The 72,089-nt window shown below is 42.1% G+C and overlaps 2 protein-coding genes and 1 non-coding gene across 3 annotated transcripts; 2 read left to right on the top strand and 1 right to left on the bottom strand.

Moving 5' to 3' along the window:
• Positions 1-879: 879 nt before the first annotated feature.
• LOC122665606 (secreted RxLR effector protein 161-like) lies at positions 880-4,117 on the bottom strand. Its single transcript, XM_043861761.1, has 2 exons — positions 3,644-4,117; positions 880-999 (listed from the first exon to the last, which is right to left on the bottom strand). Exons 1-2 carry the CDS (start codon positions 4,115-4,117, stop codon positions 880-882), a joined length of 594 nt encoding a protein of 197 aa, XP_043717696.1.
• Positions 4,118-20,263: 16,146 nt separating this feature from the next.
• LOC122665605 lies at positions 20,264-35,015 on the top strand. Its single transcript, XM_043861760.1, has 2 exons — positions 20,264-20,418; positions 34,508-35,015. The coding sequence occupies exons 1-2, from the start codon at positions 20,264-20,266 to the stop codon at positions 35,013-35,015; spliced, it is 663 nt and encodes a 220-aa protein (XP_043717695.1).
• Positions 35,016-54,323: 19,308 nt separating this feature from the next.
• LOC122666371 lies at positions 54,324-54,430 on the top strand. Its single transcript, XR_006333564.1, has one exon. It is a non-coding gene; the product is annotated as a small nucleolar RNA R71 (small nucleolar RNA).
• The last annotated feature ends 17,659 nt before the right edge of the window (positions 54,431-72,089 follow it).

Raw genomic sequence — 72,089 nt, 5'->3', positions numbered from 1 at the left:
AGAATTTCAGAGCTCCGGAGGTTCTAACCAAAGAATTGGTGACCCTTTCGTCCGAATTATGGCTGAATTATGTTTTGAACAAGTGATGACGGTCTAACATTCTGTCTCTTTTTGCTCCCCTTTTCCATGTAATCCAAAATTTTAAAAGAAAGAATGTATCGGTTCTGGGAATTGTGTCTCTATAAGGAAGAAAGAAAATTTTATTAACATCCATGTTTGTTTATCTAACAATATGCAAAAAAAGAAAAAAAAAAAGAAAATATATACATATAAACACAAAAATTAATGATGAAGAATCTGTTTACAAGAGAACTGGGGGAAGGGGCTCATAGGTCCAAATCCTCGGCCAAGAGGCTGCCATGTACACCACCACTCCTAGATCTGCCCTCTATAATCGGAGGGTCTCTATCTCCAGTCTGGCCTCCACCAGGTCAGCTTGATATCTCTCAGACTCAGCCCGTTATCTCTTAGCCTGGTCCCTCTATAAAAGAAAAAGAAATTTTGAGCCAACTGGTAAAATAAGAAAGAAAAAAGAAGGGGTTAAGAAGAACCCATCTAAAGCCTTACCCAGTACTGGGTCAACTCGACCTTCACAATGATGGCCTATCCATGCTGCACATCTTGCGCCGCATGTCGGCGTATCTCACGGCACTAACATGAAACTCCAACAAGTTAGCCTTAAAAAGAAAAAAGGGGAGAAGGAAAGGAAGAGGAGTGGAGGGTCAGAATTCTTACCCCATCGTACGGAAGAGTACGGAAGAGGAAGGCCAAGCTCACCATCAGGGGCCTGGGGAGGAGGTAGTATTATGTCAGGCCTCTTGGGCTCAGTCGACCGGATAGTCCATGAGCAATAACCCTCGATATGGTCATCCATATCAGCTATCCAACAACGGGGCTCCCCCATAAGGTCCCAACCTCCGAATGACCAGCGGCGGTCCAAGAAGCATGGGACAATGGCCCACCACCAAAACTCCCAAGGAAGAGGGGACGACCGAGGTACTGCAAGGAAGAGATCAGGATAATCACAATAATAATATAAAAGAGAGAAAGGAGACAAGAGAAGGTGTAAGTTGCTACCTGAGGCCCCCCTGTGGTGAGAGGGAAGCAGATGGTCTCCCTAATCAGGAAGGCACCATAGTGTTATACCCAATAGATCACTGAGAGGGGGGATGAATCAGTGATGCCTAAAATCGTTCCCTCATGTGCCACTCTCGTCAACAAATACCTGAAAGCACAAACACAATCCACAAGGCACACAAAGAATTACATGGTTCACCAGAAGGCTTTGTCCATGGTGCAATGAACACTCAAGCACAGACTCAAAAGGTGGCCTGCATGTACTCACCCCTTACAAAAATTCAACACAGAACCCACTATGTTTGGAGCTACAACCCCAAAGACACTAGTCATGCACCCACGTAATAGTGTTTACAACCAATCACCAATAAATCAAGGTTTACAATGAAAACACCAATAAATCAAGGTTTACAATGAAAATCCTTAATACATGATGTCTACCCAGGTCCCAAAGAAAACATATAACCCTCTTTATAATTACTCTCAAAAAATCGAAGAGGAACAGCATGAATCCATGGCAGCATATAATTGAACAATCTGATATTACTTCTTACAGTACCAAAATTTCTGTAAAACAATAGCAGCACCATTGCACCATTCGATCATGATATCGGCAAGTAAAATCAAATCATCAAGGGAAAGTAATGGCAGTAGCAATAATACCTCTTCTCAACGTGCACCTCTTGGATGACAGTAGCAATAATAGAAAACCTAAGGCTGCCTCCTCTGTACTCAGATTTTCAACTCCACATGACAGCAAGTCCTCTCTATCTTCTTAGATATGGGCAGCAACAAGGTGGACTTGATTTCAGGATAGTAAGACATGCAACACCTTCCTTCTATCAAATATAGTCGAGTAATTCCTCTTTAACTTTTGCAAACAGCACCTCCTTCCTTTCAAATCTGGACAGCAGTAGTAGCTTGGAGATCATCAATATATTATGTAACACAGTAGCAGCACCCTTCAAATCTCTTGGCAGTAAGCTTCATCAACCCTTAATAAGCACGGACCAAATCTCTCGATCAAGCTTCTCTCTTGAATACCAATATGATGCCTTCTAACAAAACCATGACAACAACCACCATAATTCTCAGATCTTCTTTTAGTTATGCCACTTCACATACTCCCAAACGGCTGCTCTATTTCTCACTCTACAGTAGAAGAGATTACCTTTTTGCGTACTGCAGCCCCTCTTTTTATATGGACACAGATAGGCAGCACAACTTCTACGAGAGAAAGAAGAAACTTAAGAGTTTCCATTCTATGTGCAAACTTGGGCCACAAGGTTATTCTAATTTTGGAAACCTTGATTTAAAAGAATCATATCCTTTCTCTAACTGTATCGGATCTGTATTAGAGAATAAGAAGAGTCCAATATGATAGAGAATTCTATTTTTGCATATATAGGATTCCAATCCTAATTCAACTTCTTCTCCTTTTTATTTTCTTAATTCCACAAAATAGATTATATCCAACCCACGAGGGAGAGTTTCTAATTTCATGGTACTTCTTGTCCATCATGCCAGCTGTCCAAATTAGCATATAAGAATTCTGAAATTTGCCCAAGACTCCTCCTCCTAAATTGCATGTAGAGTCCTTGTTTAACATGTCTGCTGCCTTCTCCTTTTTTATTAATGTTTAAACCAACTCAATAGCTATGCAATCTGCTATCTACGCATAAGATTTATCTCCAACACTTGTTGAACTTATGTGCATGAAGAATCCTTGAAGGGCATGTGGCAGCTTCTTTTTCCCCTTTTTATTTCATGATAATGCATTGCTGTTGTCCATCATCTTATACACTGCATCAGGGCATCATACGGGCAGTAGCTATGTTTATATTCAACTAATGTGCATGTGCTGCTGACATCATCATTCCATTTGAGCTATCATCAATCCACAAAAATAGAATTGGTTTTGTTCAAACTGAGCCACTTAGAAATTGAACCAATACACTTGGTCCTCAATTTAACCAGTCCATTAAATGTACCAATTAAATGTAGACATTTTGGCAATGTTGACACTAATTACAATACATGTGTTGCAAATATGTTGCTCAACACATAGATAACAAACTCCCCCTTTGGAATTGGTGGCAACACATACAACTTCAAATATCACACATTGCCAAAACTCCCCCTAGTTGAGATAACTTGAAGTTGCCTCTCTCCCCTTTCGTCAACAATTTCAAGAGAAGATTCATACCTTGGGAAATAGCTTCGTTGGGTTCCACCTTAACCAACTGAAGTGGAGGAGCAAAATCGTCAAGCAATAAACTCGAGCTCCCCCTTTCCCATGCGCCTAAGCGCCTCAATGCTGGGGAAGGATAACCACACCCAATTTTTTATGAAGATACTCAAAGGCATCCTTGGGTAATGGTTTGGTGAATATATTGGCAACTTGCTCCTTAGTTGGAACAAAATCTAATTGAACATCACCATCAGTAACTTTCTCTCATAGGAAATGATAACAAATGGAAATATGTTTCGTACGAGAATGCATGATAGGATTTTTTGAGATACTTATGGCACTTGTATTGTCACAAAATATTGAAATGGGTCGTACGTGCTCAACACATAGATCCTTCAGCATCTGTAGCATCCATAAGATCTGTGTACGACATAATGTTGCCACTATGTACTCTACCTCTGCCGTTGATAGAGATACCGATTCTTGCTTCTTACTGTGCCACGCAACCAAATTGTTGCCTAAGTAGAAAGCTCCACCACTAGTACTCTTACGATCATCTACACTGCCTGCCCAATCTCCATGTGAGTATGCAGTAAGTGTGAAGTCACTCCCCCTGAGGTACCATAAACCGTGCTCCATGGTCTCTCTAAGATATCGAAATATCCGCTTAACTGCTGCAACATGTGACTCCTTTGGATTGGCTTGATAGCATGCAACCATGCATACAACTTGCAAGATATCTAGTCGTGATGCAGTCAGGTACAATAAACTCCCGATCATGGATCCATACATTATCTGATCAACTAAAGGTGACTCATCATCCTTGCTGAACTTGCATCCTATCACCATAGGTGTACTCACCGGCTTACAATCTTCCATCTGTCTCTTTCACGTACTTGATTTGAGAAATGAATATGCCATCTTTCATCTGACGAATCTGCAAACCAAGAAAATAAGATAACTCACCGATCATGGACATCTCGAACTCTGTTTTCATCCTTTCTGCAAAGGCCTTACACAACTCCTCCATGTGGCCTCCAAAAATGATGTCATCCACGTAGACTACCACAACTATCTAATTGTCGTTCTCGGACTTGATGTAGAGCTTACTATCCACGAACCCTTTCTTGAATTCCAACTGACATAGATAGGTATCCAAGCATGAATACTATGCTCTTGGTGCTTGTTTTAGTCCATGTAGTGCTTTCTTCAGTCTACACACCATGGTAGGATCTTCACTCAATTGGAATCCATCTGGTTGCTCGATATAAACTTCCTCCTCGAGCATCCCATTCAAGAATGCTGACTTGACGTCCAATTGATATACTCTGAAACCTCGATGCACTGCCAAAGCTAGGAACAATCTGATAGCCTCCATTCTTGCAATTGGAGCAAAGGTTTCTCCAAAATCAATGTCTTCTACCTGCGCATAGCCCTTGCATACCAATCTTGCTGTGTTTCTCACTACTTGGCCATCTTCATTTAGCTTGTTTCTGAAGACCCACTTTGTACCAATAATATTCTTATTAATTGGTCTTGGTACTAAAGTCTAAGTCTTGTTCTTCTCTATCTGAACAAGCTCCTCTTCCATTGCTTTCACCCAACTTGTATCTTGTATTGGCTCTGCAACTGATTTGGGCTCTACAAGAGACAACATAGAGTAGGTGTTAGCAGTCTTCATCCTCCTGGTTTGAACGCCGACACTTGGGTCACCAATGATTTGCTGCCTTGGATGATTCTTCTGCCATTTGTTGGGGGTAACTGAAGTGTCTTCTATCTATTCTTCTGAGTCTTCATCTGCTGGTTCAACTGACTCAGGTGTATTGTCCTCCTTGATTTCACTATCGTCAGGGTCATCGGTGAAATCCTCGAACATTGGTAGCTCTCTGGTGGGGTCTTTGGATGCTGCCCTCTTCTCATCAATAGTGACATCAGCACTTTCAATAAGCTTCTTCAGTCTTTTGTTGTAGCACCTATATGCCTTGCTCTGACTGGAGTAACCTAAGAAAATGCCTTCATCAGCTCGATCTATAAATTTCCCCAAATTTTGATCTAGCCTCTTTATGTAGCATCGACTATCAAACACTCTTAAGTGCTTAATAGTTGCCTTCCTCCCAAACCATAGCTCATAGGGTGTTTTGCTCTCATGGGGTCTGAGCATGCATCTGTTCCGTATGTAAACAGCAGTGTGGACTGCTTCCTTCCAAAATACGGTAAAAACATTGCTCTCATTCATCATTGTGCGAGCCATCTCTTGTACTATTCTATTTTTTCTTTCGACTACTTCATTTTGTTTAGGTTTCTTGAATGCTGAAAATTGTCTTCTGATACCGTGCTCGTTGCAATAGTCTGTGAACTCATCTAGAATGAATTCACCACCTTTGTAACATCTCAAGCACTTGATCCTTTTGCAAATCATGTTCTCAGCCTGATTTTTGAAGATCTGGAACCGATGTAATGCCTCTGACTTGTGTCTCATGAATAGTACCCATGTCATTCTAGAATAATCATCAATACAAAGCATGAAGTACCTATCACCGTTCAAGCTTTGTGTCCTCATGGGTCCACACAAGTCAGTGTGTACCAACTATAGTGGCTCTGTACTATAGTGTTCCTTTGCCTTGTGAGTCACTCTGGCCTGCTTGCCTTTCTGTCATGAGCTACAAATAGACTCTACAGGTTTGCTGATTTTTGGCATGTCTCTTACTGCATTCTTCGAACTGATCTTGACTAGGTTATCAAAGCCGATATGACCTAGCCTTTTGTACCATAGCTAGTTTTCATCCTATTGTCCAAATAAATAAGAACCTTCCATTTCATCAGTCAACATGTAAAGGTTTCAGAAGTTCTCGTACCTGCTGCTACGAGCTTGCCGTTGCTTGATTTCCTGACTCACATCCATAGGCATTGAAGATGACATCATGCCCTTTATCATAGATCTGACTGATATTGAGCAAGTTATGTCTCAACCCTATCACATAGAGAACATCATGGCACTTTGCTTTTTTTCCAAAATTGACTGTGCCTTTGCCAACTATTTTTCCTCCATCATTATTGTCGAACCGGACAGAGCTTCCATCATACTACAGGTACTTCTCGAACATTTCTTTGTTACCTGTCATATGACATGAACAACCACTATCGAGAAGCCAGGGCATTGGCTTGTTCTGAGCTTTGAGAGCTGTCTTTACTACCATAGAACTGTCCTCCACAACATCCTTCTTCTTCACCCAAATAGTTTTCAAATTGGTGGTTTTGGGCTGAGCAAGATTTTTTCTTTCCTGCATGTGGTTAGTATGCAACATTTTTCTACAGTATTTGGCAATATGTCCATACATGTTACATTTATAGCATCTTAACATACCATGCATCAAAGGGAAAAAATGATTCCTAGAGGAGTAGTTTCTAGGGGCACTGTTCATCCTACACTCAGAAAGTCTATGGCCATAAGTATTGCAATTATAACAATAGCCATAAAAAGGAGTGTACCTGAGTGATGTAGCTAACCATTTAGATGGTGCATACCTCCAAGATTTCAGCTCTGCCAATTTGCTTCTGTTTTGTTTGCGGGTGTACTTTCTTCAACTGTATGGGATCTTCAATAGTACCTTTGCCTTTCACTAGCTGCTTTGATGACTCACCCTGATAACCTAGACCAAACTTGATGTGCGCAGGTCTCTGACAGCTTAATATCTTATCAAGTTTATATGTTTGAGGATTAGTGACTGAAGGAGTGCTCTAAACCGATTTGTCCACTTTGTTTCTAAGCATAACAACTTCTTCCTCGAGCTTGTAGTAATCACTAGACTTGAGGGAGAGTTAAGTTTCAAGCTCATCCAGAGCTGCAATAAGCTCTCCTTCTAAGTCTACCTCAGCCTCCTCATCATCATTGTCAGAACTAGTGGTGGGATGCTCATTAGACTTCCCAGTAATATCACTTAGTACCATGAATAGTGACTCATCTGTAGTATCATCATCTGACTTATCTTCACAACTGACGTCTGAAGTGCTATTGTGGTGCTTAGAAATTAGTCCCTTACTCTTTGATTTCCCTTTCTTGAGGAATGGTTTTTTCTTTTTGAATTGCTTGGGTTCTTCATTAGCCTCTTTGTTCTTGTGTGGACACTTGGCAACAAAGTGACCAACACCTCCACAATTGAAGCACTTGAATGGTAATTTACCTCTATACTTGCCTTTGCCTCGCTTCAGTTTTTTGACAAAGTTCGTGTCACCATCATCACTATCAGCATCCGTATCTTCTTCATCAAACTTGGGTTCAATCTGCTTTTCTTTTGAACCTTAAATGTAGCTGTCTTGTCAGTAGCTTTAGGCCTGTCAATTCGCATTTCGAAAGCTGAAAGGGAACCATGCAGTTCATCCATGCTAAATGTATCAAGATCCTTTGCTTCTTTAATGGCAGACACCTTTGAATTGAACCGGGGTGGCAATGATCTCAACACTTTCTTTACGATCACGGGGTCTTTGATTTCTTCCCCAAGTCCTCTAATGGCGTTGACTGCCTCATTAACCCTCAACATATAAGCCTCAATAGTTTCATCTTCAGCCATCTTTAGGCACTCGAACTGGGCTCTATAAGTTTGTAGCTTTGCTTCTTTGATCTTGGCATCGCCTTCATGAACACTGCATAGCTTGTCCCAAATTTGTTTGGCAGTGGTGTACAACCCATGACTTTCACAAGTTCACCGTCAACTAGTCCACTCATCAATGCATTTTGAGCCTTACTGTCATTTTCGTAGGCTTTCTTCTGAGCATTCTCTATCAATGGACCTTCCACAGGTGTGTAACCAGTCTCAATTGACATCCAGACATCATAGCTGAGTGACCTCAAGTAGGTTCAAATTCGAAGCTTCCAAAATGCATAATTTGTTCCATCGAACAATGGTGCTTTGTTGGACGAAGATCCTTCACAATTGGCCATTAGGTACTCAGGATACTTCCCACACGGTCAAGCTATAATAGGGAACCTCTACTCTAATACCACTTGTTACACCCAATGGATCACTGAGAGGGGGGGTGAATCAGTGATGTCTAAAAACGTTCCCTCACGTGCCACTCTCGCCAGCAAATACCTGAAAGCACAAACACAATCCACAAGGCACACAGAGAATTACGTGGTTCGCCCAAAGGCTATGTCCACGGTGTAATGACCACTCAAGCACCGACTCGAAAGGTAGCCTGTATGTATAAGCAAGATACAGAACAATTCCACTAGCACCCACCAGTGAGGAGCACCCACCCCTTACAAAAATTCAACACAGTACCCACTATGTTTGGAGCTACAACCCCAAAGACACTAGTCACGCACCCACGTAATAGTATTTACAGCCAATCACCAATAAATAAAGGTTTACAATGAAAACCCCTATTACATGATGTCTACGCAGGTCCCAAAGTAAACATACAAGTAAAAATGTAATAATCAAAATTTAAATGGACAATGTGGCACCCTCTCTGATTTCTATGTCTTCTCACAATCACCACACACACCTTATCAGACAAGATGCAACAACTCAAACTTCACCAATCAAAAACTAGATAAGTATGGCAGCACCATATAGGATATGATGACCAAATCTCCAAGTGACACAAGTTCACTATCAGCAACAATATATCAAGTCATGGTAGCAACAGTACAGAATAGTGGCAGCAGCAACAATCATATAACCCTCTTTATAATTACTCTCAAAAAATTAAAGAGGAACAGCATGAAGCCATGGCAGCATATAATCGAACAATCTGATATTACTTCTTATAGTACCAAAAATTCAATAAAACAATAGCAGCACCATTGCACCATTCGATCATGATATCAGCAAGTAAAATCAATTCATCAAGGGAAAGTAATGGCAGTAGCAATAATACCTCTTCTCAACATGCACCTCTTTGATGACAGTAGCAATAATAGAAAACCCAAGGCTGCCTCCTCTGCACTCAGATTTTCAACTCCACTTGATAGCAAGTCCTCTCTATCTTCTCAGATATGGGCAGCAACAAGGTGGACTTGATTTCAGGACAGTAACACATGCACCACCTTCCATCTATCAAATATAGTCAAGTAATTCCTCTTTAACTTCTGCAAACAACACCTCCTTCCTTTCAAATCTGGACAACAATAGTGGCTTGGAGATCATCAGTATATTCTATAACAAAGTAGCAGCATCCTTCAAATCTCTTGTCAGCAAGCTTCATTAAACCTTAATAAACACGGACCAAATCTCTCGATCAGGCTTCTCTCTTGAATACCAATATGATGCCTTCTAACAGAACCATGACAACAACCACCATAATTCTCAGATCTTCCTTCAGTTCTGCCACTTCACATACTTCCAAACGGCTGCTCTATCTCTCACTCTGCACTATCAGAGATTACCTTTATGCGTACTACAACCCCTCTTTTTATATGAACACAGATAGGCAACAGAACTTCTGCGAGATAATAAAGAAACTTAATAGTTTCCATTCTATGTGCAAACTTGGGCCGCAAGGTTATTCTAATTTTGGAAACCTTGATTTAAAAGAATCAAATCCTTTCTCTAACTGTATCAGATCTGTATTAGAGAATAAGAAGAGTTTAATACGATAGAGAATTCTATTTTTTTGCTTATATAGGATTCCAATCCTAATTCAACTTCTTCTCCTTTTTATTTTCTTAATTCCACAAAATAGATTATAACCAATCCATGAGGGAGAGTTTCTAATTTCATGGTATTTCTTGTCCATCATGCCAACTGTCCAAATTACCATATAAGAATTCTAAAATCTGGCGGAGAGTCCTCCTAGAATTGCATGTAGAGTCCTTGTTTAACATGTCTGCTACCTTCTCGTTTTTTATTAATTTTTAAACCAACTCAATAGCTATGCACTCTGCTGTCTATGCATAAGATTTATCTTCAACAATTGTTGAACTTATGTGCATGAAGAATCCTTGAAGGGCATGTGGCAGCTTCTTTTTCCCCTTTTTATTTAATGATAATGCATTGCTGTTATCCATCATCTTTTATGCTGCATCATGGCATCATACGGGCAGTAGCTATGTTTATATTCAAATAATGTGCATGTGCTGCTGACATCACCATTCCACTTGAGCTATCATTAATCCACAAAAACAAAATGAGTTTGGTTCAAACTGAGCCACTTAGAAATTGAACCAATACACTTGGTCCTCAATTTAACCAGTCCATTAAATGTGCCAATTAAATGCAGACATTTTGGCAATGTTGACACCAATTACAATACATGTGTTGCAAATATATTGCTCAACACATCGATAACACATAGTCGCCCTCGCCCAAGGTGTGGAGGGTCGCCTGTCACACCCCAAACCACCCCCTAGGAGGATTGGGTAGGTGACCCGAATTGCACGTCGACAATTCGCTAAATCCCACGGATCTAGAAGCAGTGCTTACATTCATGAACTCATATCCACATCTTAACCATAAGTCAGATCAGAGTAATGCAAGACATCTATATTTTTTTAAAACAATAAACGGAAGCATAGCGATACAGGAAATGGTGTTAATATATACATATAGAAACTTGTTTGTTACATTTCCCAGCACACACAACTCACAACAAAGGAAAACACAAGCTGATAAGTACAGTACTACATACATAATAATGTACAGGGTTAGGGTTCCCAACCCCAAAAGAAAGAAAGGAAAGAAAACAACAACTAAAACTGATCCACGGTCAAAACGGGAAAACGTCCTAACAAAACAAAAAGGGGTTCCCAACATGAAACATCAGAAGCACTCCTCAACGGCCTTCATCCATGACCACCGAGAAAGTACGCAGAATCGGTATGACCTCCGTCGGGGTCCACACCAACATCATCATAACAACCAAAACTCTCCTCCTCGAGATAGCCCGCCATGCCACAGCGGCATCCACCTGCAGGATCATCTAAGAAGAAACATTGTATAACAGAGTGTGAGCCCCACTGAGCTCATGAGCAAATAACACCAATCATGCATGCACATGCAATCATAATCCACAATTCATATGATCCTACATGATATGCAAGTCCAGATTTTATTATTAGCCACCTATCATTGCAACCAAGTCTAGTTTGTGCCACTACAATCCCCAATACATGTATCCCTGGTGCGGGCTTCTAACCCCTTCCCGCAATACACCCATTGAGTTGTTGAAGAAGACTAGTTGGCCCCCGCATTCGTTCACCAAGGTCGGCCCGACTAACCCTCTGTGATTATCCAGGGGGACAACCGTTTCTTCCCTCATGCACCATTCCGGTGTTCTTTCATTCTTTTTTTTTTTTCACTCCCTGATAATTGTCCCCACTGGCATCCAACACCTCAACCCCTGCTGGCAAGGGTTTGTGGCACGGGTGATGAAACTCTAGCCCCATGTCTATATGGCATCGTATGAGTCAAGTAGTGTCAATCGTACCCCATAATACGGGCTACCACAGGCCCCATTTCCAAGCTGAGTATTGCATCTAATCTAACAATCACAATCATCATATAGAATTCATAGTGTTGATCAACAACAGTCATTATGCAGTGATTTGAGTAACTTGAATTATAAGTAAATAACACAGCATTCATGATTCAATTATTAATAGCCGGCATCAGATCATAATTACATTTACACATATGATAGTATTATTCACTCACCAGCACTTGGCTCTAGGTACTCAGTCACAAACTCAGTTCCAGCTGTTGTCTGATTGTTGTCCTCGAGCACAGGATCAAGTCCTAGACACAAATCAAGCATTGTCTTATTCAGTCATTTCCCTAACACTGGGGTCCTAAGGTTGGCCTAACTTACTGGGCTAACCCGGGGTTTTATTTGCCTCACTTGGAGTCACCGGGTCTCGCACTGGGTCTTAGGTCATGTCCCGGTTCATGGGCCAGTGCCTAGGGTACAGGGGTAATTTGGTCATTTTTAGTGCCCGTACCTGCCCTTAGGTCAGAACATGGTTCCACTACAGTCTGTGATACACTTACACTGCTGTCCACTTTAGGTCAATGTTGTAAGAACAAATACAGCAGTGCACAATCACATGCGGGGCCCACTTAGGGTTCCAAAATATTTTTCACATATGGACAGATGTGGGGGAAGGGTATTTTTGTCATTTTCCACATCCCACAATATCCAGGGATCAAGGCCATCAACAAATTACAGATCTGCCCCCTCATTCCTGCAAGATTCCATCACTGGGCGATGGCTCTGGGCCTTGCTGCATCGCCCAGTGCCTGCAATCGACAGTAGGGCTGAGTTCCCTAGGTTGGGCTTTGCAGGGCCAAGGGCTGGATGGATCCTCTACATGTTGGGGTGGTTAGGTAGCCCTAGTGGTGGTCTACCATTTGCCCTAGGCTGATCGCCCGGTAAATCCTCCATCAGGCTGGATCTGGCTGCCCAAACAGCCCAGATGAATAGTATTTAGGGTTTTATAAAACCTGAAATCTTGGATTCAGCCACATGCAAGGCTGAATATGCATGCTCAATAGGGTTTCAGGGCTGCAACCACTTAGGGTTTGGTCTCTGCAACCCTGGCTTGCAGTCTAGGCTTCAATCCATCAATAGGAAGGGGATCTGGGTAGTGCAACCATGCACAGCCAGATTTCGGCCAAGGCAGCAGCATAACACAATACTGATTTTCATCAAAAAGCCCAGATCTACCACGCACAAGGTCTGCATGGCTGATCTGGACCAAGACTGGGCAAACCCTAGCTTGTCTGGGCAGCCCAGGTTGGCAAGGCACAACAAGAACAGAGAAAGAATAGGTACAGCAGGTATGGGGGAGGTTTCTATACCTGAAAATGGCTGCAGGTGAGCTCGGATCAACTTGAGATGGGGCAGCAGAGCTCCCTCTTCTTCCTTCCTTCTTCCTTCCTCTTCTTCTTCTTCTTTCTCTCCTTTCTTTCCTCTCCTTTCTCTCTCGGATTCAGACCTGCCAAGGGCTCTAAAATGAGCCCAAGGCCTCCTTTTTATAAGCTTAGCCTCTACTGAGGCCTGTTTTCCCTCTTAAGTCTCTTTTAAAAATCCATTTTTGAACTGATTGTGTCTGATTCTGGGTATACTGGTGGGGTCCACACTGAACTAGGGGTATGAGGTGGTCCCTCAGAGTCCCCTCTATTAGTGGAGGGTGTCCATGGTCAAGTTGGGTGGTCCCCACAATTATAATAATTATATATATACAAAAACAGCCACTGGGCACTGTCACTGGGCCTTGCTGCATCGCCCAGTGCATGGCCCAGTGAATTCCAGCAGCAAGAATTCAAATTGGAATTGCACAGGGGTTTGACCCTGGGTTAGGATATTGTCCCCATATGCCCACCATGAGTTCTTACATGATTTTATAGGTGGGTCCCACCATTTATAGGGAGGAGAGAGAATACCTGGGGTTCAAGCCATACATCAGGCTATGAGCTATGCAGGAGCAGGGGTCCACTGTCCATCTTCTCGGAGCAGGGGTTCAGTGTCCATCTTCTCACAGGTATAAAAGAGGACATGCACAGGGTTTCCTCATTGGTCCATGTCACTGGAGTGATGCTCTACAGTGAATCTGGTTGCCTGATCAGAGGTTCATACACTTTAGTCAGATTCCAGCCAGTCAGGGGGTAGGGTTTGACATTTCTCCCCACCTTTCAAAAATTTCATCCTCGAAATTTACTTACCTAGTAATCCAAAAAGTTGAGGATACTTTTCCTTCATTTCTTCCTCACGTTCCCATGAAGCTTCTTCCACTGGGTTGTTTCCCCATCAAACTTTTACAAAAACGATGGTGTGGTTACGGAGGTTATGCTCCTTTCTGTCCTGTATCTCTGTGGGGTGTTCTTCGTAGGTCATGTCCATGTCCAACTGCTCAGGTTCAGTCGATAACACATGTGTTAGATTTTTTATGTATTTCCTCAGCATTGACACATGAAAGACATCGTGGACACTCGACAAAGATGGTGGTAGAGCCAGTCGATATGCTACAGGTCCCACTCTGTTGAGTATTTCATAGGGACCAATGAATCTTGGGCTCAACTTGCCTTTCTTGTTGAAACGTAGCAATCCTTTGGTTGGAGACACTCGAAGGAATACTTTTTCTCTAACCTCAAATTCAATATCTTTCCTTCGGTTATCCGCATAACTCTTCTGTCTCGACTGGGCTGCCTTGATCTTCTCTCTTATGACATCCACTTTATCGCAGGTCGCTTGTATCATCTCAGGTCCGAGATACTTCCACTCACCAACTTCATCCCAATAGAGCGGAGTTCGACACTTTCTGCCATAGAGTGCTTTAAACGGTGCCAAGCCAATGGTGGAGTGGTAGCTGTTGTTGTACGCAAATTCCACCAAAGGTATGTGGGCATCCCAGCTATTGGTCATTTCCAAAACACAGGCTCGGAGCATATCCTCTAAGGTTTGAATAGTTCTTTCTGATTGCCCGTTCGTCTGCGGATGGAAAGTTGTACTAAGGTTCAGTTACAATCCCAATGCCTTTTGTAAACTTCTCCAAAATCTTGAAGTAAATCGAGGATCTCTGTCAGACACAATACTGACAGGCACGCCATGTAAGCGGACTATGTTGTCAATGTATATTTAGGCAAGCTTCTCCATCAAATAACTTATCTTAATCTGTATGACGTGAGCTGCCTTAGTCAGTCCATCTACGATCACCCAAATTGCATTCATGCCCCTCCTGGTGTTGGGCAAGCTTGTTACGAAATCCATAGTGATTCTTTCCCACTTCCACTCGGGTATGGGAAGCAACTGTAATAAACCATACGGTCGGTGTCTCTTTACTTTGATCTGTTGGCAGGTGAGGCACTTGGACACATAGATTGCTATGGTCTGCTTCATTCCAATCCACTAGTAATATCTCTTCAAATCCTTGTACATCTTTGTACTTCCAGGGTGGATGGTGTAGGGTGAGCTGTGCGCCTCTTTAAGAATTCGGTCTTGAACATCATAATCATCTGGCATGCACAATCTATCATGAAACTTCAATCCACCATCTTGGGCCAGCGTAAAATCCGGGTCCTTGTGAACACCTTGTTGGACTTCCAATATAATTTTTGCCAGCTCGGGGTCCAATGGTTGCTTTACAATTATTTCTTCTCGTATTGACCATTGCAGATCCAATGTTGTTAGCTGCACAGCTGCTTCTTCGATTACGAGCTCCAAATCAAATTTTCGAGCTTCCTCTATTAATTGCTCACCTACGACCAAAGATGCAAGAGACGCAGTCTGAGATTTTCTGCTTAATGCATCTGCCACAACATTGGCCTTTCCAGGGAGGTACTGGATTTCACAATCATAATCTTTCACCAACTCTAACCACCGCCTCTGTCTCATGTTCAGTTCCTTTTGGGTGAAGAAATACTTCAGGCTCTTGTGATCCCTGAAGATTTCACCCTTTTCATCGTATAGGTAGTGTCGCCATATTTTCAACGCGAAGACTACCACTGCCAATTCTAGGTCATGAGTGGGGTAGTTCTTCTCGTGTTCCTTCAACTGCCTGGAGGTGTATGCGACTACTTTATCTCTCTGCATCAGGATGCCACCTAAGCCTGTTCTAGATGCATCCGTATATACCACCATTCCTCCGGTCCCGTTTGGAATGGTCAGAACAGGAGCTGACACTAATCGATTCTTTAATTCCTGGAAGCTTTTCTCACACGTTGCATTCTATTCAAACTTGGCACCCTTCCTTGTAAGTTTTGTCATGGGCACCGAGATACGCGAGAAATTCTCAATGAATCGGCGGTAATAACCAGCCAATCCCAAGAAACTTTAGATCTCCGTGGCATTCTTTGAAGTTTCCCATTCAAGTACCGCTTTCACCTTGCCGGGGTCTACCTTGATGCCATCCTTGGTGATGATATGCCCTAGGAAACCAATTTGGTTGAGTCAAAATTCACACTTACTAAACTTGGCATAAAGCTAGTGTTCCCGTAGCCGCTGCAACACGAATGTAAGATGTTGCGCGTGCTCCTCCTCATTCTTATAGTACACCAGGATGTCGTCAATAAACACTATGACAAACTTATCTAGCACGTCATGGAACACTCTATTCATCATATCCATGAACGCTGGTGGGGGGTTGGTTAGTCTGAACGACAACACTAAAAATTCATAATGTCCGTATCAAGTTCAGAACGCCGTTTTATGGATGTCACCGCTCTTAATCTTCAGTTGATGGTATCCCGACCTAAGATCAATCTTAGAGAAAACTCTCGCTCCTTGAAGTTGATCGAATAGGTCATCAATACGCGGTCAAGGGTATCGATTCTTGATTGTCAGTTTATTCAGCTCATGGTAATCGATACACAGCCACTTGCTTCCATCCTTCTTCTTCACGAACAACACAAGTGCTCCCCAGGGTGATACACTGGGTCGAATGAATCCTTTCTTCAGTAGGTCCTGAAGTTGTGCCTACAATTTTTTCAATTCGATGGGTGCCATTCAATATGGTGACTTGGATACCGGTGCTGCACCAGGAATCAGATCGATCGTGAACTCTATATCACGGTCTGGCAGTAGCTGAGTCAGATCTTCTGGAAATACATCAAGAAATTCTCTAACTACGTGAAGCTCTTCCAAAGTTGTTATCTTTGCCTCCATATCAAGTACAGTGGCCAAGAAACCTTGGCATCCTTCTTCTAGTAGCTTCCGTGCTTGGAGTGCGGATAACGTTATCCTTCTAGACTTTCTCCTTGGTTCACTTTGGTAGGTGAACTCTGATCCATCTTCCAATTTAAACCTTATCTTTTTCTCTACACATAAGACATTTGCACCATAGGCAGATAACCAATCCATGCCTAGTATCAAGTCAAAATCATTTATCTCCATCTTTATCAATCGAGCGGTTAATTCCTTCCCACAAATTTTGGTTTGACAAGGGTCGTAGACCTCCTTCAAACTTACGACGCTTCCCATTGGCCTGCTAGCTACTAGCTCATACCCAATGTCCCTTGGTTGGTCTTTCATCTTACTGGCAAAGTTTGAGGAGATGAAAGTGTGGGTCGCGCCCGAGTAGAATAACACTCGTGCAGGAATGATTGAGACATTTAGGGTACCTAGGGTTTGTAGGTAATTTAGGTTATATGACATAAACCAATTATTCCCTAGTTAAGTAGCGTTCGCAACATACCTATCATTACGTCGGGGTTTGCCTCAGCTTCTTCATTGGTTAGAGCGTACACCTTTCCTTGCATTCGATTGTCTCGTGGCTGAAATGGCCTAGCATAGGGTTGATTTGGCGAGTTGTTGTCGTACCCACGCGTCTTACAGTCTCTGGCCATATGCCCTTCCTTGTTGCATAGATAGCACTTAAAGGGTGAAGCTCCAGGTGTTGAGGCTTTGCTCGCTTGACTTACTGCTGGTTAGGCTAGCGAAGCTACTGTTGTTGCTTGACTCATAGTAGGTTGAGTGGGTCGAGTGAATGTGGGGCGGAAAGGAGTCTGTCCCACGATCAGCCTACGATACAGAGTCGAAGTAGGGCTTAAGCTTGTTCCTCGGTAAACCTTATTTGGCCAGCCATAGGTTTGGAAATTGCTCAGCCTTTTGTTTAACCCGGATGACGTCACAGTCTTTTCTTTCTCTTTTTCTTTGAACCTATCCTCCATTGTCTTTGCCTTATCAACCATCTGAGCATAATCCCGAATGTCCATTATTGACAAAACTGACCCAATTTTGGTCTTGAGTCCCTTCTCAAATTTCTTAGCCTTACTAACTTCTCCTTTCAAGTGCTCTGGAGCAAAATGGAATAGATCTTCGAACCGCTGTTGGTAATCTAGTACTGACTTGTTCCCTTGCACCAGTGCAATGAATTCTGCTTCCTTTCTATCCTTGAAGCTTTCGGGAAAATAATTCTTGAAGAAAACCTCTTTAAATTGCTCCCAAGTAGGGTTCGGGTGAGCAGCCTCCAAATTAGGCTTAGTTGCCTTCCACCAAGCTTCAGCTTCATTTTGCAACTGATATCCCGCACAAATCATCTTTTGTGCATCCGTGTACTCAAGTACTTCAAATGCCTTTTCTAGGCCATTGATCCACCGTTCCGCCTGCATTGCTTCAAAGGTTATTTTTGAAAATGCAAGCGGTTGGAGTTTCTTGAATCGCTCCATCACCTTAGCGATGGAATTTTCCGCTAAGTGCTGAGATACCAGTGATGGAAATAACACTGGTCGATTGGGTAGTGGTGGCGCAGCGCGTTCATGCATCATAGTTGCAAACTGTGTAGACATCTGACCAAGCAACTCCAGTTGTTGTTGCATGGTCCGCATCATCGTGGTCATAAATGCAGTTACATCGCCGGCTGCCACACTTGGCTGAGGTGCTGCTGCAATAGCTTGTGCAGCCGCTGGTGCTTTTGATGAAGCAGTTGATGCCTCAGAGTTTTGAGCCTCAGTCCCATTGGGCAGCTCCACTTCTGGCACAACTATAGGTTGTTTACCTTTTCGACCTCCATGAGAACTTCTGGTGTTGACCATTTTTGCTTCTCTGAAAAGAGGAGCATGCTCAACATTCCCAATTTCATCTATGTGGGAAAATAGTTGTTTTCTAACTAAGCAAGTACAAATCCAGCCCACAGTTCCAATGAGTATCATGAGTCATACTAGTAAGGTGGAATTTGTTAGATTCTTTATCTTGGTTTGTTAAGTGATGTGTTTCATTGAATGCTTTGTGTTTCTCTGTCTTATACATTTTATGAGTCAATATGCTATGCATGGCACTAATGAAAAAAAATTCAGATTTTTAAATAAAAGCTTTTAATTAATTACCTGACCTAGCAGGCAAGCATCTCCAACTTCTTCCCGGTCTCGAACTCCATCATATGTAAGTATCCTATGTCGGCTCTAACTTCCTCGACTAGGGCTAAGTAAAACTCCTGTTCACCTTGCTCAGTAATGTCCGCAAGTGATAAATAGACTTTAAGTTCTCGGCACGGGCCGAGTATCTCATATCCTAAACAATCTCCTCCTGAGCTGCCTAATAAGTCGCATGTCGTCTGGGTGTCCAGCCGATCGAGGTAATAGGTCCTGTCACACAAGATGGTTCTAGGCATGAGGGCATACTTAATTAAAAGAATTAAGCACACAACTACTAAAATTTAAATAACTAGGTTCAATGAATCTATTTCTTGGGTTGGCTCAAGGTACCTTAGCGTCTAAGTGTTTCGATTGACTAGGAGCCCTATCAGGTCCTATTCTCAGCTATCCTAGGCCTAGGTTTGGATAAGATCTACGCTTCCCATACGTACTACGCACGCAATACAGCATACCTATGTAGCTATGTCCGATTTGTATCACCAGTCCAGTTAGTTCATACATCACAATAGACAAACATAGATCATATTTATAATACACACCATATACTATAATTATATATAATTATACACATTATATATAACACACCATTATTTGAAACCTAACCATATAGATTCCTTTCTCCTAATCCTTATTTGTGGAAATTTTTTTTTTGCTTTCTTGAACTTATGAAGCCTAAGTCCTTAAGTTGTTAATTTCTTATTATTATAATATTTTTATATATATATATATTTTTTTAATAATAATAATAAATAATTTATATATTATTTTTTTGTAAAAGTTCTTACTTTCCTGTCCTATGGGGTTTTTGTACGCAAAAATAGGGTTTCCATATGAAAATTTTGAAATTCCTAAAATATTCCATCACTGGGCGATGTCTCTGGGCGTTACCACATCGCCCAGAGAATCGAGGAGCAGGGTTTTAAGTCCGAGAGGGCCCCAAAAAGTTCCCTATTCTATTCCAAACTTCTCCAAACCTTAGGGAAAAGTTCTTGGAGGGTAAGGGGACCACTTCCACACTATTTCTCATCGATTCTTCGGACTATTTTGCGATCACCTACGCTCTTTGGTAAGCTTTCTAGGTCAAATTTGTCTTTTACATATCTCTATTCACTTCTCTCTTGCCTAGGTTAGGTTTTTCACCAAATTGCTAGTGCTAACCATGGGGTTTCTTTCTCTTTTGTAGAGAATGTCTACTAGCAGGCGTACTACACGTAAATCAGTAGCCCAAAAGAGGCTACGAGTCGAATCTGAGGACTCATCCTATTCTGAGATTCCTCCACCATCCCCTAGAGATAGTTCATCTTCAGAGGAGTCAGACTTTGATCACCACCTGTTCTCCAGGTACGAGCATGCCAAGGAGTGGAAAAATTTTGCTTCAGTGAAAATAGTGAATGGCCGGGTGGTTCGAGTAGAGGACTTCCACCAATATGGCCTCTTCTCCAAATTCAACGCCCTAGGCTGGGCATCGATGCTATCCCCTACTGAGCCTTGTTATCCTAACTTAGTTCAATATTTTTATTGTTACTTGATGCCATCCAGGGCACAGGACTTCACTCTTCTGAGTAGGGTAAAGGGGGTGGATATCAGACTGTCCACTACCCTCTTGGCAGAGATCCTGAGTTTACCTGACACAGGTGATAGGGTTTATTACCAACCCCACATGGACATATCTAAGATGTTCTCCCTTGAGACTGGGAGGATAGTTTTCACTGCATTGACCGGTTCAAGGAATACTCCTAAGTCTGAGACTGCCTACAAACCCAGTGCTAGGGTTATTAGTAGATGTGTGACCTATAACATCTACCCCAAAGGAGGAAACAAGGGCAGCATTCCTATGATGAGAGCATAAATCACCTACTGCCTGTTAGGTGCCGGTCAGGGGGGTCCAGTCATCAACCTCCCATATTTGTTCCTTCAGGTCATGCTTTACCATGCTCGGAATCCAGCCGATGGTAACCTTCCTTATGGGAAGTTCCTTACATTAGTCTTTCGATACTTTGGGGTTCCGTTGGAAGGGGAATACATTGACAGGGTCCGATCCAGGCCAGTAGACAAGACTTCTATTTTAAAGATGAAAGTGCCTGGAGAGGATCCAGTAGAGGGGTACGGATCAGATGAGGCCTAAGGATATGTAGCAGGGCGAAGGGCAGGGTGGTGATGCACAGGGTGAGGATCAGATTGGAGAGGAGCAGGGAGACATTGGAGTAGACACTCAGGGCATGTATACGGAGGAGTAGGGATTAGGTCCAAATGATCTCGAGGGTTTTGACACACAGTTTACGGACTTACCTGCTTACGAGACGACTGGTGCCACTTGTTCACAGGTTCCAAGGACTTCAGGTTGGCTCAGGTGATGGCACAACTTCAGAGCCTCGGTACACAGATGTCAGACCTGGGATCCAGGGTGGACTAGGGCTTCACTTCCTTTGGCAATAAAGTAGGTGCATTTAAGCAGAGACTAGACTTCTGGGACCGCTACTTCCGTGTTGATTCACGCCAGCCTCAGCCTCCTACGTATGACTTGCCTCCTATAGAGTAGCTCCTAGCATCTTCCAGACACTTTGGCTACATGATTATGTTCCTCGTCTATCAGCTTATATGTTTGTGTTTATTTTACTTGATGTACTTAGTTTAGGTTTTTTTTTCTTTTATTTGATCAGCTTATGTACCCCTTGAATTACAGTTTATGCAATCAAGCATATGTAATTATTGTTAAATTAATGAAAGTTTCATGTCTTTGTTTAATTGCATGTACCTCCCCTGTAGCTTTTAATTATTCCATGTTTTATTGGTTATATCTTGTTAACCCTAGTCTGCACTCCACGAACGTAAGAAGAGCCTCACTCTTTGATACCAAGCTCTGTCACACCCCAAACCACCCCCTAGGAGGATTGGGTAAGTGACCCGAATTGCACGTCGACAATTCACCAAATCCCACGGATCTAGAAGCAGTGCTTACATTCATGAACCCATATCCACATCTTAACCATAAGTAAGATCAAAGTAATGCAGGACATCTATATTTTTTTAAAACAATAAACGGAAGCATAGCGATACGGGAAATGGTGTTAATATATACATATAGAAACTTGTTTGTTACATTTCCCAGCACACACAACCCACAACAAAGGAAAACACAAGCTGATAAGTATAGTACTACATACATAATAATGTATAGGGTTAGGGCACCCAACCCCAAAAGAAAGAAAGGAAAGAAAACAACAACTAAAACCGATCCACGGTCAAAACGGGAAAACGTCCTAACAAAACAAAAAGGGGTTCCCAACACAAAACATCAAAAGCACTCCTCAACGGTCTTCATCCACGACCACCGAGAAAGTACGCAGAATTGGTATGACCTCCGTCGAGGTCCAGACCAACATCATCATAACAACCAAAACTCTCCTCCTCGAGATAGCCCGCCATGCCATAGCGGCATCCACCTGCAGGATCATCTAAGAAGAAACATTGTATAACAGAGTGTGAGCCCCACCGAGCTCGTGAGCAAATAACACCAATCAAGCATGCACATGCAATCATAATCCACAATTCATATGATCCTACATGATATGTAAGTCTAGATTTTATTATTAGCCACCTATCATTACAACTAAGCCTGGTCTAGGCCACTACAATCCCCAATACATGTATCCCTGGTGCGGGCTTCTAACCCCTTCCTGCGATACACCCATTGAGTTATCAGAGAAGACTAGTCAGCCCCCGCATTCGTTCACCAAGGTCGGCCCGACTAACCATCTGTGATTATCCAGGGGGACAACCGTTTCTTCCCTCATGCACCAATCTGGTGTTCTTTCATTCTTTTTTTTTTTCACTCCCTGATAATTGTCCCCACTGGTGTCCCCTGCTGGCAAGGGTTCGTGGCATGGGTGATGAAACTCTAGCCCCATGTCTATATGGCATCATATGAGTCAAGCGGTGTCAACCATACCCCATAATACGGGCTACCACAGGCCCCATTTCCAAGCCGAGTATGACATCTAATCTAACAATCACATTCATCATATAGAATTCACAGTGTTGATCAACAACAATCATTATGCAGTGACTTGAGTAACTTGAATTGTAAGTAAATAACATAGCATTCATGATTCAATTATTAATAGCCGGCATCAGATCATAATTACATTTACACATATGATAGTATTATTCACTCACCAGCACTTGGCTCTAGGTACTCGGTCACAAACTCAGTTCCAACTATTGTCCGATTGTTGTCCTCGAGCACGGGATCAAGTCCTAGACACATATCAAGCATTGTCTTATTCATTCATTTCCCTAACACTGGGGTCCTAAGGTTGGCCTAACTTACTGGGTTAACCTGGGGTTTTATTTGTCTCACTTGGAGTCACCGGGCCTTGCACTGAGTCTTAGGTCATGTCCCAGTGCATGGGCCAGTGCCTAGGGCACAGGGGCAATTTGGTCATTTTCAATACCTGTACCTGCCCTTAGGTCAGAACATGGTTCCACTACAGTCTGTGATACACATACACTGTTGTCCACTTTAGGTCAGTGTTGTAAGATCAAATACAGCAGTGCACAATCACATGCGGGGCCCACTTAGGGTTCCAAAATATTTTTCACATATGGACAAATATGGGGGAAGGGTATTTTTATCATTTTCCACGTCCCACAGTGTCCAGGGATTAAGGCCATTGGGAAATTATAGATCTGCCCCCTCATTCCTGAAAGATTCCATCACTGGGCGATGGCTCTGGGCCTTGCTTCATCGCCCAGTGCTTGCAATAGACAGCAGGGCTGAGTTCCCCAGACTGGGCTTTGCAGGGCTAAGGGCTGGATGGATCCTCTGGATGTTGGGGTGGTTAGGTAGCCCTAGTGGTGGTCTACCATTTGCCCTAGGCTGATCGCCCGACAAATCCTCCATCAGGCTAGATCTGGCCGCCCAAACAGCCCAGATGAATAGTGTTCAGGGTTTTATCAAACCTGAAATCTTGGATTCAGCCACATGCAAGGCTGAATATGCATGCTCAATAGGGTTTCAGGGCTGCAACCACTTAGGGTTTGGTCTTTGCAGCCCTGGCTTGCAGTCTAGGATTCAATCCATCAACCAAAAGGGGATCTGGATAGTGCAACCATGCACAGCCAGATTTCGGCCAAGGCAGCAGCATAACACAATACTGATTTTCATCAAAAAGCCCAGATCTACCATGCACAAGGTTTGCATGGCTTATCTGGACCAAGACTGGGCAAACCCTAGCTTGTCTAAGTTGCCCAGGGTTGCAAAGCACACCAACAACAGAGAAAGAACAGGTACAGCAGGTATGGGGGAGGTTTCTATACCTGAAAATGGCTGCAAGTGAGCTCGGATCAGCTTGAGATGGGGCAGCACAGCTCCCTCATCTTCCTTCCTTCTTCCTTCCTCTTCTTCTTCTTCTTTCTCTCCTTTCTTTCCTCTCCTTTCTCTCTTGGATTCAGATCTGCCAAGGGCTCTAAAATGAGCCCAAGGCCTCCTATTTATAAGCTTAGTCTCTACTGAGGCCTGTTTGCCCCCATAAGTCTCTTTTAAAAATCCATTTTTGAACTGATTCTGTCTGATTCTGGGTACACTGGTGGGGTCCACACTGAACCAGGGGTATGAGGTGGTCCCTCAGAGTCCCCTCTATCAGTGGAGGGTGTCCATGGTCAAGTTGGGTGGTCCCCATAATTATAATAATTAAATCTATGCAAAAATAGCCACTGGGCAATGTCACTGGGCCTTGCTGCATCGCCTAGTGCATGGCCCAGTGAATTCCAACAGCAAGAATTCAAAGGGGAATTGCACAGGAGTTTGACCCTGGGTTAGGGTATTATCCCCCACATGCCCACCATGAGTTCTTACATAATTTTTTAGAGGTGGGTCCCACCATTTATAGGGAGGAGAGAGAATACTTGGGGTTCAAGCCATACATCAGGCTATGAGCTGTGCAGGAGCAGGGGTCCACTGTCCATCTTCTCACAGGTATAAAAGAGGACATGCACAGGGTTTCCTCATTAGTCCATGTCACTGGAGTGATGCTCCACAGTGAATCTGGTTGCCTGATCAGAGGTTCCTACACTTCAGTCATATTCCAGCCAGTCAGGGGGTAGGGTTTGACATTTCTCCCTACCTTTCAAAAATTTTGTCCTCGAAATTTACTTACCTAGTAATCCAAAAAGTTGAGGTTACTTTTCCTTCATTTCTTCCTCACGTTCCCATGAAGCTTCTTCCACTGGGTTATTTCTCCATCGAACTTTTACAAAAACGACGGTGCGGTTACGGAGGTTATGCTCCTTTCTGTCCAGTATCTCCGTGGGGTGTTCTTCGTATGTCATGTCCATGTCCAACTGCTCAGGTTTAGTCGATAACACATGTGTCAGATTATTTATGTATTTCCTCAGCATTGACACATTAAAGACATCGTGGACACCCGACAAAGATGGTGGTAGAGCCAGTAGGTATGCTACAGGTCCCACTCTATTGAGTATTTCACAGGGACCAATGAATCTTGAGCTCAACTTACCTTTCTTTCTGAAACGTAGCAATCCTTTGGTTGGAGACACTCAAAGGAATACTTTTTCTCTGACCTCAAATTCAATATCTTTCCTTCGGTTATCCGCATAACTCTTCTGTCTCGACTGGGCTGCCTTGATCTTCTCATTATGACATCCACTTTGTCGCAGGTCGCTTGTATCATCTCAGGTCTGAGATACTTCCGCTCACCAACTTCATCCCAATAGAGCAAAGTTCGACACTTTCTGCCATAGATTGCTTCAAACGGTGCCATGCCAATGGTGGAGTGGTAGCTATTTTTGTACGTAAATTCCACCAAAGGTATGTGGGCATCCCAGCTGTCGGTCATTTCTAAAATACCAGCTCAGAGCATATCTTCTAAGGTTTGAATAGTTCTTTCTGATTGTCCATCCGTCTACGGATGGAAAGCTGTACTAAAGTTCAGTTATGATCCCAATGCCTTTTCTAAAGTTCTCCAAAATCTTGAAGCAAATCGAGGATCTCTGTCAGACACAATACTGACAGGCACACCATGTAAGTGGACTATGTTGTCAATGTATATTTGGGCAAGCTTCTCCATCGGATAACTTATCTTAATCGGTATGAAGTGAGCTGCCTTAGTCAGTCCATCTACGATCACCCAAATTGCATTCATGCCCTTCCTGGTGTTGGGCAAGCTTGTTAGGAAATCTATAGTGATTCTTTCCCACTTCCACTTGGGTATGGGAACTGACTATAATAAACCATATGGTCGGTGTCTCTCTACTTTGATCTGTTGGTAGGTGAGGCACTTGGACACGTAGATTGCTATGGTCTGCTTCATTCCAATCCACCAGTAATATCTCTTCAAATCCTTATACATCTTTGTACTTCCAGGGTGGATGGTGTAGGGTGAGCTGTGCGCCTCTTTGAGAATTCGGTCTTGAACATCATAATCATCTGGCACGCACAATCTATCACGAAACTTCAATGCACCATCTTGGGCCAGCATAAAATCCGAGTCCTTGTGAACACCTTGTTGGACTTCCAATATAATTTTGGCCAGCTCGGGGTCCAATGGTTGCTTCGTAATTATTTCCTCTCGTATCAACGGTTGTAGATCCAATGCTGCTAGCTGCACAGCCGCTTCTTCAGTTATGAGCTCCAAATCAAATTTTTAAGGTTCCTCAATTAATTGATCACTTACGACCAAAGATGCAAGAGACGCAGTCTGAGATTTTCTGTTTAATGCATCTGCCACAACATTGGCCTTGCCAGGGTGGTACTGGATTTCACAATCATAATCTTTTACCAACTCTAACCACTACCTCTGTCTCATGTTCAGTTCCTTTTGGGTGAAGAAATAATTCAGGCTCTTGTGATTGCTGAAGATTTCACTCTTTTCACCGTATAGGTAGTGTCGCCATATTTTCAACGCGAAGACTACCACTGCCAATTCTAGGTCATGAGTGGAGTAGTTCTTCTCGTGTTCCTTCAACTGCCTGGAGGCATATGCGACTACTTTACCTCTCTGCATCAGGACGCCACCTAAGCCTATTCTAAATGCGTCCGTATATACCACCATTCCTCCGGTCCCGTCTGGAATGGTCAGAACTGGAGCTGACACTAAACGGTTCTTCAATTCATCGAAGCTTTTCTTGCACGCTGCATTCCATTCAAACTTGGCACCCTTCTTGTAACTTTTGTCATGGGCATCGAGATACGCGAGAAATTCTCAACGAATCGGCGGTAATAACTAGCCAATCCCAAGAAACTTCAGATCTCCGTGGCATTCTTCAGAGTTTCCCATTCAAGTACCGCTTTCACCTTGCCGGGGTCTACCTTGATGCTATCCTTGGTGATGATATGCCCTAGGAAACCAATTTGGTTGAGCCAAAATTCACACTTACTGAACTTGGCATAAAGCTGATGTTCCCATAGCCGCTGCAACACGAATGTAAGATGTTGCGCGTGCTCCTCCTCATTCTTAGAGTACACCAGGACGTCATCAATAAACACTATGACAAACTTATCTAGCACATCATGGAACACTCTATTGATCATATCCATGAATGCTGTCGGGGCGTTGGTTAGTCCGAACGACAACACTAAAAATTTATAATGTCTGTATCGAGTTCGGAATGCCATTTTATGGATGTCACCGCTCTTAATATTCAGTTGATGGTATCCCGACCTAAGATCAATCTTAGAGAAAACTCTCGCTCCTTGAAGTTGATCGAATAGGTCATCAATACACTGTAACTGGTATCGATTCTTGATTGTCAACTTATTCAGCTCACGGTAATCGATATACAGCTGCATGCTTCCATCCTTCTTCTTTACGAACAACACAGATGCTCCCAAGGGTGATACACTGGGTCAAATGAATCCTTTCTTCCGCAGGTCCTGAAGTTGTGCCTGCAAATCTTTCAATTCGATGGGTACCATTCGATATGGTGCCTTGGATGCCGGTGCTGCACCAGGAATCAGATCAATCGCGAACTCTATATCGCGGTCTAGCGGTAGCTGAGTCAGATCTTCTGGAAATACATCAGGAAATTCTCTGACTATGTGAAGCTCTTCCAAGGCCATCAGGAAATTATAGATCTGCCCCCTCATTCCTGAAAGATTCCATCACTGGGCGATGGCTCTGGGCCTTGCTGCATCGCCCAGTGCATCGCCCAGTGCCTGCAATCGACAGCAGGGCTGAGTTCCCTAGGCTGGGCTTTGTAGGGCCAAGGGCTGGATGGATCCTCTGCATGTTGGGGTGGTCAGGTAACCCTAGTGGTGGTCTACCATTTGCCCTAAGCTGATCGCCAGACAAATCCTCCATCAGGCTGGATCTGGCTGCCCAAACAGCCTAGATGAATAGTGTTTAGGGTTTTATCAAACCTGAAATCTTGGATTCAGCCACATGCAAGGCTGAATATGCATGCTCAATAGGGTTTCAGGGCTGCAACCACTTAGGGTTTGGTCTCTGTAGCCCTGGCTTGTAGTCTAGGCTTCAATCCATCAACTGGAAGGGGATCTGGGCAGTGTAACCATGCACAGCCAGATTTTGGCCAAGGCAGCAGCATAACACAATACTGATTTTCATCAAAAAGCCTAGATCTACTATGCACAAGGTCTATATGGCTGATCTGGACCGAGACTGGGCAAACCCTAGCTTGTTTGGGCTGCCCAGGGTTACAAAGCACAGCAAGAACAGAGAAAGAACAGGTACAGCAGGTATGAGGGAGGTTTCTATACCTGAAAATGGCTACAGGTGAGCTCGGATCAGCTTGAGATGGAGTAGCATAGCTCCCTCTTCTTCCTTCCTTCTTCCTTCCTCTTCTTCTTCTTCTTTCTCTCCTTTCTTTCCTCTCCTTTCTCTCTCGGATTCAGATCTGCCAAGGGCTCTAAAATGAGCCCAAGGCCTCCTATTTATAAGCTTAGCCTTTACTGAGGCCCGTTTACCCTCTTAAGTCTCTTTTAAAAATCCATTTTTGAACTGATTCTGTCTGATTCTGGGTACACTGGTGGGGTCCACACTGAACCAGGGGTATGAGGTGGTCCCTCAGAGTCCCCTCTATCAGTGGAGGGTGTCCATGGTCAAGTTGGGTGGTCCCCACAATTATAATAATTAAATATATGTAAAAAAATCCACTGGGCGATGTCACTGGGCCTTGCTGCATCGCCCAGTGCATGGCCCAGTGAATTCCAGCAGCAAGAATTCAAAGGGGAATTGCACAGGGGTTTGACCCTGGGTTAGGGTATTGTCCCCACATGCCCACCATGAGTTTTTTACATGATTTTTCAGAGGTGGGTCCCACCATTTATAGGGAGGAGAGAGAATACCTGGGGTTCAAGCCATACATCAGGCTATGAGCTGTGCAGGAGCAGGGGTCCACTGTCCATCTTCTCACAAGTATAAAAGGGGACATGCACAGGGTTTCCTCATTGGTCCATGTCACTGGAGTGATGCTCCATTGTGGATCTGGTTGCCTGATCAGAGGTTCCTGCACTTCAGTCAGATTCCAGCCAGTCAGGGGGCAGGGTTTGACATCGCCTCCTTTCCTACCCTCCAATTGGCAATCTCCTCATGAGGGGGAGAAGCTCAGGATTATGCATCCGAGCTTGAGGGAGAGAGGGGAGCAACACTCGCTCCCCCAGGTAGAAGGAGTTCCCCCAAGGCCCTTGGAAAAGCATCCGCCGTGAGTAGAGGGCGGCAGCCCTATCATACATCTGGGGCTCAGGGAGGTACTCAGGGAGGTGGGGCTGGAAGGCAATAAAAATAAAATAAAAAGAAAATAATACCAGGGGTTGATGTTTTAGGAACTTACATCCTTGAACCTCAGCTCGTTCAAGAGGATGCGCACTAAAGGCAGGTCATTGTATAGACTGCTCTAAGGCAAATCCCCTTTACCCAACGGGCTGCTAGGGGCAAAGAAGGGCAGGGTCATCACCCGACTGGAAGGGGGGAATCCGAAATCGGAGAACCTCATAGCTCTATGTCTGCAAAGAAGGTAAGTACAATAAGAAAATGATAAATCATAAATAAATAACGAAAAAAATAATAATAAGCATAAGAATAACCAAATAAAGTAAACAATAAAGTTAGGTGTTGATTTACTTACCCAAAGGACATAGGCACAGCTGATGAGGTTCGGAGACCGCACGACTAAAATGTCCATCATGCACAAGAAGTGTGCATATACAGAGCCTCCTCAATCATACTCTGTCGCTCGATCGAAATCCTCAAAGAAGCGACAATAGGTGAGGTTGGCGATTGGCTTGATCATGTTGCAAAACACGACCTTCGTCAGCAAGTAGAGCAGGAAGCACCTTGTGAGCTAGTCCTGCTCCATGGGATCGGACTCGTCAGTCACCACCTTCTCCTTCTATTACAATCAGAGGGAGTTGGTGAGCATCCCCTGCTGGGTCACCTCGACCCCCAACATGGAGTAAAAATAACCAAAACGGTTGGAGGTCTCAAGCTGATCCTCCACTTTCAGAGTGACGGGCTCCCCTCCAAAGGACAGCCCAGTGATCATGTAGAAGTCGAGAGGTGTGATGGTCATCTCTTCGACTAGCAGGTGGAAGGAGTGGGTGCTTGGCCACCATCTCTCCACAAGCACGCAAGCAGTCGTGCTATCATGGTCTCGGGAGCTATGTGCTGCTATGTGACCTAGGCCAGTCCGCTACACTCTTGACCAGACCTGGGGGCAATGCCCCTTGTACCAGGAACGCACCTTATCGGTGCAAGAGTACTTCTTTAGATTGGAAAGCAACCTCTTCTGCAAAATAAAATAAGACAATAGGAGATCATGGTTAGTGCAAAAATAAAAGCAATAAAATAGGAATGATAAGTCAGTTCTATTTTGTGTGCCAAAAGACACCTAAGATGGTGTCTAGAGGACTCGCCTCATTTTGCATATCAAAGGGTACCTAAGGTGGTATCTAATGGCTCTATCTTATTTTGCCCACTAACAGACGCCTAAGATGGTGCCTGAAGGTTTTACCTCATTTTATGTGCCAAAGGGTACCTAAGGTGGTATCTAATGGCTTTGTCTCGTTTTGCATGCCAAAGGGTACCTAAGGTGGTATCTAATGGCTCAGTCTCATTCTGCATGCTAAAGGGTACCTAAGGTAGTATCTATTGGCTTTGTCTTGTTTTGTGCTCCAAAAGGCACCTAAGATGGTGTCTGGAGGACTCACCTTGTTTTACATGCCAAAGGGTACCTAAGGTGATATCTAATGGCTCTATCTCATTTTGGATGCAAAAAGATGCCTAAGCTGGTGTTTGAAGGCTTTGCCTCATTTTACGTGCCAAAGGGTACCTAGGATGGTATCTAATGGCTTTGCCTCATTTTGCAAGTCAAAGAGTACCTAAGATTCTAATCGCTCTATCTCGTTTTACGCACCAAAAGACGCCTAAGATGGTGTCTGAAGGCGTTGCCTCATTTTACCTGCCAAAGGGTACTTAGAGTGGTATCTAATGGCTTTGCCTCATTTTGCATGCCAAAGGGTACCTTGGGTTGTATCTAATGGCTCTATCTTGTTTTGGGTGCCAAAAGATGCCTAAGATGATTTCTGAAGGCTTCACCTCATTTTGCATGCCAAAGGGTACCTAGGTGTATCTAATGGTTTTGCCTCATTTTGCGTGCCAAAGGGTACCTAGGGTGGTATCTAATGGCTCTGTCTCATTTTGCATGCCAAAAGACACCTAAGATGGTGTCTAGAGGACTCACCTCATTTAACATGCCAAAGGGTACCTAGGTTGGTATCTAATGGCTCTATCTCATTTTGTATGCCAAAAGACGCCTAAGAGGGTGTCTGAAGGCTTTACCTCCTTTTGCATGCCAAACGGTACCTAGGGTGGTATCTAATGGCTTTGTCTCATTTTACGCACCAAAAGACGCCTAAGAGGGTGTCTAGAGGACTTGCCTCGTTTTGCTCGCCAAAGGGTTCCCAAGGGGGTATCTATTGGTTTTATCTCATTTTGCACGCCAAAAGACACCTAAGAAGGTGTCTAGTGGCCTCGCTTTACGATGCACTATCTAATCTGAAATAAATTTCAAAAATAATTAAATAAACAGGAATATTAAACAAATCATGGGAAGGATGTATGCACCAGTGGGGACTTGCCCCATATATGGCTGCAGATGTGGCGACCAGTGTCTCTCAGTGTATCGCTAGTGATGTACTACCCAGTCCGTGCATCCTCATCTGTCGTGCCCAACAGGGGACCGTCAGTGGACTGCCTGGCGCATTTGCAAAGTGCCATCACCGAAATGCAAGTTTGGAGTGAAAAAAAAAAAATGGCAGAGCTTAGCTACAAAAATGGGAGTGAAGAGGTTGGAAAATGACCTCTTATTTATAGGGTGGGCAGTCCGTTACCACGGCGCCATGGACAACTTCCCATGGCACCATGGTTACCATCCACAACACTGTGTTTGGAATCTACCGCCCACTCCACGGTGCTGTGACAAAAAAAAATAATAAAATAAAATAGTAATAATAAAATATAAAAAAAGAAGGGGAGTTTTCTTCCGAGTGGTGCCGCATCACCCTCATTTGCCTATTTTCGATCGAGTGGCTCAATTATCCATTTCCGATCTAGTAGTGGCACATCACCCGCATTTGCTTGTTTCCATCGAGTGGTGCCACATCACCCTCAATTATCCGTTTTTGATCGAGTGGTGTCGTATTACCCTCATTTGCCTGTTTCCGATCAAGTGGTGCCACATCACCCTCAATTATCCATTTTTGGTCAAGTGGTACCGCATCACCCTCAATCATCCAGTTTTGGTCGAGTGGTGCCACATCATCCTCAATTATTTGTATCCAATCGAGTGGTGCCCTCAATTATCTATTCGAGTGGTGCCACATCACCCTCAGTTATCCGTTTTTTATTGAAGGGTACTACGTTACTCTAGAGTGATTTGGTTTCATCTGAATTTTCTTTCAAAGTTTATATAAAAAGATTTTATCGTGATTAACCGCGTGCAACTCTGCCATCTTTGAGCAAAGCATCAGTAGTACATGCTCTTGGTAACAAAACCAGTCTTTCTTCTGTCTTTGCCCTACGACTTCTGGCATAGGCCTCAGCCAAAGAGGGGCAAACTGTAGATACTAAAATTTTGCCACAACCCTTGGCGATGATGACAATAGGATATGGATGGAAAGCATCGCGCCTATACCCCCTTGACAAGACCTGAAAAAAACCCTGAGAAGCCCAAACTGAGCCCTGAAAAACCCTGAGAAGCCTAAACTAAGCCCACGAAAAGCCCATGGAGCAAGGCGCCGTGGTAATTCACCTGAAGGGTAGTCCACGGCGCCATGAAGGACAGTCTAAGGCACCGAGGAAAAGGACAAACATCACCCGAGTGATGTCATCCACGGCGTTGTGGTCGCCACCCACGGCGCCGTGGTTAATGACAATGATGTCGTGATCTGTGGGGCTCCCTACCACTATTTTCATGGAGAAAAGCCAAGGGAGACCCTCCAAATTGATTGACCACCCCTTTCCCTCTCTTAGACCATGTCGAGTCATTATGGTGCACATTTTTTCCAACAAACGGATAGATCCTTCGATTATACCACTTGAGCAATGAGTGTTCCGTCACTAACCTAGCCGTTACTCCATTCGCATATGAATAACAAATAATTCCTTTTTATAGCTATTATTCCATTCGTGTACGGATAGCAAAGAACATCCTTGTCAAGCTGGGACTCTGTCCAAAGAACCCGCGATGATACACCCATCCATCTCCACCTGAGCCAGGGGACTTTTGATATTCAAGGAATTCTTGCATGAAGGTATAATCATTATATTTTTCATCATTGCAATGTAGTCTTTTGTGTTTTCCTGTCTTAGTGTATATATTATAAATAGAATGTATCCAGTATAACCATTTTAAGCATACTCTATGAGGAAAGAATATTCGACATTCAGCATCTAGAATACAAAGACCGATTCGATTGGACAAGATGGGTGCCTAACACCTTCCCATACTTGTAACCTGAGCCCTTACCTGATCTCTGACCAGGCCATACAGAGTCTCGTAGCCCATGTCCACTCCCATAGGATAGGGCTACCCAATCGGGTCCTAGGCCCTAATCCTAGGCGGCAACTCAATCCTTATAAAGTATGACCCCCATCCCTACATTAAGCTATCAAAAACAATTGGACTGCAATCGCTGTCGCCCTAAAATCGGGTGGAACCTCGACCCCCAAGGATCGTGGTACTTACAACAGGGGCAAGCACTTTTACAGTAGGCCTTTTGAGGCCTTGGTTAAGAAGTATGGGATAACCCATAAACTTGCCACCCCCTACCACCCTCAAACTAGTGGACAGGTTAAAGTGTCCAATAGACAGATTAAGCATATTCTAGAGAAAACGGTTAACCCCAATTGCAAGGATTGGTCCATTCGAGTATTAGATGGTTGTGGGCTTATAGGACCGCTTATAAGACCGCTCTTGGTCAATCCCCGTACCATCTGATATATGGGAAAGCCTATCATCTTCCAGTTGAATTGGAACACCGAGCCTTTTGGGCTATTAAGCAGCTCAATTTTGATCTGTCTAAGGCTAGTACTAATAGAGAACTCCAACTATCTGAGTTGGAGGAACTGCGTAATAAGGCTTATGATAATGCCCGAATTTATAAGGAAAAGGCTAAGATTTTCTATGACAAGAATATACTTAGGAAATCATTCACACCTTGTGAAAAGGTCTTACTCTATAACTCTAGACCGCACTTGTTCCCTGAAAAGTTAAGATCCCGATGGGATGGACCATACCTAGTACATAGAGCATTCTCACATGGTGCTGTTGAACTTCTGAAACCAAGTATAGGTGAGACATTTAAGGTAAATGGTCAAAGACTGAAGCCCTTCTTGGAACTCCCATCTGCTCCAACGAAAGAGGTCATGGATCTCCATGAACCTCTTTATATTGATGATTAACATTATTAGGTATGACCCCTCCCTTTTCCTTGTTCTTTATTTTCTGCATGCATTACGGACATTGCATGATTTAAGTATGGGGGAGGGTGTGAGCTTTATTGGTAGATTTTGATTTTGGATTTTGGTAAGTATGTGCATGTTCTTTCTGTTATTTTGATGCGAAGCATGAGAGTGAGAGACTTAGGTACCTTAATCTGAGGAGTATTAAAAATCCTATTGAGAGGAAGGTAACTAGTGTGTATCTTGAGGTGGGATTTGACTCAAGCAATAAAAACATCACCTTATCTGAATGGACAGACCTTTTTTTTTTTTTCTATGGTTGCTTAAGCCTTTGGTTAGGAGTTGAGACCAAATTATGGCATGGCATGAAAGTGAAAAAGAAGAAAAAAATAAGTAGGAAAATCAGAGTTGAATTCCTTGGAGCTAGACAGGGCACTAATGCCTCAGGAAGCAAGGTGACTTGATCGAAACTCCTTGGAAGGAAACTTTCTGAAAGAGCTCTAGCATCACGGTCTTTATAGATATATGCAAAAAGCGAAGCTACCAAGTACTTGGGCGTCTGGTGTATGCTCTACCATGTCATTCAGGGAACTGTAGTGGAGTAGAAATGGGGTTCGCTACTGAAAAAAAAAAGAGTTATTGCCTTATTCCCTTGATAAATGTTTTGGTAAAAAATGCTCCAAAACCTAAGTCCTTGGTTCCCTTGATGTCACAAGTGGTCTTTCCTTAGGGTGAAGTTTTGTTTGGAAGATATGAGGAGAGTCCCTAATTAAGATATGTGCTCGTTGCTAAAATCAATACGGGGTAATAAAGCTCAAGTGTGGGGGTCCCTTTGCTTTCTTAATCTTAAGTGGAGTGTCATGGTTTCTGAATTTGGGTGCACTATCTTACCTCGTGCCAAGGTTAAAATCTACATAATTTTGGAATCATGAATTTTGAATGTACATTCACTGCAAACACCCATGAGACAAAACTCGTCCCCTAGAGGTATTTAAAGGCTTGTTGCATATGCTAAATGCAACCGTGATTCCTACAAAAGTGAGTTAAGATTTTCTTTGTTTTTTGTTTTTTTTTTTTTTTTTTTTTGCTTTGCTCGAGGACTTTCAAAGTCTAAGTGTGGGGGAATCTAATGAACACATTTATGTGTAAAATCTTAGGGCATAAAGCATGCATTTTACATACTTTGAATGGAGCTACTTTTCTGTCATTTTCAGATTTTAGGTCCATTTGTGAGCTTAAAGGCTGTTCTGGACTATTGGGCGTAATATCTTCAAATTTACACGTAAAGTGATCCAATTTCTTTTTATGGTTGTGAAAAAGGCTAAATTCTGAGCAAGATCGGCGTGATGCATTAAAAGTACACATTCGTTTTGGGGTAGAAAAGAATAATGGGCCAGAAAGGAGCTGAAATACAGGCCCAAGCCCAGTACCAAGGAGGATCGAGTTTTCCAGAGTTGGAGTAGCATTATCCAAGTTGCCAAGCACATCTAAACAACCTATTTTAAGGGGAATCGATTTTAGAGAGGTGTTCTACTTCCCGAATTGTGATTGGATGCTATCTTTTAGGAGTAGAAGATGTGTTGGTGATGTGGCCTTCTACAAAGAGATCTTTTTCTACACAAGTGGGACCCCCTACCATGCATCACACGATTTTCACGGTTAGGGGAGAGATTCCATCGATCTTGGGTTTCGTTGGGAGAGGACTCTAGAATATTGGAGATTTGACTCTCCTGCTTTATTTTCTCTCTTTCTTTTCTCTCTCCCCTTCCTAATTTTTCTCTCCATCTTTATTTCCTCTCTCCAAACAAAAACCTCCCTCCCACGTTATCTTTCTCTCCCATATCTTTATGTTTTAGGTTTCCTATTTTATTTCCTCCTCTTTTTCTTCCCTCTCTCTCCTAAAATCTCTCCCCCTTTTTTCTACTTCCCTCCACCGAATATTTCCCTTCTCTAATCCATAGATTTTCCCATTCTCTCTCACTTTTATTTCTTATCTTCTATCCTATTTTTTCTCACCCACTGTTGTGCGAAGAATTCTACTGGAGAAATATTATGAAGAACACAACTGTTAAACTAATTCAGAAGTTAGCAAAATTGGGAAAACCGAAGTTGACACTGTGAAGCAATGGAATTTCTTTATTGATTATTGAATTCAATTACATGAGCGTCTGGGCTCCTTATTTATAATGGTTAGGGGATCTGAGACAATCCTTCCTCTTTGGATGTTTCCTTTTTTGGGAGCATGGACTTAGGAAACTCCCACTCTAACCACCGTCTTCCTTAGATCTCGGGATCTGGTGATTCTTGGAGCACGTGGGACCTCTACTTGGTAATTATATAACTGCCTTAGTGGGCCTGCCCCTATAACCATTGTAAGCGTGGTTCTTCTTAGGCACGCTTCTGAATTAATCTTGCTTGCGGTCCAAGATTGGCCACGTGTAGGATTAAGATTGGTGCACAGAATGTGGTGTATCATTTGCCCCCTACTCCCCTTATCCTTTGTAAGGTATAGGGAGTATATTTATCCTCGGTATCCCTTGCGGGATTGTGTGGAGCTCGGGTCGTATGTTGGTGACACTGGTGACTTGTGGATCAATCTCTTTGACATCATTTCTTCTTGAGGACATTTTTATCCTCTGCAGGCTTTTTGTAATCGTGCCACCACCAGCCGCTGTTTGCGCATGGGAGCAAAATATCTTTTGCTTTTTGCGCTTTTTGAGAGGTGATTGATGGGATGTCATAAAGTTTAAATTTACAATTCTTTGCTTTCCTAATGTTCTTTGATAAAGGTAGTCTTTTCCTCTTCCTGTAATCTGGACCATTCGCAAGGGTTTGAACGGTTAGATTTTTATGAGGGGTATGCCGATGCCCCCAAGGGTATAAAGTGTTCTGCCTTCCCTTTCTTTTCTTTCTTGATCGCTCTCAAGTTTCTTTGCTAGAGACATTTCTTGAAGCTTCTGCAGTTGCTTCATTCAATGTTTTCTTTTTCTTCGACTGTACCTTTCTCTTCCCAAGTAAGTTCTTTTCTCTTTTTCCTTCATTGAACTACGTTTTTTATTCATCTTGGGCAAATGGGGAAGTCCAAGAAACGTTCGACCTTGAAATCTAATCCAGAGGTAGAGTCCCTATTGGATGAGGGGGAGAAGTTGTATCATGGAATAGGTCTGGAAGGATCCCGAGGGGCTCCATCGCGGTCCTCCCTAGCATAGGCTGCAAGTTCTAGGATTCCCATATTGGTTCCTAGGAGTTCTTTTGGGGCATCTGCCAATAGTTCTAGCCTTTCCTCTAAGAAATTGCTGGGTAGAAGGGGATATCGGGTTTGCCAACCCCAACAGGATCCCACCATTGGAAAAGGGGTGGATGATATTCCTTTCATCCTGACTGAGTATAACCCATTGGAGACCCAAAATGTCTATGCCATCCCTGAAACTGTAGTTCTCGGGGTCCCATACCCTGGAGATAGGTTAAATCAACCGCAGCATCATAAGGTGGGTCTCATTCAAGATGCCTTCGAGGCAGGGCTTCAATATCCTCTTCCTTCCTTTGTTGCTCGACTCCTTAGACATTATAAGATTGCCCCCAGTCAATTAGTCCCCAACTATTGGAGATGTGTGGGGGCCTTTATTATTAAGTGTACTCAACTGTGCAGAAGTTCTTCTCCTGCTCTGTTCATCAGGTGTTTCACCTTAAATCAAAATAGTGGTCATCCGAGGTGGTATTACCTTCATTAGAGGGATGTTCCAGTTGTGGGTCCTCTGCCATCGGCCATTCATAGCTGGAAATAGAGATTCTTCTGGGCGGCTTGTGAAGGGCTCAAGTGCCCCACCATATGGGGCTATCCCAACACCATAGTGGGGAATAGGATTCTGCCCTTGGACTCGAAAGATCAGCTAACATTGGAGAAGATGATGGCTAACGGGAGTCGTGTCAAAGCTGACCCGTTGATAATCGAGATATGAATGAATTGGAGAGGGGTGATCATCTCAGGAACTCCTCATTTCGTCTTCCCGTGGCCTCCCGTGCAAGTCTAACTTTTTCTCACCCTATTTATTTATTCATTTTTTATAGTAGAATTTCCTCTGAATTCTCTTGCTACATTTATGGAGAGTGAAAACCTTAAAGTGGCTGGGGATGTGGTTCTCCCTCCTCCAAACAAGGGTAGGAAGAGAAAGGCGCTCCCAACCGAGCAAGATAAAGGCCATTCGAAGAAGGGTCCCACCAAGGTTCCTACTTCGTCTTCCCAAAGTATCAAAATTGGAGATTCTTCAGATAAGGGGAAGATCTCCTCTTCTGGTCTGATCACACAGCAGGAGGAGGAGTCCTCTTTAGTTCTCAAGGATCCCCCACCCTTAGATAAGATGAAGCAGAACAAGGGGAAAGTAAAAGTAAGCATGGATTTATTCATCCCTAAGTGGTCTATCAGTAATGACCAGAGGGTGATCGATAGTGTTGTCGTTGCTGAGAATTTGGCTCTGAACTATGTTCCTCCAGCTGACCTCGATTGGTTATCCGAGATGGATGATGATATGTTGGAGAAGTCAACTCTTACATTGGCCTACGAGGTATTGCTCTATTCTTGGCTTGTAACTTAATTATTCCTCATTTCTTGTTATTTGATTTTCTTTTTTGCTCCAGGCCCTTGCCTTCATCTCTGGGCTAGTGGAGCATAAGAGAAAAATCGCCGTGGTGTATGAAGAATCAGAGAAAAAAATGCGGGATTTGAAGGTCGCCCGGGATAGTGATGAATGGATTCACTTCCTGAACATTGAGGTAGCGGATCTTAAGGCAGGGAAGGTAACCGCTGAGAAGGCGTTGGCAGATGCTAAAGAGAAGCTGGGGAAAGCAGAGAATGAGGCTAAGTCCTCATCAGCTTCATATACGAAGGCCAAGGGGAAGCTGGCCGAGAAGGAGCGACTGATCCAGAATCAGAAGGCTGAGATTGCTACTCTAAAGGCCCAAATCAAGGAAGCGGGGGGCCAAGGCTGTAGATGAATATCTCAATTCCGAGGCCTACAAGATCAGTCATATGTCTACAGCCTCCTTGGCCTTGTTGAAAATAGCTTACTCTATCTGGCGGCAAGTAAAAGAGAGGCAACCAGAATTTAACTTTGAGGGTATATCTGAGGTGCAAAATATGCTTGTGCGGTTGAAGTCTGGTGCCTACAAGCCTGCGTCCTTGGTTGGTCATTTGGACATTCCTCATCCATCTTCATCTTCAGTAATTCCTTCGACAGTTGGGACCATGGGTGGGGGTCAAGGCTCTTCGGTTAGCACAAAGGAGACTGGTGTTACCGTGCCTATGCAAACGGGGGTTGAGGCCTCGACCGAGATGATCCCAGGGCAGGCTACTGACCAGAGCGTTGAGCAAAGAACTGAAGATCCCCTGTCAACCCCTGTTAATGATCCAGCCATCACCCAAGCTGTTCCAAATGCTGAGAACGTTCCTGTAGTTTGACTTTCCCGCCTCTCGTTATATGTCGTTGTTTCATTCTCTCCCCCCCCCCCTTTTTTTCTGATGGAAGTATAAGCTTGTGCCACTGAGATTTGTAATGAAGGATGACCATGATTCACTTATTTTCTGCGTTCTCATGTATCCAACCATAACTATTTTTCTTTTTATTAGGACAAACTTCCCTTGCGTGGCATTGTGCCAGTTGATGCTTCAGAGCGAGAGAAGGAACTCCAATATAGGATAACGACATATACCAAGGCCAATGGCGTGCTGAGGAAACACTGCTCTCGGTTGGAGAGTGAACTCGATTACCTTAAATCTCTCAAGTGTTGGGAGGAAGATCTACTGAGCAGACTTGAGTTTGCCCGAGATATTGTTGACAACGTCACTGATTATCTTTGGGCTGAGAAGTACGCCACAGCTAACCTTACCATTGAGCATGTGGTTCAATCGCCGGTCTTCAAACGTTTCTACGAAGATAAAGCATTAGAGGGTGCCCAGCGTTTGTACAATAGGATAAATGAAGCTGCCCCCCACTTCAAATGGGGGAAAATTAGGTTAGGTTTTGACCCTCTTGTTCCTATGAGTGAAGTTGTATTAGATCCAATTTCACTTTCGATCCCTTTCTTGCCTCCTCCTCAGAATGTTCCTGGGCCTTTGGCCCCTAATCCTCCTCATCTTGAGCTCAAACATTTATGAATGTTCATATTGTACCTTGGATGGCAACTGCTACTCCTTTACTTTGAAATAAATTATGATTTTCCTTGATGATATCTCAATACTAAATCCAGTTGGTTTTTCTTATCACGTTATTCGGTTCAATATTTTTTTTTGTTCTTCCATTAGTGATATGTACCTTTCTGCACGACGTATACATCCATTATGCAAACATTTATTACTCCTATCTTGACTGACGCTTTGGTTAACTCTCCATTAATGGAACTGGTGTAGAAATCAAATTGCTGCCTCCGTAATCGAACCCTTCCCCTTTTTTGGAATAGTGCCGGACCAACGAGGTTTGGACACGTGGCCTTGGATGTTACTTCCCTTTAATTTGGGTGTTTAGGCCTTGATATTCTCTTTCGAATGTGAATCGTCTCGGGCCCTTTAAATAGTGCTTATGCCCTTTGTTCCTTGTGCTCTTGTTCCTTCTGGATCCATGGGTTCCTTACGCTTATCACCCTTCTGCTTTCCTATGGAAACTCTAAGCTTACTCTGGCGCTTTGGGTGCCGGTGTCTTCATAGATACAAGGGCTGCAAGTTTTTAGGGGTGTACCTACTTCAAGATGCTTCTTTCAGCTTCAATCTTCAATCGACAATGGCCCTCACAGCTTTGATCCTCAATCAACATACAGTGTCCTTTGGGTTTCCTGGCTTTGGGGCCTTCTCTATATGTAGTGTGCCCTTGCCAATGCTTGGAGTGGGAACGTTACATCAGAGAAATTGAGAGTCTTGAGGGGGCTATTTCCTACCCACTCTAACCTCTTAAGGATTCAGGGTGTGGTGATTTAGCACTTGCAGCGCGCTGGAGGACCTAAACCGGTGTCACACTCGTGCTCTTCAGGCTCCTAGTTTCTTACGAGTGTAAGGGACTGGTAACAGGGCTATTTTGGTGCTTTGAAGGAGCTTGCAAATGCCCTGATGGTGAATCCCGTTTGGCAAAATAGTCCACTCTCGACATCCCGGGGTCATTTTGAAACAGGTGGAACTGCCTCATAAATGTCAAGGTTGATTTCCATCTATCCGATGTTGTTGTTATGGCTACACCTATTTCACACCCCTCGGTCCCTGGTACCTACATCACGCATTGTCCTACTCGGGAGGATCAAGACAAGGTAGATCGGGCTTGCGGTTTAGGCGAATCTGTAGTTTGCCTCGTTTTCTCCTTCCTGAAGTTGAATCTGGACCTGATCATATTCAATCATAAATAGACTATGGACCCGAGCATATTTAATCATAAATTGGCCCTTGTAACTGTATCAATTTTGAATGTTGTAATTATCCCATGTACTTGTTCTAGAATTTTGAGATATTAATAAAAGATCTTCATTATCCGAGCATCTTTCATTTCAATTCCTTCTTATGGGCTTTTACTTCTTATGCTCTTCATTCTTTTTTACTTGTTGGCGCGCCCAAATAGTCATCATCTTGATTGGGGAAACGCCCCTATGGTGCAACTCACCATTATAGTCGGATGACCATCATCTTGATTGGGGAAATGCCCCTATGGTACAACTCACCATTATGGTTGGATGACCATCATCTTGATTGGGGAAACGCCCCTATGGTACAACTCACCATTATAGTAATTGCTGGCACATCTTTACTATCAGAGATAGCCATGTAGAAAAAGAATAATTACAAGAACAAATCATTGCCATTAATTATTTGGCTAACTGAGGATACCTTTATTGGCTGTAGCCTAACATTTCCAAAAAACTTTGCTTTGATCAAAAAATTGAAATTAGATAACCCGACCTTATTGGTAGAATTTTTGCAAATTTTTTCCATTCCAAGACCGTGGTATGGGTACCCCCTCTAGAGTCTCCAAATGAAAGGCCCTTGGTACCACTTGCTTGGAGATTCTGTATGGTCCTTCCTAGTTAGGTGCTTATTTTCCCATAGACCTCGGATCCAAAGCTTCAAACTTGCGTAAGACCAATTCTCCTTGGTGAAATCTTCTGACTTTTAGCTTTGAATTATAGTGTCGTGTTGTTCACTGCCGATGAGCCACATTTTTTACCCGAGCTATTTCTCTAATCTCCTCTAGTAAATCTAGGTTTATCCTTAATTCTTCATCATTAACTTCTGGATTGTAGAATTGCACCCTCATGGATGTTTCTCCTATCTCCACAGGAATTACTGCCTTTGTTCCATATGCCAACATGAAGGGCGGTTCACCAATTGCCAGCCTTGTTGTTGTCCAGTATGCCCATAAAATGTTAGGAAATTCTTCTACCCTCAATCCCTTGGCTGTTTCCAACTTCTTCTTAATTCCATCTAGTAGAATTTTATTCATCGCCTCTGCTAGTCCATTGGATTAGGGGTGGGCAACTGAGGTCTTCCTCAGTTGGATTTTGTACTAATCACTAAACTCTTTGAATTTTTGCTCAAACTATTTTCCATTGTCATTGATGAGAGTTCTCGGTATTCCATATCTGTAAATTACTGAGTGAAGGAAGAATTTCCATACTTTTACCGCAGAAATCACTGCCAAAGCTTCTACCTCTATCCCTTTCGTGAAATAGTCCACAGCCATAACTACAAACTATCTATGCCCAGATGCTTTAGGAAAAGGTCCCAGTATATCCATGCCCCATTGCACAAAAGGTAATGGACTTGAAACTGAGGTGAGTTCTGTTGCAGGTTAGTGTGTGATAGGGGCAAATTTTTGACATTTCAGGCATTTGCGGACAAAACTCATTGCTTCTTTGCGAAGATAGGGCCAAAAATATCCTTGTCAGATGACTTTGTGAGCGAGCGCCATGCCCCCCAAGTATTGTCCACAAATGCCCTCATGTATCTCTCGCAGAACATACTCTGCCTCAGTTGGTCGAAGACATTTCAAGTAAGCCATAGAGAATGCCTTGTTATAGAGTATTCCTCCTATCATCATGTACCGTGCTGCCCTCATTCTTACTGTCTTTCCTTCCTCCCTGTCAGCAGGTAATGTGCCCTTTTGGAGATAGTTCACTATAGGATCCATCCAACAAGGGTCCATCTCTATTGGTCTCTCTTCTGACTACTCGATGCTCGGAGTACCGAGGACATCTATGTAGAGGGCTCTACCCAAGTCTTAAAAATCTGAGGTGGCCAGCCTTGAAAGGGCATCCGCTGATGCGTTCTGTGCTCGGGGCACCAGGTGTATCTCAAAAGTGGTTGAACTTGGTAATCAGGTCATGCACTTTGCTCAGGTACTGTGCCATGCGCAATTCCTTTGCCTCATATCCCCCTTTGACCTGATTGACTATCAGTTGTGAGTCACTGTGTACGGCAATATTTCTCACCATCAAACTCTGTGCCAGTTTCAGTCTGACAACTAAGGCCTCATACTCTGCCCCATTATTGGTTGTCTGGAATTTAAACCTTAGTGCATACTGTACTAAGAACCCCCCAGGGCTTGTTAATATCAATCCCACGCCATAACCATACGCATTGGATGAACCGCCCACTAACAGTATCTACTGCTCTATCCATTCCTCAAGCTCCTCATTTGGGGGAATTTCTTCTTTAGGTAGTGTGCATTCCACAACGAAATCTGCTAGAGCTTGAGCTTTAATGGCAGTTCGGGGCTTGTATTGGATGTCAAATTCACCCTACTCTACCGACCATGCCACTAACCTTCCCGAATGGTCTGGTTTGGATAATATCTTCTTCAGAGGTTGGTTGGTGACTACTTCAATGCTGTAGGCTTAGAAGTAGGGTCTCAACTTTTGGGCCACTGTCACTAACGCATAAGCATAGTTCTCCACACTGCTATACCTGGTTTCTGCATCTAAGAGCACTTTACTGATGTAATAGATCGGTTTCTGGGCTCGTCCATCTCCTTAGACTAACACGGCAGTTACTGCTACTATGGTAACGGCCAAGTATAGATGCAATGTGTCTCCAAGTTCAGGTTTGGTCAGGAGGGGTGGTTGCGCCAAGTATCTTTTCAACTCTGTGAACGTAGCCTGACATTCCTCCGTCCATTCAAAGGTGAGCTTGGTTCCTTTAACATCAGTCTCCCGTGCTCGGCTTTTCAAAGCTTTTGAAAAAAGGCAAGCAACGATCTCCCGAGGTTGAGATAAATCTTCCTAGAGCCGTAATCCTCCTGGTGAGTTCTTATAGTTCCTTAACTCTTCCAGGTGGGCGCATCTCCAGTATGGCTTTAATCTTCACAGGATTTGTTTCTATTTCTCTTTTTGAGATCGTAAAACCAAGGAATTTTCCTGAAGTGACACCGAAAGCGCACTTGGCTGGGTTTAACCTCATTTTACTTTTCCTTAAGACTTGAAATGTCTCATCCAAATATCTAATATGGTCATTTGCCTTTAGGCTTTTCACCAACATATCATCTACGTATACTTCCATATTTTGTCCTATTTGGTGCTTGAAAATGTAGTTCACCAATCGTTGGTAAGAGGCCCCGGCGTTCTTTAACCCAAAGGGCGTACGGGTATAACAATTTGTATCCCTCCCCACGATGAAGTCAGTCTTCAGGATATCAGGTTCATACATCCTGATCTGGTTATAACCAGAATAGGCATCCATGAAGCTTAACATCTCATGGCCCACTGTGGCATCTATTAGTAAATCAATGCGAGGCAAAGGAAAATAGTCCTTAGGGCATGATTTATTCAAATCGGTAAAATCAATACACATTCACCACTTTCCATTGGGCTTGGGTACCATTACAACATTAGAGAGCCATTCTAGGTAGATGGCTTCCTCAATGAAACCAGCCTCCAATAGCATAGTTACTTCCTCAATCACTTTTTCCTGCAGCTCAGGGGTGAAGGTTCTTTTCTTCTGGAATACCGGCTTGGCGGTGGGGTATACACTGAGCCTATGCTTGGCCAACTCGCGGTTTACTCATGGCATATCACTCGCGGACCACCCGAATACATCTGCATTTGTCCTCAAGAAGTTTATGAGGGTAGTTCTTCTCTCTCCACTTAACCCTGCGCCTATCTGCACAGTACATTTTGCATCTCCTTCAACAATCTCTACGGGGACTAGATCCTCTGCGGGTTCATTCCTTTCTTGTTCGAAGACATCTCGATTGTCGTCCAGATTGATCAGGAGCATTTGTGGCTCCTTTCCTTTGACGCGTAGGTATCCTTCATAACATTTGCGGGTAGCTATTTGACTCCCCCTGCACTCTCCTATCTCATGGTCACTTGGGAACTTCATCATTAGGTGTGGGGTAGAAACTACCGCCTATAGTACATTGAGTCCTGGCCACCCTAATATTCCATTATGCGTGGAATTCACTTTCACCGCCAAAAAGTTCATCTTCACCGTTGTAAGCTTAGGCTATGTTCCCACTGTCACGAGCAGCTTGTTTTTGTTAAAATAAAACCGCAAGCGTACGGGTCAATCGTAGCTACGGGTCGAACACGATGAGATATACGCCACTCTGTTTAACTAATCTTAAAAGTAATGCAAAGTGAACCAAATTAATTAAATTACTAAATTAATGGTAATTAAACTAACGGATCCTAACTCATAAGCATCTAACAAATTACGCATCTATGGGATTAAGTTGGCATCCTAACACATGAACATCTAACCTATCAAACTAATGCAAATTAGGAGTAATTAAAAATAAAATCCTATACTAAAGCAAGTTGGAAGTAATAAAAATGCAGCCTCACATCCACATCCACATAAATAAAATAACCACATAAACAAAATAACCACATAAGAAAAATAAAAGAAATAGAGGGAGAAGAAGAAGAAGAGAGCTTGAGATAGAGGAGAGGGAGAATGAGATTGAGAGTTTAGATAGTCAAAACTAGATGTGCTTGCATGAATGTAATTGAAGAGCTTGAATCCTTGCATAAACTTACCATGGTTTCCTCTTCTAAATCTCCAAGTCTTGTCATCAACATAGGAACTTAGACTAGGAAGCTTGAAACTAAACTAGAATTATACTAAACTAGAATTATTACAACCATATTGAAGACATGAATTAAAATTAAAGCATAAGCTAAACCTATTAAAACCATTAAATAAAAATCAAAAAACAAACTAGAACTTAGAAAAGCCAAAAAATCATAAATTAGAAGGAGAAGAAGAGGAGAAATTTCACTAAGTGAATGAGCAATTTTTTACAAGAGAGGTAGGGGGTATTTATAGGGGGAAGGGAGGAGAAGAGAGAAGAGGGAAGTGTAGGAGAAATATTCCCTAAGAAAAGAGAATATTCTCTTCTCCTTCCTCTTTTACAAAGCTTGACTCCCAAGAAAAAAAGAAAAAAAAGAAAAAATAGAAAGAGGGAGAGCAGAGAATATTAGTTACATAGACTTTTTATTTCTAGAAAAGTAAGTTCCTAATTCTAACTTGTGCTTCCTTTTCTTTGTAGATATCTTCTCCAAGCAATAAGATCAAAGCATCTTTGACTTTCTAACCTTCTATAGATGACAAAATATAAATCTATCCCAAGTAGAATTTCAGAAGTGCCCTTGAGAAGTTGGAGGAGAGAGAGAGTAAGGGTGACGACTAGGATTCCTTCAAGAATAAATAAATTACCCATTCTGTCCTTCAAAAAAAGTGGAGCATAGGGTGCTTATATAGGCCTCACCATTATGTTCCTTACGAAAAATCACCCAAAATAGACCCAAATTTTGTCCAATTTGGAGTTCGGGAGCCCAAGATATCTTAAGTTGAAGTTGGACTATCCAGAGCCTTCCAAATAGAATCTTTCGGGTACAAGAAAACTTTTGAGAATTGCGCTAAAGCCCCTGGAATCCGAACTTCCGCTTTACTTTGTCTCCGGCCGACTGTCAATAATTATAAATAAACTCCTGCAGACCATTTTTGCACGTCGTTACGGAAACGGCCATAACTTCTTCATTTCAACTCGAAATCAAGTGCCGTTTGAACCATTGCAAAGCTGACTCGATGGGCTACGTATCCAAGCCATTAACACCTCTAAACAGTTTGAAAACATTTATTTAGCATCATCTCCTCCATTTTCACAAGAATTTACCTAAAACCTGAAAAGCACCAAAAAACACCGAGTAACTCTGTCCAATGTGGTAAAATATATGTTTTATGCCCTAAGATTTTACACATAATGTGCTCATCAGATTCCCCCACACTTGAACGTTACTTATCCTCAAGTAAACAAAATAAAACTAATCTAGAATGGAAAAATCCTAACTCACTTTCATAGGAATCACGGTTGCACTTGGCTTGTGTAACAAGCCTTTAAACCCCTAGGTTACCCCTAGTGGACGAGTTCTATCTCGTGGGTGTTTGCAGTGAATGTACACCCAAAATTCAATAAATAAAAAATAATGTGTAAAGTTTTTCTCATGGCATAAGTAAGATAGTGCACACAATCTCAAAGAAGTACTCAACTAAAGATTAAGGAGCCAAAGATTCCTCCACACTTGAATTTTATCACCCCACCTCAATTCAAGCAACTAGCATATATCAAGATTAAGGGATCTCCTCTTATCTTCTGAACACTACTCACCTTCAGGTAAATCGCTCATAGCATCGATGGAACCAAACACTTAGGCGTTGAGTATTTTTTACCATACTTTCTTTTCAGGCATTAAGGCAAAACCTTTTTTTTTTTTCCTTTCTCAATATAAACTCTATTTCTACTCCACTACTATTCCCTGAATTACATGGTGGAGCATACACCAGACACCCAAATACTTGGTAGCTTCGCTTTTTGCATATATCCATAAGACATTGAGATATTGATGCAAGAGCTTTTTTTTTGAGTTTCCTTCCAAGGAGTTTCGATCAAGTCACCCTGCTTTATGAGGCACAGTGCCATGTCTAGTCCCAAGGAATTCCACTTTCCTTCCTATTTTTTTTTTTTTTTTTTTCTTTCATTTGCTTTCATGCCTTGCCATAAATAAATTGGTCTCAACGACTAGCCAAAAGATCGAAGGGTCCATAAACACATAGAGAAATCTAACCATCAAATGAAATAGCACTTATATTTTCAAACTCAATCTCCATCACTGGATACAAACCAACTACAGTCCTTGAAAAGGGTTTTTTTATTATTTCGCATGCTAGGGAACCTAATTCCCTCTTTCTCTCGATTTGTAATCAAAGAGATTTATGCACATAACCAAACCATCGTCACAATCAAAATTCACAAAATTCAGCAATTAAAGTCCAACACCCCCCCACACTTAATTTATACAATGTCCTCAATGCATGCAGAAAAGAAAGAGTAAGGACAAGGGAGGATAAATATACCAGGAGGTCATTCTTCAATGTAAAGAGGCTCATGGAGATCCATGACCTCTTCTACTAGTGGAGTGGGCATCTCAATGTATGGCTTCAATCTTTGACCATTGACCTTGAAAGTAGCACCTGTACTAGGATTGAGGACTTCAACAGCCCCATGAGGATAAACTTTTTGAACAATATAGGGGCCATTTCATCTAGAACGCAGCTTACCTGAAAAGATATGCAAGCGAGAATTGTACAACAAAACTTTTTGGCCTACTTCAAAAGATTTTCTTAAAATGTGCCTACCATGGAAAGCCTTGGTTTTTGCCTTGTAAATTCGGGCATTCTCATATGTCTCATTCCTAAGCTCTTCCAACTCAGATAGTTGGAGTTTCCTATGGGCACCTGCAGTGGGTAGGTCAAAGTTAAGCTTCTTGATAGCCCAAAAGGCCTTGTGCTCAATCTCTACCGGTAAGTGACATGCCTTTCCATACACCAGATGATACGGAGATTGACCAAGATCGGTCTTGAAGGCTGTCCTATGGGCCCACAATGCATCTACCAACCGGTTAGACCAATCCTTACAGTTTGGGTTGATGGTTTTCTCAAGAATTTACTTTATCTGTCGATTTGAAACCTCAACCTAACCACTAGTTTGGGGATGGTAGGGTGTGGCCAACTTTTGGATGACACCATACTTTCTCATGAGGGCCTCAAAGGGCCGATTATAAAAATGCTTGCCCCGATCACTAATGATAGTACGGGGAGTACCAAAATGGGAGAAGATCTTCTCCTTCAGAAATTTCATAACCACCTTGTGGTCATTGGTCTTACAAGCAATAGCCTCAATCCATTTGGACACATAGTCCACAACAAGTAATATGTACAGGTTATCAAAAGAGTTAGGGAAAGGCCCCATGAAATCAATACCCCATACATCAAACACCTCAACCACCAGAATTGGGTGGAGGGGCATTATAGTCCTCCTAGAAAGACATCCTAAAGATTGGCATGAAGAACACGCCTTGCAATAAGTAAAAGCGTCTTTGAACAGACTAGGCCAATAAAATCCACACTGTAAAACCTTGGCCGCAGTTTTATTAGGCCTAAAGTGGCCTCCACAAGCCTGATCATGGCAAAAAGATAAGACAGATTGTTGCTCATGATTAGGAACACATCTCCCGATTACTTGATCCGGATAAGTCTTAAAAAGATAAGGATCATCCCAAAAGAAATATTTAACTTATGAAAAGAAACGATTCTTATCTTGGGTGGACCAATGTGCAGGTGTCACACCCGTAACCAGATAATTGACAATGTCAGCAAACCAAGGTTCACTAGACACTGCCATCAGATACTCATTAGGAAAGTTCTCATTGACTGGAGAATCAATAATCAAGGAATTAGGCAGCCGGGATAGGTGGTCTACAACCAAATTTTCACACCCTTTCTTATCCCTAATTTCCAGATCAAATTCTTACAACAAAAGGACCCACCTAATGAGGCGAGCTTTGGCATCTTTCTTCTACACAAGATATTTGATAACTGCATGGTCAGTATAACCAATCACATGTGATCCAACCAAGTAGGGCCTAAACTTCTCTAAAGCAAACACAACACCTAAAAATTCTTTCCCAGTGGTGGTATAATTAAGCTGTGCATCATTAAGAATCCTACTTGCATAATAGATCACATGGGGCAATTTGTTGATTCTTTTCCCAAGAACAATCCCTATAGCAAAATCAGAGGCATCACACATAAGCTCAAATGGAACTGTCCAATTTGGAGCTTGAATAATGGGGGCTGAAGTCAATGCTCTTTTTAATTGTTCAAAACTATCATGACACTTAGAAGAGAAATCAAATGGACAGTCCTTTGCCAAAAGAGAGGTGAGAGGTCTAGCTATTTGGCTAAAATCCTTGATGAACCTTCTATAAAAACCTGAATGGCCAAGAAAAGATCTAATGTCCTTCACACTCTTGGGTGGTGGTAAATTGACAGTAAGGTCTACCTTAGATCTATCAACCTTAATCCCCTCTTTGGACACAATGTGACCAAGAACTATGCCTTGCTTCACCATGAAATAGCACTTCTCCCAATTCAAGACCAAGTTCTTTTCTATGCATCTTTTGAGAACCAAAGAAAGGTGATGCAAGCAATTAGAAAAGGTAGACCCATGAATAGAAAAATCATCCATAAACACCTCTAAGAAGTGCTCTACCATATCAGAAAAGATACTCATCATGCACCTTTGGAATGTAGCAAGGGCATTGCAAAGCCCAAAAGGCATACGTCGGTAAGCAAAAGTTCCATAAGGGCATGTAAATGTGGTCTTATGTTGGTCCTCCAATGCAATAGGAATTTGATTATAGCCTACATATCCATCAAGAAAACAATAATATTCATGGCCAGCTAGTCTCTCTAACATTTGATCAATAAAAGGCAAGGAGAAGTGGTCCTTCCATATTGCCGCATTCAATTTTCTATAGTCAATGCATACTCTCCACCCCGTTTGGATACGGGTTGGAATCAACTCATTATTGGCATTCTCAACTACAGTGACTCCTCCTTTCTTAGGCACAACCTGCACAGGACTCACCCATTGGCTATCAGAAATAGGATAAATGATGCCATGATCCAAGCACTTTAGGATCTCTTTCTTGATGGCCTCTTTCATAACAGGATTAGCCCTTCTTTGGGGTTCCCTAGAAGATTTGGAACTCTCCATCAGATGGATATGATGTTGAACAATGGAGGGGCTAATACCTTTGATGTCAAACATGGTCCAACCTATGGCTTCCTTATGGTCCTTTAGAAGCTTAATCAACTCTTCTTCCTGAATAGAAGTCAACTCAAAAGCAATAATAACAGGGAGAGTATGATCATGTCCTAGGGAGGCATACTTGAGGTTGGAGGGCAATGCCTTCAACTCTAATGTGGGGGGCTCAATAATAGAGGGTTTGGGAATGGAGGTGGATAGGGGTCCAAGGGGCTCCAAAGGTGGTTGGATGCTCCAGACCTCAGATAAGGGGGTATCATCAACACTCTCCAATTCCTGCATACATTCCTGAAATCCCGAATCAAAATCAATCTCAAAGAACGTATCAATATCATTGAAAAATCCTTGAAGCATATGCACCTCTTCATCCATATCAAGCTGCTTGTCCAACCTAAACACATTGAAGTCAACAGAAGTATTGCCAAAAGATAATTTCATGAGACCATTCCTGCAATTGATTAAAGCATTACTGGTAGCTAGGAATGGCCTACCCAAGATGATAGGGATTTGGTCCTTGAAGTTGGCAGTCGGTTGGGTATCTAAAATAATAAAGTCCATAGGAAAAATAAATTCCCCAACCTTCAATAGGACATCCTCAATCATTCCCTTGGGAACTTTAACCGACCGATCTGCAAGTTGAAGAGTAATTTTGATCGGTTTCAGCTCTCCCAATCCCAATTGTTGGTAGACATGAAAGGGTAAGAGGTTCACACTTGCACCAAGGTCCAATAAGGCATGATCAATAGTGGTATTGCCTATAGTGCAAGAGATGGTGGGGCTACCAGGATCCTTATGCTTGGCTGCTACTGGCTGTGAGATGAGAGAACTGATGTTAGCAGTCCAGAATGCCTTTTTGGGCACATTGGTGATCGGCTTTTGGGTGCATAAGTCTTTGAGGACTTTAGCATAAGCGGGGATCTGGGCAATGTCATCCAATAATGGGATATTCACCTGAACTTATTTGAACACATCCAATATCTACTCCATAGAAGGAGACTTCTTGCTAACCAACCTATTTGGGAAAGGGTCAGGTGGGGTATAAATTCTTTCAGGGTTGGTCTTTTTCACTTCCTCAACAGAATCATCTTTGGTTTCCTCAACCAAATCATCTGGAATTTCTTCAGGTTCATCAGACGAACCAGGAACCATAGGCACTTCAATGGCCTCTTCAGAAGGGGGAGAGTCAACAGGAGTATGAGATAGTAAAGACTGAGGTATACTAACCTGTTGATACTCACGGCCACTCCTTAAAGCATAAACAACATTTACCTGTCTGGAGGGCCCTTGGTGCTATTGGCCTTGTGCAACATTGGTTGGAGGAGCTTGGGTACCTTGCTGAATATGAACCTGATGCCTAGGATTTGGCTCAGGTTGGCTAGGTAACTTTCCTGTTTCCCTCTCATGCACAATTATGACAAGTTGGGTGAGTTGTTTCTCCATATTATTGTGGCTTGTCATGAGAAGGGCCATGTTTTTCTCCAAATCACCTATTCTTGTAGCTTCTCTTGTATTGATAAACCCTGGGGGTTGCTGATAAGGTGCAAGGAGAGGAGGCCTAGCAGAGTTTATAGAAGGTCCTAGATGAGGATGAGGGGGAAAGGGGTTAGGAGACATTACTTGACTTTGTGGTGCATAGTTGGGCCTTTGGACACCAAGCTGGCCTTGATGGTTAAAGTTGGATGGGCCTACTTGGTTCCCTTGATTCCAGGAGAAATTAGGGTGATTTCTCCATCCTGGATTGTAAGTATTGCTATATGGGTTATTTTGGTAGAGAGCACTTACATTCTTAGTGTTGGAATTGCCCACCAAGGTGTTGGGGCATTCCTCCAAAATATGTCCAGGTGTTTGGCACCAACTGCATATTGTCACCTGGTTGACCTGAGTAACCGGTATAAACTCTTTAAGAACTATGGATTCCAACTTTTTTATGAGGCTGTCAAGTTTGGCCTCCTTTGCTGTCGTACCCTCAATAAGATACCCCTTAGTGGTTCTTTCAACAACTTAAGAGGATTCCCACTCCCTAGTCTTATTAGCTAAATTGGTTAAGAATATCCATGCATCATTCTCCTCAAAGAAAGAAATAAAGCCTGTTGGACACATGGACTCTACAAGTTGCTTGGTCTGATAATCAATATCCTCATAAATAATTTGGCATAGTTGCCATAAGTTGAAACCATGGTGAGGGCATTCTAAGAGGAGGTCCTTGAATCTTTCCATGAATTTAGAAAAGGACTCATGTGATTTTTGCCTGAATTGGAGTATGTCACTCTTGAGTTTATTGGTCTTATAAAGAGGGAAAAATTTTCTCAAGAAGACAATGGTAAATTGATCCCATGTGATAATGGAATTAGTAGGCAGCCCATAGAGCCACTTCTTGGCCTGGTCTTTCAGGGCAAAGGTTATCTTTATTAATTATTGAATTCAATTACATGAATGTCTGGGCTCCTTATTTATAATGGTTGGGGGATCTGAGACAATCCTTCCTCTTTGGATGTTTCCTTTTTTTGGGAGCATGGATTTAGAAAACTCCCACTCTAACCACTGTCTTCCTTAAATCTCAGGATCTGGTGATTCTTGGAGCACGTGGGACCTCCACTTGGTGGTTATATAACTGCCTTAGTGGGCCTGCCCCCGTAACCATCGTAAGCATGGTTCTTCTTAGGCACGTTTCTGAATTAATCTTGCTTGCTGTCCAAGATTGGTGCACAAAATGTGGTGTATCACCCACCTAATTACTTCTCCACGATTTTTGAGCTTTCCTATATAGGCAATATCGTTGAAGGAGTTCAAAGTCACAGATGGTTTCCTTTGTTTGCAAGCATTTACAATGAAGAGAAAGGAAAGGCTACAAAGAAGGAAAGAAAGTAGGTAGAGGAAGGGAGATGATCAGTGAGGTGGCACTCCCTATTTTCTCTCTCTTTGATCACCACAATCCCTACATATCTAATGATTTGATGGCCAAGGGAAGCTCCTGAACGATTTTTGGTCAAGGAGAATATTATCTTTATGCAATCTTTTTATTTAAGATTAGTTTCTAAATGGTAGGAGTTAAAGTAGGAAGTTGTAAGAGATCCTACTCTAGAAGGGAAAGAAAAATCGTTGCAGGGGTGTGGGGGATATTTTTTTTGAGTGTAAATTGTATAAGAAGGGGAGGGCGTGAGCTTTGGATGGGCGGTTTTTAGTTTTTAATTTTTTTACTCTTTTGAGGAATTTTCTTCTTCTTGGAGTAACCAAGTTGTATTCTTCAAATTAATGCAATTTCAATTCATTTTTTTTTTTTAGAATAATTTCTCTTTTCAAGCTTCGTAGCTCTAGGATTTCCAATTCTTGTGAGAGGGATTAGGGGGTTCTAGAGAGAGATAGAGGCATTCTTCCATTAAAGCAACACAATAATCATCAACATCAATTACAAGTTCGGTAGAAGGAAGTAATCAATCCTATTTTCATTTTTCTTTTTATTCTCATTCTCTTTATTTTAAGTTCTTATGTTGGAATTTATTTTTGATTATTCTCATTCTCATGTCTTACTATGTTCTTATGTTAGATTTTTATTTTGATTTTCAGGTTTGATAGGTGTAGATGCGAATTTAACTTTGGTAGAGAAAGCTTTATCAAATTCGGTTCAAGAAATTTCTGGTTTACTAATTTCTTTACTCTTAGATCTATGTTATTATATGTGTGTGGTTGTGATAGTTCAATCCGTCAATCTCGTATTCTGCATTAGATTTTGGTAGGTTAGATGGTGAATGGTTAGGCCGTTGGAATCGATAGATGCATTTGTTAGGACCGTTAGTTTAGTCTAATTAATCATTACAAATTGATTCACTCTTGCATTACTTCAAGTAAGTAAGATAGAGTGGCTTATTTCCCTGAGATCGACCCATTAGCTACATTGACCCGTACGCTTGCAGTTTTAATTTCACAACAGTGAAGGTGGGAGCAGATTAGGTGTTTGCTATTTAGGGTTTTTTGTCTTCTATTTTTGTATTTTTCTTTGGGAAATTATCAGCGACACCCCCTATGATAGCCCCTGAAATTAATGCAACCCCACTAGGCTCCAAAATTTCAATTTTGGCCCAAAAACTAATAGGGTTAGCATTTATTCTATTAATTAGTGATGTCAGCAGGTTATTTTTTGTTAAGACTATTTTGCCCTTGTTTTTTACCTTTATTTTTTTATTCATTTTTCTTTCCTTCTTCTCTCGCCGCCGCCACCACCACCACCAGTCCACCACCACCACCTCCTCCAATCCTCCTCTCACTCCCCTGCAACCACGCCACCACCCTCTCAGTCTCCCCCTCCTCACCATGCCTTCTCTTCCTTCAATTTCCCCCAAAAATATTCCTCCTTTTGTAGCAGGTTTCAGAATTAGGGTTCCCTGGTTCTTCTTCTTTTTATGTTTTAAGGGTTGTGAAGTTACAAGAATAGAATTGGGGATATCTACAACATTGTTTGTAGGATGAGAAGAGGTTACACACACTTCTGTCTTTCTCTCGAGTTGTTATACACATCTCTCACCTTCTATCTTCATTTAATAATAGAAACGAAATGACGAGGGTTTATCCTTAACCACCATTTCTATCTCTTTTGATTCTAATAATATTCTTTTTTCCCTAAAAAAAAAAAATTGCTACTGGAAGCCTGGAAGTAGTCGTATTGATTTCATTTTTTATTCTTCTTCTTCTTCTTTCCCTCTCTCTTCTATGTATGTGGTAATGGACTCTGCAACTTTGGCGATGAAAGCTTCTTCGGCCTACTTCACCACATTGTCGAACCCTAAATCTTATCCTTTGAGGAATTACGGTCATATTGAGGACTGGATACCATTATCACACAGGTCCTTGTGGCTTAAATGTGTCCACAATCCCAACCCCCAATCTTATTTCTTCTTCTTCATCATCGCCGTCGTCTCCTATGAAGTCCAATACCAATATCCAAAACCCTAGCTCTTCTATCCCTTATTCCACTGTGGCTGAGGCTTCGTTGGGAACCATTAACCTTGCCATCTGTAAGCTTCAACGTCTTGTTTCTGAGTTCCAATCGCTATCCAAGCCCATTGATCGCGTTAAACGCCTCTTACACGCCAGCCATTTTCCTCTGAAATCCAAAACCCTAGCTCTTCTGTCCCTTGTTCCGCTGTGGTTGAGGCTTCATTGGGAACCACTAACCTTGCCATCAGCATCAGACTTTGCTAGCAATGGATCAAAAATCCAGAATCCCAACCACATGCCACTGTCTTCTTCGCCAGGTTCTATGGTCGTGCTGGGCTCATGAACCTCATTAATGCTGGACCTTAACACCTCCGTCCTGGTGTTACCCCTCTCCAGTGTGCTGGTACGGTAAGAAGGTGGGATGGGGCTAGGTTTTTTTTTTATGTTTTAGTGTAGAGGGTAGTTTAGTAATTGGCATTACACTCGATCAGTTAACCCCGTTAGTTTTAGAGACAAAATTGAAATTTTGGTGCTTGTTGGGGTTACATTAATTTCACTGGCTATCGGAGGGGGTGTCACTGATAATTTCCCTTTTTCTTTTTCTTGGTTGGTTTTTTAATATATGATCCTTTAGTGGGAAAAAAAATTCTATGATTTAGATGATGAACATGATTTTAATTTTAGATATATTTTGCATTTAAGCGATTGGGATGATAAATAAGATTTATGCATTTATATGTATTTTGGATGATAAATAGTTGTTATCTATTTTGTATTGAATGGATTATGTGGATTCAAGAAATAGGTATCTATTTGGCCAACCCCTAGTTTAGATCTTCTCTCCCTTTTTCAGTTTTACTTTCTGGCAGTCCTCTGGGAGTTGCGTTGTGAGAATTAGTGGCTATTTGGAGCCGTGTAGGGCAGAGGTAAGTCCCGTTATCGGTTGATTAGCAACTCAAATCTCCTTCACCCTTTGGTGGATGGAAGTATATTTTTGGTTAGGGGGGATATGATCCGATAACCATGAGTAAGCTAAGTAGATCCATGTCTTCGAGACTAGTGGGCTACTTCAGTTCGCCCAATCAAGTTATTAGTAATGAAGTCCTCACAAGTGACCTTGACCAGTCCCTTCAAAACTGGACCTTACCCAAGGTCCCAACCAAAGAAGTCTATAAACAAGAATGGTATAGTTTCACTGAAACTATCAAGACAGTCGAACAAACTATTAATTACTCTCCAGATATGGAAGAGATTCAACTCCTAGATCCCTCAAACCTTAACAAACTCAAGAAAGACTTCAATTACCTTCATATAGGACTCATTCAAGTTACCATAAAACCCCTGCACAGGGAAGGACTCAACGTAGCCCTCCTGCTTGCACTCAGGGATCAAAGATTCTTACAATTTGATGATTCCCTCTTAGGGATGATAGAAACCAGTCTTTGCAAAGGCCCAGTTTACTTCAATTGTTACCCAGATATAAATCTTTCCCTGAATGACGCAAATCTCTTAGATACTCTCAAAGTAAACATTCTTACAAATGGTTACAAGATGAAACAAGGATCTATACCAATTGCAATAATCCATAGGATTCAGTACAAGGCCATGAAAACTCTAAGACTAAAAGCCCTAAGAAGGACCATCAAAGGACAAACTAAGTTCATAGAAACGGACTATGTCCATTCAAGGACCATTCATCCAAAAACTGTCAGTTGGAAAGACATTAAGTTTCCATCAAAATGGTGTCTCCAGTCTCCTTGCCCAGAGCCACTTATTGAACCAAATAGTGATGTAGAGTCCATAAACCAAGATCAAGATGGAATGGTTACTATAACATTCCAGAGAAAAGACAAGCAAATAAAACCAAATACTGAGGAAGTTGAGAAAATCAGTCAAGTCCCAAGTAGAGCCTCTACTTCTAGTACCCTAACAAGTTTACACTTAGAAAACCAAAGGTTACACGAACAATTAAGGACCTTCCAAATCCTAGGTTTACATACTCCAAATAATAGTAATGTTACCCAAGGAATTTATGAAGAACAGCCTAACCAGTCTTCTCCAACAAATAACCCAACTTCACCAACCCAAACTGACATGCAACACGAAGCAAGAGTTGATGTCATCACAATAGAAGACTATGAGATAGACAAACCCAAACTCAGGATAGATTTTATGTTTCCCAAAAATGATGAAAAGAGAGAATGGTTTTTTAGCTACTTCTCAAAAGAACAACAACAAGAAATCAAGAACGTTTGGTATGATAAAATGAGAGCCATCAAGACAAACATAATGTTCTTCACCTACCCAGACATCTATACAAGTAATAGAAACATTCCCTATCCTTTCTCAAACATCAATGCTAGTAAAAAGGTTTACCACACCTGGAAATTAGCAGATGACAAGCCTATTGAAACCATACATCCTCCTGGTTCAAATATCAAGTTTAAAATCAACAACACAGAAATCTCAGCAACCCCGTTTAGATCCACTGAAGGAGTTACTGATGGATCCAAAAAGGTTATAGAACAAACAAATTATACAAACCAATATCTACAAACCCTAGGAAGCCAACTAATCAAAATAGAGAACTTAGTTCAAAAGGACACCCTTACTGAACCACCTTCTTTGAACCAAGCTAGTTCGTCTTCAACTCTATTCAAACCTTTCACAATATCCAACAAGAGCCTAAAGAACCTGAATACCCAGAAAAACAAAGATCTAATAAGCCAGATTTCTATAAGATTACAAAACATGATTGTCCCTGACACACCTCAAAAGGAAACACAAGGAAGCTCTGCTTCAAATGTGGCAAACATTCAACATCTTGCCCTCTCTAGATCTTCCAGTGAAGATGAAGATCAAGATCAAATAAATGTAATTACCAGTCCGTATATGAACAATAACTACTACTCTAGACCAACTTACCTAGATCTCCAGACTGAACAAAGAAAAGAATTTTTTCACGCAAACTATCAAAGTGGTACCATCTATGAATGGAACATAGATGGTATGTCTGATTATAATGTAGCAAACAAACTTCAAGAAATGACCATGGTGAGTAATGCTCATCGTATCAAGAACATACCCGATCAAGCTATTGTAGAAATAATTATTTCTGGGTTTACGGGGCAACTCAAAGGTTGGTGGGATAATGTCCTCAGTCCAACTGAAAAAGAATCAATCTTAAATGCAATTCAAATGAATGAACAAGGATTACCAATCATAATTGATAACCAACCAGTTGAAGATGCTGTAAATACCTTGATTTTCAGCATAACCAAGTATTTTCTAGGAGATCCTACAAGGTTTAAGGATAGATATTCTGAACAACTTTCAAACCTTAAGTGTAAAAAATTACACGATTTCAAATGGTATAAAGACACTTTCATGACCAAAGTTCTAACTAGGAAAGATGCAAATCTTCCCTGCTGGAAAGAAAGGTTCCTCACTGGGTTACCCAGTCTATTTTTAAAAAAATTAAAACAAAAGTTAAGAGAAGAAAACAATGGAGAAATTCCTTACCAAACTCTCACCTATGGTAACCTCATAGGTCTTGTGCACAAAGAAGGATTAGCTTTGTGTACAGACATCAAACTCAGAAAACAAATTAGGAAAGAATCAAAGTCCTACAAAAAAGAATTAGGAGGATTCTGCGAACAGTTTGGATTTGATCCTAAAACCATTTCCCAAAAGAAACATAAGAGTCATAGACATATTAGGAAATCCAGAAATAGATATTCAAACAAATATAGGAACCAAAAAGACCCAGATCAAAAACTAAAAACTAGATCCAGCCCTAAAAAATATAGGCCTTACAAGAAGCCCTTTCCCAAATCAAAACCAATGCAAAACACCAAGGCTGGATGCTACAACTGTGGAAAACCACGCCACATAGCCAAATACTACAGATTAGCAAAAAAGATCAATTCACTCATAATGCCTGATGATGCAAAAATCCAACTCTTAGCTGACTTAGAAGAAGATAGCTCAGAGAGTGAAATAGAAACCCAAGAAGAGGAAATAAACAAGATAGAGTCAGACAGTGCTGAACAAGCTTCTCCTTGCAATTGTAGTCAAGGGGTATTTTGTAAAATCTGTGATGATTCAGAATCATCAAAATCCATCAATATGATACAAGCAAATCCAGGAATAAAAAATTTTAATAAACCAGAAGAATTCCTCAATTTTGTTGATCAAATCAAAGATAAGCACACCAAGACTCTATACCTCCAACATGCCCAAGAACTCCTACAACAAGTTTCCTCCTCAAAACCCTAAACTAAGGCAATCCCTTATAACATAAAAAACATATATAAAAAGTTTGATAAAACTCCTGCTCCTTCACAAAATCCAGACCAAGTTAGGATTGCTAGTTTAGAAGCCACTACCAATGACTTAAAAACTGAAATAAAAAACATAAAAGCAGATATAACAAGCCTAAAAAGGTCCAAACAGATAGTCGAGATAGGGGAAGAAGAAGAAACAGATAACAATGAACAATCTTTACCAAATAATAATGAAGATTTTATTGATCTCATTAACAAGGTCAAATGCCAACAGTGGTATGTCAATATAACTATTATCATATCTTCCTCCTACAAGATCAGTACTATAGCCCTAGTTGACTCAGGAGCACAAATAAACTGCATACAAGAAGGGTTAGTCCCAACCCAATATTATGAAAAAATAACCCAACAGTTAACAGGAGCAAATGGATCAAGATTAAAAGTCAACTACAAACTTTCAGATGTTCACATCTGCAACCAAGGTGTCTGCCTCAAACAAATGTTCATATTAGTAAAAGATTTAAACACAGAAGTTATTCTAGGACAACCTTTCCTAGAACTTATAAAACCCTTCACTGTGTCAAATCAAGGAATCACAACCACTATCTTAGGCAAACAAGTTCATTTTGAATTCTTTGAATAAGCAAAGACAAAAGAAATAGATCTGCTTAAAACAGTTGCTATATCAGAACAATCAACTATAAGCCTAATCCATAATAAACAAAAACACCTCCAATATTTAAAACAAGAAGTCACTCACAAAGCTATTGAACAAAGACTCCAAGATAAGACCATTCAAAAATAAATTTCTAACATCAAAACCCAAATTGAAAAGGAACTTTGTTCAGAGTTTTCTGATGCTTTTTGGCATAGGCGTAGGCATATTGTTCGCCTTCCCTATGAACCAAGTTTCTCAGACAAAAACATCCCTACCAAAGCTAGGCCTATTCAGATGACTCAAGAATTACAAGAAATATGCAAAAAGGAAATCCAAGATCTTCTTGACAAAAAATTAATAAGTAAAAGCAAGTCACCCTAGAGTTGTGCTGCTTTCTACGTTAACAAGAATGCTGAAATAGAAAGAGGAACACCCAGACTAGTCATCAACTACAAACCACTAAATGAAGCCTTACAACGGATTAGATATCCTATATCAAATAAAAAAGAGTTACTCCAAAGACTTTATCAAGCTACCATTTTTTCAAAGTTCGATCTCAAATCTGGATACTGGCAAATCCAAGTTCACAAGGAAGATCGCTACAAAACAGCTTTCACCACACCATTTGGTCATTACGAATGGAATGTAATGCCTTTTGGATTAAAAAATGCTCCCAGTGAATTTCAAAATATTATGAATGACATCCTCAATCCTTTTAGTCAATTCATAATAGTTTATATTGATGATGTTCTAATTTTCTCCAAGTCTATTGAATAACATTTCAAACACCTTAGGAGTTTCTTCCACACCATGAAAACTAGTGGATTAGTCCTCTCCCAGAAGAAAATAGAGTTATTCCAAATCAAAGTTAGATTTCTAGGTCATTACATCTACCAAAATCAAGTTATTCCCATAGAAAGATCTATAGCTTTTGCTGACAAATTTCCTGATCAAATTTTAGACAAAAAACAGCTACAAAGGTTTTTAGGAAGCCTAAATTATGTCAGAGATTTTATTCCTCAAATCAGCTAGTTATGTAAAGATCTTTTGATGAGTACATTTATGTGTGAAATCTTAGGGCATAAAGCATACATTTTACCATATTGGACAGAGTTACTCGGTGCTTTCTTATGCTTTTCAGGTTTTAGGTGAATTCTTGTGAAAATGGAGGAGATGATGCTAAGGAAATGTTTTTAAGGTGTTTAAAGGTGTTAATTGCATGAATACGTAGCCCATCGAGTCAGCTTCGCAACGATTTAAACGGCACATGATTCCGAGTTGAAACGAAGAAGTTACGGCCGTTTCCGTAACGAAGCACGAAAATGGTCTATAGGGGTTTATTTGTAATTATTGACAGTCGGCTGGGGATAAAGTGAAGCGAAAGTTCAGATTGCAGGGGCCTTAACAGAATTATTAAAAGTTACATTTCTTGTACCCGAAAGATTCCATTTGGAGGGCTCTGGACAGTCCAACTTCAACTGGAGATATCTTGGGCTCCCGAACTCCAAATTGGACGAAATTTGGGTCTATTTTGGGTGATTTTTCGCAAGGAACACAATGGTGAGGCCTATATAAGCACCCCATGCTCCATGTTTCCTGAAGGACAGAATGGGTATTTTATTTATTCTTGAAGGAATCCTAGTCATCACCCTTACTCTCTCTCTCCTCCAACTTCTCAAGGGCACTTCTGGAATTCTACTTGGGATAGACTTATTTTGAAAGATATTCTCACCTATGGAAAGTTGAAAAATCAAAGATGCTTTGATTTTATTGCTTGGAGAAGATATCTACAAAGAAAAGGAAGCACTTGTTAGAATTGGAAGTTTACTTTTCTAGAAATAGAAGGTCTATGTAAACAATCTTCTCTTCTTCTTCTTTCTATTTTTTTCTTTTTTCTTAGGATTTAAGGCATTGTAAAAGAGGAAGGAGAAGAGAATATTCTCTTTTCTTAGGGAATATTTCTCCTACACTTCCCTCTTCTCCCTTCTCTTCTCTTCCCCCTATAAATACCCCTTGCCCTTTGGGTTGTAAGAAGTTAGTTTTTTAGTTCAGTTTTTAGTTAGTTTCTAGTTCAATTTTAATTCAGTTTTTAGTGTAATTTTTAGTTCATTCACTTAGTAAAATTTCTTTTTTTCTTCTCCTTCTAAGTTGTGATTTTTGGCTTTTATAAGTTCTAGTTTGCTTTTTGATTTTTATTTAATGGTTGTAATAGGTTTAGTTTATGCTTTAATTTCAATTTAAGTCTTCAATTGGGTTGTAATTTCTTAATTCTAGTTTAGGTTTTAAGCCTTCTAGTCTAAGTTCTTAAGTTGATGACAAGACTTGAAGATTTAGAAGAGGAGGCCATGGTAAGTTTATGCAAGTATTCAAGCTTTTCAATTATATTCATGCAAGCACATCTAGGTTTTACTATCTAAACTCTCAATCTCATTCTCCCTCTCCTCTATCTCTCTCTATCTTCTTCTTCTTCTCCCTCTATTTCTTTTATTTTTTTTTATATGGTTGTGGTATGTGGATGCACTTTTATTCCCTTATTTATTTTTATGTGATTATGAACTGTGATTGCGTTTTTGTTATTCTTTCTAATTTACGTTAGTTTGATAGGTTAGATGCTCATATGTTAGGACGCCAACTTAATCCCTTAATTTTGTTAGATGCTTATGAGTTAGGATGCATTAATTTTCATTAGTTTAATTAGTTTAATTTAACACTTTAATTTGGTTCACTTTGCATTACTTTTAAGTTAATTAAATAGAGTGGCGTATATCTCCTCGTGTTCGACCCGTAGCTACGATTGACCCGTACGCTTGCGGTATTATTTTAACTCAAACATCTTTACTCTAGGCTCAAGAAAAAGCCAAGTCCCTGGACTTCTAGTCACACCATAGCAGTCCGGGATATCAAGAAACTTGTCAAAGAGATCCCATGCTTAAATCTTGCAGATCCAGCACTCTTCAAAATTGTAGAAACTGATGCCTCAGAATTAGGTTACGGGGGCATTCTTAAACAAGTCCAAGATGACAAAGAACTATTAGTACAGTTCACTACAGGGATTTGAAACCCTGCCCAACAAAACTACAGTACTATCAAAAAAGAGATTTTATCAGTAGTTCTTTATATTCAAAAGTTCCAAAGTGATTTATTAAACAAAAAATTTTTAGTAAGAGTGGATTGCAGTGCTACAAAACAAGTTTTAAAAAATGATGTTCAAAACATTGCTTCAAAACAAATTTTTGCAAGATGGCAAGCCATTTTATCAAGTTTTGATTTTGACATAACTTATATTAAAGGATAAATGAATTCAATTCCTGATTTCCTGACCTGTGAATTCTTGCAGGGTCCCAAAACCATATCAGTAATCATGGCTCCCAAGGAGCCTCCCATACCAAAAACCAGCATTAAATCAAAAGATTCTTATGCCAAGTCTGCTCCTTCAAACCAATTATTCAAAGTTTCTCCTTCCAAAATAGTAGTTGCAAGTGTTCCTTTCACCCAAGTTGTGGCTAGCTAGTCTACCCAACTGGTCCCAAACACAAGGTCCTCCCAACTACTTTCCAAGCCCAGTTCATCCACAACAGTTTCCAAACCAGTTCTTTCCCAGAACTTTTCCAAGAGCCAATATGTTCTTAAACAAACTTACCAAGACCTTTTTGCCCTTGATGATCAGTTTACCAAAGGTTACAAAACTCCAGTTGAAATTGCCCAAAGGGTCTTTTACAAGGATTGGAATTTTTATTCCCCCAACAGTTCAAAAAATCAAGAGTTTAATGAATTCATCCTTGTTGATACAGATTCTATCCATATCAAGCAAAACTTTGACAAGAATGAACCAAACCTGGTTACCCATACTTTAGTAACCATCCTCCAAATAATCAGCTCAAAAGATTGGGGCACACATCCCCTCACTCCTAAAAGATTCTCCCAATTCTACCAACCACAAGAATTCCACTATTTTGATTACATGGATGTCTGGCACCATGCCTTCCTTCATCAAAATAGTAAGAACCAACATTCATGGTTCTTCTGCTTCGGATACAAGTTCTCGAGTCAAATCCCAAATTGGTTCCCCCGTTGGTGGATCGCTTATGGGCCGATCCAAGATATCTTACCAGATCCCATTTTTTATGCCTTCAACATTTTTTGCCAGCATACTGAACAGATCCCTGAACAGCCTGATCTCATGAGATTCTTCATCCATTGCCGATTGGCTTGGATTATGTATTGGGAATATGCAATCGAGCGGTCTGAAAGCCCTGATTGCTCCATCCCTATTCTCATAAGGAATTTTAGGGTCAAGTGGTGGGATAAGTGTGACCTCAGCAGGTGCACCCCTGAGGCCCTCATCCAAGCTGTCACAAAGACTACTCCTCAAATTGCCCTATCAGAAAAATCGGACAAGTCCAGCAATAGTAGACGCTTTAAATTAAAGGCAAAATAAGCAAAAATCAAGGCCCAGCTTGCGGCCCTTAATACTGAAGAAGAAGAAGACATTAACTCCACTGTTGGGTCCATAGACCCCCATCTTCATGAAGGCCAGTTTGCTCAAGAACCTGATGATGGGCTGGAATTCATCAGCCAACAGTTCTCCTCATCATCAGCAAGATCCACCAGGCGCTCTATGGGCCAGAGATCTAGGAAACTGGGCCATAAGCCCATGGGTTAGTTTCCAAACCTTGATGTTGGAGAATCGTCAGCCATGACGACATCAAAAGAATGGCATAGCAGTTGACACGTGGCTGTATCAAAAGACGTGTCCCAGCTATTATCTCTAGTCCTAGATAGTCAAGCCACCACTGGGCCCAATCCAATACAGTGAACAGTCTAAATCAAACCAATGAGGAAAATAGTGTTTCGACACATGGAATGCCTCGATGCGATTTTTGAAGTCTCTCTTCAACAGTTCAAGGTCTGTCGACAAAGTAGTGAATAGTAAAAAGTCAATTTTACTATAGCACTACACTCCAAGACTACTTTCGGCGCCTTTGCCTCCAAAGTCAAGAGCCTACCTCAATTTTCAATAGTCTGGGCCCACGCCCACTTGCTTACTCCGCTCTGCCAAAGATTCCTTCAAGATAAGGTTGCTTTCGGTGGAAAAGTAAAGCGGTCAAGAGCATCCAAAGCTTCTATAAGATCCCTCGTCTTCTCAAAGAGAAGGAGGAGAATTTTGGAGAGAAAGAAAATACGTGGCACCTCTGCGAACCCGCTCATCAAGTTCTCTTGCACCAAATGTTCTTCAAGTTCAAATTTTAATTTTATTTCTTCAAATGTTCTTCAAGTATTGTAATTCATCAAGTGTTCTTCAAGTTTCGTCCAAATTGTAACTTCAAGTCCTTAGCCTTTATCTCAGGCTTTCAAGTGTCCTTCAAAGAACCTGCAAGTTACCAGTTATCTTCAAGCTTACTTCAAAGTCCTGTATCAAGATTGTAATTCAAGTTCTCCAAGTAATATATAATTCAAAGTTTTTCTTTCAATCTTTTACTTTCAAATATTTGGCCGGCTCAGCCGCCTACTATTGCACAACAGAAGACTGCCTGCAAATTGGCAGATCGATAAGGGTTACCCCCTTTGAGTATTCCGACGGATCCATTCCTGGATCTCGAGTACCTGTTCCGCACACAAGGCACTTTTCAAGTTTTCACTTGTATTTATCTTTCATTACTGCATAATTTTATTGTGCATCCTGGAAAACCTACTGGTATCATATATATATATATATATATATATATATACACCTTGTTGCTAAAAAATTCATAGTTACAATCCACAATTGTAGAATTTGATGCATAAAAACCCATAGTCAAAATACGTAGTTACAAGTTTCATAACAAAAAAATCTGCAGCTAATATTCGTAGCTATAGATTTTGCTCCACATAAAATCTACAACTAGAAAATCCCAGTCACAAATTTTTTTTCCACAAAATTTTGCAGCTAAAATCGGCAGTTACAAATTTACTGTAGGAAAATCTGTAGCTAAATAACTGCATCTATAAGTTTGTTGTGAAAAAATCCGCATCAAAATATCTACAGTTATAGATTTGTAGTGGAAATATTCACAGCTAAAAATGTACAGCTATATTTGCTATGAAAACATTCGCCACTATAAATCCGCAGACATAGATTTGTTGTGGAATAAGCCACAACTAAAATTTCGTAGCTATAGATTTACTGTGGAAAAATCTACATTTATAGATTTGCTGTGTAAAAATCCGTATCTAAAAAATCCACAGCTATAGATTTGCTGCGGAAAAATCCACATCTAAAAAATCTGCAGCTATAGGCTTGCTGCAGAAAAGTCCGCATCTAGACATCTGCAGCTACAGATTTGCTGCAGAAAAACCTGCAGCTAAAAATCCACAGCTATAAAGTACCATTTTCTTGTGGTAGGAAATCTGCCATTATAGAAGTAGCCACGACACTTGTAGCTATGGACAGAAAACCGCAAGTAATCCGTAGCTATAGGCTATTGTTATAGATTTTTTAACTTTTTACTATGGAAAAAAGCACAGTTATAAGCCCTTTTTGTTATAGTGATCGCCGTATTGGAGAGATTACTCCCTGCAAATCTCCGGAGATGACAGGTATATAAGCAAGCTACCAGTGAAGAAAGAGGTGAGATGGAAGATGAGGTTGGAAACGATGGAAGGTTGAGGGGATGGGTTCGAGTAATGTAATGTAAGGGTAAAAGTACACTAACGAAGGGTAATACGGCCAATTATGAATTTTTTTGCTTCGACTAATGGTTTAAACTTAACGGACTAGGTTTATTTGTAAGCCCCACCATAGTCTAGAGGAGGTACATGTAATTATTCAAACAACAACAGGTTACTTGTAATTGGACCAAACTACATGGGTGGGACATATAATTTGCTCTTGTTTAAACCTGTGCAGACATAAAAAGATTCCCTTTAACCAGTATCGCCAGCTGACATTGCCAGATCGCCAGCTGACATTGCCGGATCGCTGGATCATCGAGAAAATATGCTTGAGAGAGCACTTTAGCCTAGAGTTTTGGGGTTTTTCAAGGGATTTCCCACCCAAACCCCAAACCATAAAGATTGCACACATAAACCCTGTTGCATCAAGAAATCGCTCGGTGGTCCCTTCGAAACCGTAACCTGCAAAAGGACCAGAGTGACAAAGGAGAACCGGTGTAGTTCCAGCCTAGGACTCTCCGATGCCTAAGTTAGATCTCTCTGAGCAAACAGATGAATGATAGAATTCAAGATATTCAAGATGGATTGATGGGGGTAGAGTACTTTTCCTTTGATAGTGGAGTGTGGTGGTGTGGAGAGCCCCAGTTGATGTAGAGTGATCCATGTACTGGATAGAGACCCTGGGTAGCAGGGCTTTTCCTTGGTTGGCCGTCTCCCTGCGGGAGGGAGTGTCCTAGTGGTGCTGGGATCCTTAATAGATAGACACCTGCGTGTATGGTGATAGCTCCTTTGATGTTTAAGTCTGTCTGGCCAACATGACTTCTAGGCAATGACCTAGAGTCCTGGTGGTGGCGTATGTCTATAGTGATGATTGGATCACAGGCTAGGTGCCTCGATGTCCACGTAGGTCGTGTTTGGGGAGGTCATGCCTAGGAGGCCGCGCCCATGGTAGAGGTCGCATCACACTCGTGGGAGGCCAAGACCAAGAGGGGGTCACCCTTATGGGAGACCGTGCCTATGGGAGGCCGCGCCCAAGAGGGGGTCGCGCTTGTGAGGTCATGCTTGAGGCCGCGCCCAAGAGGGGGTCGCGCCTGTGAGGTCGCGTGTGAGGCCGCGCCTGTGAGGTCGCACCCCATGAGGCCGCGCCTGTCTAGTCCACACCCATGGTCATGCTTATAGTTCATGTCTAAGCTGGTTCTCTGCCGGGCCTGTGATGGCCTACCTCCTTGGGCTAGGACACGTGGTGGCCCACGATTGGCTGGTGTGATTTTGGATTTATCATTTGCCCCCACTCTCTTGGAACGGAGTGTTCAAGAGAGTAGCCTTTTTCATTTTTGTTTTTGTAGCTTTGTCTCCATTGCTCTCCTCTTAGTCTCTTCCTTACTTGGCTAATAGCCCTTGGCCTTCCTGGTGGCTTGGCCAGCCTTGGCCTACTTAGTGTTGCTTACTCTTGATCTTGATCTCGTTCTCTATCTTTGTCATGAGCTTGTCGCCTCCTTGTGCCTGTGTCGCTCGTGCCTCGGTCACTGGGTCACTTGGCCTGTAGTTATTGTCGCTTCCTACTTCTAATATATATGATTGAATTCTTGCCTCCCTTTTGGGTGTTGTTGTTCCTCGCCCTTCGTATGTGGCAGATAGGCCTTAGTAGTTGTCCATCCTTAGTGGCCTTGAGCCTTGGTGGTTTTCGAACCTTGGTGACCTTACGCCTTGGGGGTCATTTGAACTTGGTGGCCTTATGCCTCGGTGGTCTGAGGACCTTGGTGGCATTGCACCTTAGTGGTCTACAAACCTTGGTGGCGTTGCGCCTTGGTGGTCTATGGACCTTGGTGGCAATTGTGCTTGCATGGTCTATGGACCTTGGTGACATTACGCCTCGGTGGTCTATGGACCTTGGTGGCCAACGGGCCTTGGTGGCATTATGCCTTGGTGGTCTACGGACCTTGGTGGCCAACGGGCCTTGGTGGCATTGCACCTTGGTGGTCAATGGACCTTGGTGGCCAACGTTGGTGGCATTGCGCCTTGGTGGTCAACGGACCTTGGTGGCCAACGGGCCTTGGTAGCATTGTGCCTTGGTGGTCAAGAGACCTTGGTGGCCAATGGGCCTTGGTGGTCAATGGACCTTGGTGGCCAATGGGCCTTGGTTGCATTGCGCCTTGGTGGCCAATGGGCCTTGTCAAACTTCCACGAACTTTAACCTCGGACCTCGAACCTCATCCTCGAAACCTGATCCTCAAACCTCGAACCTCGAACATTCCCAAACTCTGATCTCAGATCTCCAACCTTGAACATTTGTGAACTCTGATCTCGGATCTCAAACCTCAAACCCCGATCCTCGAACCTCGAACATTCACGAACTCTGATCTCGGACCTCGAACCTCGATCCTCGAACCTTGAACATTCACGAACTCTAATCTAGAATCTCGGACCTCGAACCTCGAACATTCACAAACTTTGATCTCAGACCTCGATCCTTGAACCTCGAACATTTACAAACTCTGATCTCGGATCTCGGACCTTGAACCTCGAACCTCGTCCATGGCTTGTCGCCTACGGTCCTTGGTTGTAGCCCCTTCTCTTTCTTTTTTTTTGTTGATATTGACTCGAATTGGTCTTTAGCCATAGACACATCCTCGCTCAAACTTTGACCTCGAACCTCGAACCTTAAACCTCGATCCTCGACCTCGACCACGGACCTCATCCATGCCCATGGCCTAACGATCGGGTCCTTGGCTGTGGCCAAAGACCCCCTTTTCATTTTTCTTTCCTCTCTCTTTTCTTCTTTACTTTTGGGCGGCACCCATTGATGACGACCATGGCCTTTTGGTCGTGGCCTCTTGGCCGCGGTCTCTTACTGTGGCCTCTTGGCCTCTTTCTTCTTCTTTTTTTTTCTCTCTCTTAATAGGTGATGCTCATTGATGGTGACCATGGCCCTTCAGCCGTGGCCTCTTGGTCGTGGTCTCTTATCCGCGGCCATTGGCGGTCATCCTCGGACCTCAACCTCTTGCTCTCTTTACAGTCGTCCGACGCTGATCTCTTGTTATCTTGTGGCTTGGCCTCAATCACCTTCTTCCGAGCCTGTAGTACCTCCGCCATGTTGGCAAACTCTTTACACTGCTCTAGAAGCTCCTTCATGGTCCTGGTCTCATGATGTGCTAGGTCTTTGATCAAGTCTAGGTCTCTGATGCCCCCAGCCAAGGTATGGTTGTCTAAGTCTCGAACCTCCAGGGACTCTTTGGTGAATCTGCTAACATACTCCCTCAGGGACTCCCTAAGGTTCTGTATCACGTTTAATAGATTGACTGTGGTCTTCTTCTGCTTGATGTTGCTTTGGAAGCGGGTGACAAATTGCTCGCACAGCTCTGCGAACGAACCTATTGACCTAGGTTATAGTCTGGGGAACCATAAT

The sequence above is a fragment of the Telopea speciosissima genome, chromosome 6, assembly GCF_018873765.1.
Source record: "Telopea speciosissima isolate NSW1024214 ecotype Mountain lineage chromosome 6, Tspe_v1, whole genome shotgun sequence".
Lineage (NCBI taxonomy): Eukaryota > Viridiplantae > Streptophyta > Magnoliopsida > Proteales > Proteaceae > Telopea > Telopea speciosissima.
The sequence above is the reverse complement of the archived record's forward strand: the minus strand, read 5'-3'. Positions and strand labels throughout refer to the sequence as shown.

Excerpts from the sequence above, each read along its gene's own strand:
- LOC122665606 (XM_043861761.1), bottom strand. The coding sequence starts at position 4,117 with ATGGTGATAGGATGCAAGTTCAGCAAGGATGATGAGTCACCTTTAGTT. Across the intron at positions 1,000-3,643 it reads AGGATCTATGTGTTGAGCAC|TACCTCGGTCGTCCCCTCTT; the intron begins GTACGACCCATT and ends TCTTCCTTGCAG.
- LOC122665605 (XM_043861760.1), top strand. The coding sequence starts at position 20,264 with ATGTCTACTAGCAGGCGTACTACACGTAAATCAGTAGCCCAAAAGAGG. Across the intron at positions 20,419-34,507 it reads GATCACCACCTGTTCTCCAG|GACCGCTTATAAGACCGCTC; the intron begins GTACGAGCATGC and ends GTGGGCTTATAG.